Source organism: Lissotriton vulgaris, chromosome 8 (assembly GCF_964263255.1).
Source record: "Lissotriton vulgaris chromosome 8, aLisVul1.2, whole genome shotgun sequence".
NCBI lineage: Eukaryota > Metazoa > Chordata > Amphibia > Caudata > Salamandridae > Lissotriton > Lissotriton vulgaris.
The window spans coordinates 691,132,207-691,204,295 of NC_141696.1; positions in this window are offsets into that span (position 1 = coordinate 691,132,207).

Sequence of the window (72,089 nt, forward strand, 5' to 3'; positions counted from 1 at the left end):
CCTTCTATAGCTTGAACATTGGCCATAGATTTTGCCTCACACTATGCAAATATGTACCAACAAACTTTAAATGCTGTGCTTCAATAATTTACAGAATTTTCTATAGTCTGTAATGTGTCTAATGTAATCTGTTACCATCAGATTTTTTTCTGTAACATGTGCTGCACTTTAGGCACCTTCGACCCCTATCACTTGTCCTAGCACTTTTATGCCCATAGACCGCACTGTAACCATTTTAGGAACAACCTTATTCATTCCCACTTGCAATGTTTTTATTTTATGCACTTTCCTGAGCACGATTCGCCATCAATGCCCCACTCCAAGATGGCCGCCATATCACCCAGAGCCACCTCGCGATAAGCTCCGACCATGTGACTCGCGTCACCTGACTCAATAGTCTTAACCCGCGGAAGTGCGCTCATTGCCTAGGAAGCAGCTTATTCGGTGAGGAACCAGTGGACCCGCATCGCGGCCAACTGCATTGGATACTAATTCTCTAATCAGTAAGAAGCCCATTTATAGTTTAGACGAGGCCCGCCTGCCCCCAGAGAGCCTTCAACTTAAAACTACTCTCCCTCTTTACAGCGGATCGTGTACCTTACCGACCGCGGCAATAGCATAATTAAACGGGGTTGCCACACGGACCTGCCTCGATACCCTACACCGATCCCTAATCGGTAAGTTACCGGCTCATAGACGTCTGGCCCCTCCTCCTATATCGCTCCTCTAATGCCATCCTCTCTTTTTAGGCGGATCACAACCGATACGCCGCCCACCCTGCTTCCTCAACTAACCATACCAGCGTGCCATTCAGGACAACTCCTGCACATAGGGTACGCTCCTGATCAAAACTCACGTCTGGTTTCCACAAAACAAAACAACCTTGTAATCCTTGATTTATTTTCCATATCTAGCACGACGCTCATCTACGCCCAGCACCGGAACCTACCTTCCTCTGCTCGTAAATGTATTTTTCCATATCGTTGCAGAGGTAAGCGGCAACCCACTCGCCCCAGAGGCATTCATGTGTCCACCCCAGGCCACCTTAGTTCGCCTGATTCTAACATCTGATAAGCGCACACGCTGCTGCCTTCTCACTCCCACGGAGGTGGCAGCCTCTCACAATCGCCCTCACCTTGGCACAATGCTCTCCCATATCAGGCACCAGCACCTCTGGCGACTCGTATAAACTGAAACTGAGTGCCCATACAACCAACGGCACTGAGCATGAGTACTGCACTCCAGTACAACCCTTTTAAATAACACACCTGCTGGCACCTTCACTGCACTGCGATTTCGAATTATGTAAGTATTGAATGTGACTCAGTTGACCTCTAATCTCTGTAGCAGAATTGCAATCTAAATTTCTATTGCTTCTCTGTTTTTTCCCTGTTTTCTTCCCCAACAGGCGTACATTTTTTTTTACTAGGCAATATAATTACTAATTCCTGAAGATGATCCCTTTATAATTTGAGCCCGGGATCGAAACGCCGTCAACTTTCTTTAGTAGACATACAGTTAATTTAAGTACATCATTGTGTGTATGTACTACTCTGGGAATTTCTGTCAATTCTGATGTAAAACAGTACCCAGTTTGCTCACCTCTCCTTGCCTGAAGTACACTTTTCTTTCTACTATACCTTTCCTTTAATCTTTTCTCACTTTCAAGTACGGCACAGGATTGTGCTTTACTGCAGACAAAAATGTTTGTTGTGAAAATGCATTTCAAGTTCTAAACACTTGTTATATTTTATAAATAAATCCCTTGCCCGGCTGGGCAAAGGAAAAGTATATAGCAGCCTATTGTGGTCTATATAACATTGGTATGAAATATTGTTCTAGGCTTAGGACCTTTGTTTTTATAAAGTAACTGATACCCATGGTCCATAGCCACCTAGTGGGTCCCCCTTGTTTTTGGAAAAGCAGAATGGTCTTCAGACAACCTTTCAGAGTTTCTGCTTTAAGCTGGAATCCTCTATTTTGGCTCTGGTGGCAGATAATCTTGTCCTCTGGGTCCTGACATAGTTTCAAAATTTTCCTAGCCTTAGGACTCGGGTGAGGATTAGCCAACCCCATTTTCCCATTGCCCACCTAGACATGGTGGATTTGCTACGAGATGTAAGTAAGCCAATTACGTTCAAGTAGTGTACATGATTGGATATGGATGTATATTTTGATGTTTGTTGGATTTGGCCCTTTTTGCAGGGTCATCCCTGAATTTTTTGCCTTCCTCCTGTATTTTTTACGACCTGTTGAATGGGCAGTTTGGTTATAACATCTTATAATCTTAACTGACTGAGGGAACTAGGTAGAAATTTGAGGTCAGTATACCTCAACTCAGAATGATAAAACACATCTTTTAGTGAGGTTGTTTTTAACATTCTGGGCCAGATGTAGGAAGCGTAATTCCGGTCGGTAACGGCCGAAATTACCAAATGTCGGCCGTTACCGACCGGAATTAGGCTTTTCATATGTAGGTGGCTTCATTTCAGATTCGTTACTTTACCGAATCGGTATTTAAGAATTTGGTAAATTACCGATTCTTAAAAATACAGAATCAGTAAATTACTGAATCTGAAATGTAGGGAGCACTCAAATGAGTGCTTTTCCCATCTTAGGATTCGTTATTTACCACCAACTAGAAGTTGGTGGTAAATAATGAAAACCTTAGAAAAAGCATTTTTTTGCTTTTCCAACAGTGCCATGTTGCAGGCATACATGCCCTTAGGGCATGTATGTCTGCAACATGAGCACCCATACACATTTGAGGGGTGCAACAGGGTGTCAAAGTGACACCCTGCCACCCTTCAATGTTTCCCCCTTTTATCGAATCGGTATTTACCGATTCAGTGATTGACATTCATTCCTATGGGCCTCCAGGCCCATAGGAATGAATGGCAATTACCGAATCGGTAAATACCAATTCTGTAATTACCGAAACTTACTGATTCGGTAATTTTTTCCGAAAAATTACCTACATCCCATTTGCCTGTTCTTAAATACTGAATCAGTATGATTCGGTATTTAAGAATTGGTAATCTGGGATTATCTACATCTGGCCCTCTGTGTTTGAAAATACCACTTTTAGAAAGTGGGTATTTTCTTGCCTAACTATCCAAGCCTGCCTCTGCTAGTTGTGTATTCCTTGTCTGGAGTTTGAGTGACAGGGTTTGGGGGATTCTAGGAGACAGGGTGAGTGAGTACAGGGCTGAATGGAGATATCTGCATGTAGATGGGTGGGACGAGTTTCACCTGGGACCTGAATAGGGCTGGGCCTGCCTTCCACAATGCTGGCTCCACCTCCTGTGGTGCGTCTGATGTCCCCGGCCCACGCTGTCAAAGGAAAGAAGGAGTATTGTCAACAAAGTGCTCCAGGGCTGCACAGAACTGGTTTGGACTAGGCACAGAAAACCTCTGCCTTCAGAGGACAAAGGGCCTGCTAGTATAAACATGGGAACCCAGACCCCAGAACATTAGATCACTTTTCGGAAACAAGAAGAACCTTTACTGAGGAAAGGAACCAGAGAAACTGAGGAGGAGACTATCCCTAAGATGAGTTCTGTTTGGGGGATTGGCCTGCATTGGTTGCCTGACTTCCAAAGAAAGGAGAAAGGACTTTGTGCTACTTTCAAATCAGCTTGTAAAGGATCTCCAAGGGGTTGATGAGATAGAGCTTGCCTCCTTCTGTACTCTCTGGGACAACAGACTTCCCCAACCAGCTCTCCTGCCTTCCTTTCCTGGGAATTGATGTACCTGCTGTTGAGCTGGGCCTTCTGAAAGACTGCATGTCGCTGGGAGCTGGAAGCGCGACTCAAGATGAAGAAGCGTGTCGCCGCCGCAGCCGTTGTCGCATCACCGGGGAAGAGTGTCGTCGTCGCAGCAGGCGCCATTGTATCACCGGAAAAGCGTGCCCCCGCTGCCACTGTTGCCATAGCATCACCCGAAGCGCCTCGCATCACTGTAGACGAGTGTTGCCATAGCAGCAGACGCCGTCCCATCACCGGAGAAGCGTGTTGCAAAGCCTTTCACAGCTCCGAAGAATAGTTGAGTCGCCGCATGGCGATCAGGCATGCAAGCATTGTGTCGCATCAAGAAGAAGATGCCATTTTTGTTTCATTGAACCTGATCTTCATTGCATCACGGCACTGCTGGTCCCGTCGCCACAAAAGCGCAGTAAGAAACCGACGCATCACCTCCCCACGCGGAGAAGAACCGTTGCATCCCCTACACAGCAGTAGGGAACCTAGACATCACCGTTCTTGCGTGTAAGGAACCGTTGCATCACATTCCCTGCAACACTTTTGTTGTATAGCGTTAGGCATCCAAAGGTACATTGAACTTAAAAGTGTTGCATTTTACATATAAGGAGAACTAAGCTAATTCTACCATTTTCATAAGTACAATATTGTGGATTTTTGTCGTTTGTGTTAAGTCTATATAAAAATACTTATTTTTATACTACAACTTTTGTGGTGTCCACTGTAGTGCTGTCACTGAGTTACTGTATGTGTTCATAAATGCTTTACAGACTGCCTCTGAGATAAGCCTGCCTGCTCGTGCCAAGCTACCAAGGAGGGGGGGGGGCAGGGGTTATTTTAGGAGTGTACCCCTTACCCTGACAAGACACAAGGGTCCCTATTTAGTCAAAGGTACCTACCTTTGCCAACTAGAGACCTCCAAATCTAACAATGGTTATGTTGCAATAATTAATTCTTTCAACTGTATGGTCTGTAATTCCTAGCGCTATGCTTCAATCTTGTTTTATCTGTGAGTTACATTATTACCTGCTTTTTTTGTAGGTTCGGATTCTTCTAAACAGGAGTAACATCTTTCCAGGCCAGCTTTTGTCACGGAAAGAAGAGGGGGAGAGTGAGACGGAACTAGAGAGTATATGGACCGTCCTGTGTGCTCATTGGTTTAACCTTCATGTTTCTTTGGTGTTTCTGGGAAAGAAAGTTTGTGTATGGTTGTTGTAATGTTTTTCACTTGGCTGCTGCGGAATAAAACGGAGAAAGTAAAGCCTCCAAGTCTAACAGAATTCAAACTTTCCTTTACGATAGCTAGGAAAATGCTCATTCTCTAGGGATTTCCTGCTGCTAGAGCCATAGCTACAATTGCTTGAGCAGAAGTTCTCCAAGAACTGTCTTCAGCCTAACCATTTTGTGATTATTAAGTTGGTAGGGGTCACTCCTTCTGAAATTAAACCAAACCAACACCATACTCTGATAACAATTTGAAGGATCCTTTATGAGGTCTGTTTGATATTTTGGAAAAATTAACTTCAAATTTGAGTGTTTACGTAGTAATTTGGCGAAGATATTTATTTCAGGAAGATTATTAAAAACCTTTAGAGAAATTATTATAAAGGAATTGGATCATTTTAAGCAGAGCAGCCATTTTGGCTAGGAAATCTAAAAATGATAGCAGTTCTGGTTGGTCCATTAGTGGTCATCATATACTATGTGCATGCCTTTTCTACATTGTTAGTGATAAGGAATACATTTAAAAAACAATTGACACTACATTCAATATGTGGCAGCCGGTAGCCTGCATAACTATAACATCTCATATAGTTTTAAATCAGAGAGAAGGCATTGCAATTTTAGTGGGTCTGGTGAAGACATTAAAGAAATCTTGAATGATTGAATGCATATGTATTTTAAAGATTAACACCGGTCATTATAAAGAGTATTTGTAAGACCCAGCATCTTTTGGTTTGGTATCCCTTTTTTTGCCTCTGACCTCCTGTTTTTGACTGTGTGCTGGATTTAATTCTTACTGGTTAACAATTAGAAACCTCAGCAACAATTGTAAGCGTAAACTTAATCTATTGGGGAGTTGTGAATCTATATGAACTTTTACGCTTACAATTGTTGCTCAGGTTTCTAATTGTTAATGTGTATTTAGGGTGGACTTTGTCTATCCGTCTTACAACTATTGGCAGTGGTTCAGGGGCGCAACTAGGTCTTAATTTCGGGGGGGGGGCTAACATGGCAAATTAAGGGGCGTGGCTAGTGTTAATCAATGGGGCGGGGCTAAAATGGCAGATAATCAGGATCGATTAATGCTCAGGTCAAGCGGAGATAACATGTGATGAATTCTGCATTTGAAACTGAACAACAATTAGAGGACACATTTGCTAGTCAAACAATGGGCATGGGATGCTCTATATTATTCTTTATGTTTTGCAGGTAAACTCCTCTAGCTCCAATAGCTCACACTTACAGTAATGCAAAACCTATTGCATTACAAATGCTTGTTTTAAAAAGGCATCAAAGTATAACATATCATATACAGTGATGAAAAACTATTGGGGGAATTGCTGTGAGCTCTACTTCATGCAAAGGATGTTGTTTGACTACAATGAGCATTCAGTCAAACAGCTTCACAAGCCCGAGGATGAATGCTGTAAGAAAAAAAAGTATGTCTTGTTATGTAACATGGCACAGTTCCTATTGCAAGTATGTGGTTCTCTCCCCTGGCAGAATGAAACACTTTGGGCCCAATTATGATGTTGGTCGGAGTTATCTCCAACGGACAACATCGCGGATTTGGGACTGACAGACCTCCAGTTGGCAGTCCCGACCGCATAATTACGATGCGACCACACATGGTGCGGCCACATACTCCCATTTCTCTATGGGAGCTTGTGCTGTGGCCGTAAACCTGACGTAGCACAAGCTCCCATAAAGAAATGGAAGTTTGTGCAAATCCCTGAACCGAGTGGCAGGCACCTCCTGGCAAATCCCTGCACCAAAAGGTGCCTGCCACACGGTGCAGGGATTTACAGGCCGCTATACCAAGCAGACTCTGGCCACAAGGTCAGGCCCTTGGGTCTTTCACTGATCCCAAAGAAACTTTAGTCATATCATCAATGATGTTAATAGAGACTTTATATATTGTATCATTGAGGATTTATTTGTGCTGTAATGTGTCAGGTCATGAGGAATGCATTTCAGGGGTGGGAGGTAAAATAGTGTGGGTTCCTTTAAAGGAGAATTCCAAGCGTTTTGGATTTTGTGCCATATATGCTAAGTCAAGACAAGCTGATTGCTTATGTTGTCAGTCTACATTCAACACATCCTTAACCTTAACAATGTTTTTACTTTTTTACGAATGTCTATGGTTTTTGCAGGGTATACTCTTCTATGAGCCCACTTGATCCACTGGGCAGGACCTTTGTTCTGAACCTACTGTGTAGGGCCTTTGGACATGCGCAGCAGGCCCTGGATGTCAGATGTTGCCTTGTTTTAGTGCAGAGGCCATTGCAAAGAGGGTATGATTTTCGGCCCCCTTTATTGATTCACAAAAAAGGAGCTCAGCAAATATACACAAAGGCATAAAAAAGAACTTTCTTTTTTATTTGTGTGTTTGCACTGATCAGAGCAAATGTAGGTAGAAGCTCAATAGGGTAGTTGGGAGAAACAGTAGGAAAAAGGTGGACATTCGTTTGGGTGTCTATATGTACATGTCTGTGTTTATCACAGGACCACTTGTGCAGGCCTACAGCCCTTCCACTACATTTGCAAACAGCTCAGATGCGCATTCTCCTACAGCTTTTCAGATTTTGAAGTAACACTCACCACATTTTCGAAATTTACAGAGCAGGTGTATAAAAGGGTTTCTCTGACATAGCTGTATGAACTGTCAATATATTTTACAGCTTTACTATGATTAAAGACACTTTGCATGCTGGGCCTCGAGGACACATAAGTAGAAAACTAAAGCTGCAGGACTGATAATTATTCTGTAGCTGGCTTAAAGCTGGGAAAGGTTATGGTGACCCTCATGACAAGGGGATAGGCAGCTACGGCTACCCACGCGCTGTGCTGCAACAGTACGCACTGCCAGAAAGAAATATAAATGGCTTCTACCTTTTCAAGTAAAAAGACGCTGAAACCTAGATTAAGAGCGAGAATTTTACCGTCTCACCCACAGGAAAGCAAACCCGTGCATACATTTAGGTTGGAGACTAATATTTGTGGGCATGATTCCTTGCCGAAAAAACTAGATACCGCCGGGATCTCTTTGCCACCGGTCCGCGCCTCTGAGGATTAATCACGAAATAAAGACACCGGGTACCATTTGCAGCCGGTTTATTTTGCTCGATACTAAAACAGAATTAAAGACGCCAGGAACCGTTGGCAGCCGGTTTGTCTACACTGATAATATACAGAGTATAAGACGCTAATATCCGCGACGCCATGATCTATCCATTGAAACGTGACCACTTAGCTACTGGTTGTTTAAAATATGAATAAAATTTCCTAGTAAGGACGTTCTTTTCCATCAGCGCCTCTCAGAAAATATCTCTACAGATTCGTTTTCTTTACTTGGAACTAATATCTGCTGACCCCATACATCAATATATGACGTTAGCTGTCATTTCTAGCCCATCTAGAAATACGATGGTACAGTCCTGAGGAAGACACACCTGTGTCGAAACGCGTAGACAGGAAACCATCTTTTAACTGAATTGTAATATGTATTTGATAAACATTTGAACTTATACATATGTTACAATGCTGAAACATTTTATCATGCATGTATATGAATGTATCACATTTTTATAATTGAATAATTTTTTATTAATTAATTAAAATGTATCAAATGTGCAAAAACTTGTTTTGATTACTTTTTATTGTTTTGCTTGGCAAATGCCATTGTTCATGTGCTAGTGCTCATTATAGATTTGCCTGAGTACTATATTCACACAAAATGTTTTGCCCTGACTCTGGAAATTAATCCATATCAGGGGGTCCTTGTTTGCTTCACAAAATGGGCATGATGGTTTGACATAAAATAGGATGCTTTCGTAAAGTTTTTTTTTTGTTCAAAATATTTTATTAAATTTTACAGCAGAGATATACAGTGGTAAACAAAATAAATATACAGCTTTCGTAAAGTTTTGGGTTTTGATTATTCGTAACCATCTTTGCTTTCATAGATTCCCAATTTAATATTTAAAGTAATGGTTGTCTCTGCACCACAGTCATTCCACTAGGTCCAAGATTGGGTAGACTTTGTTTCAAGCAGTGAGATTCTGAGAATGTTTTTAAAGAATACTGTCGATTTGGAAGGCAGATTAACAGACGGATTATATCTAAATAAACTTGCCCCCTCAAATTGTGAGATGAGTATTCCTCAGTTATATCTGTACAAACTACAATCGAGAAATTCGTACATGGACATTTCAGCTTCCTAACCTGCAAAGTTACCAGCACTGCTATCTGAAGGATCAGGATGGAAGAGTACGTAACATCTGTAGAACTTGTGTTGAGTCAGTGTAAAGTGTGAAAAGTCTATTCTGCTGGATTACTCTGGCTGTTAAACATTAAAAAAGAATAGATGTGGGGACTTCATTACTTGGTAGGCTCTTTCCCAGGATGTGGAGAGGGTTCAATAGTTGTGTAATGCAGAGCGTTTGCACGTCATTAGTGTGTTACATGCATAAATGTGCATATGTTGCTTGAGCCCAAGCCACATCCCTAGCCATATGCTTGCCGCTTTCCTTTAATTTGAAAAAGAGCCAATCAGTGTTTCTGACAGATGGCACAGGGGACGGCGGGATGTCGTTAATAATGGGAACAAGCCTATGGACTAAGGGGCAGACCCCTTTATTCATTTAAAAAGAACCAAACGCCAACTAATCAGCAGAATGCATTGATAAGCTTAGTCGTATTTGCAGGACTTCCAATAGACGGAGGAATCCAAAACTGCCACAGAGTTAGAGTTTGGTTCTTTTCAAATGATGGGAACAGGTAACATAAGTGGAAACGTTTACAGCCTAAGGGCTATGTTTAACATTAGACTTTATTGTAATGATACTGTGGGACTCCAAGCTCGACGATGGGGAAGGTTCAAACATGTGAATCCATGAAAGATCCAATACTGGAGAACTGTCCGCACAGAGGCATCTGCATCTGGGACCAAAGGCAGAGATGCTACCCTGTATCAGGACAGTGATACCAATTGAGTCCGCTGCCCTGGGACCAAAGGATGATCTCAGGAGCTACATGGGTGACTGTGAGAGTTGCACCAAGGAAAGTGGGAGTTACCAGGTGCTGTGACAGTTTATTGGGCCAAGGGGTGTCTCCCAGCCTTTCAAATTTGCATACAAAGCATCCAGGAAAAAATCTGTGAAGGATGACGGCATACAGGCAAATCCTGCAGCTGGATCAAGGAGAAACAGGGAGTGTTGAAGCAGCAGCTACTTGCTGTCTGAGGGTTAAGATGAATCTGGTTGGTCTGCCATGGAGTCCACTGCCCTTGAAGAAGGGATTGCTGCTGGTGACTGTGTCCTGATGCAACAGGCTGCAAATTCCAGATAAGACTCCTGAGAGGCAAATTATTGTGCAGTGTTGGTGTCTGCTCCTCAAGGAAGTGGACCAATGAAGTAGATTGTGCGGTCACGTACACTTTGGTGCATTGCTCCTCTAGTGTCAGGGCAACTTCTAAGCAGGACTGCAACTGAGTTTTCAGACATGGCAGTGCCTCCAAGTGCTTCCGTTTTGTGCCTTCTGTACCTTGGTTGGGTACTGGGTGTGTCTGAGCACTGTGAGAGGCCTGCCTTCTGCACTGATTGCTGGCTTCCTGGGATGAACTCTTCTCAACAATCATTTGCCCAGGACAGAAGTTGGGTTAAACCACAGGGCAGAGGCGGGTCAGGAGACTAGGACTGCAAAAGAGCCTGCATTTATGAGGAGCGAGGCTCAACTACCCGGCCTTCGGACCATGGAGCGCCAGACCACTATGATCCCCAATACACACTCAGGGAGTGAGATGGACTCAATGAGGGATATGGAGTCAGTAACTCAGTGCAGTGTGCCTGGGAGGTGCTCTTGGGAGGGACTGGTTCTATCTTTTAGTGCAGCACTTGCTTATAGCTGAAAGCATAAGAGGCATATAAAGAGAACATGAGTCTGCAAGGCGCAAGTGAGAGCCACAAGAAAAAGCTAGAAAGGATAGTGATTGTGGCCCTAACCTCCAGTATAGTAGAGTTTGTGGTCCCCACTGTTTTAGCTTCTAAACTGGAATGAAGGGGGCAATGGGAGAAAAGTAAAAAGAGGAGCAGCAGAAATGTAGGTATACAGGTTTGTGATGTTGGAGAGAAATATTAGCAAGTGATATTTTGTGTGTGTGAGAATGAATCCATTTGTTTCCCTAATCCAATTACCAACATTCCGCCTATTTAGAGACCTGGTGTTTCTCTCTCTCTCTCTCTCTTCTCCCCCTCTCGCCCTTCTCCCTCTCTAACCCTCTCTCTCTCTCTCTCTATTTCACTTCCCTCCCTCTCTCCCCCCCCACCTCCCTCCCAGATACCTGGACGTGCATCAAATTGATTTAGTGCATTGAAGCCACGTGGATGCTCCAGTACAGATACCAGTGTGCACTGCGACATGTGCACGCAAACATAACTCCACTGCCATCGCAGCCTGTAATTAGTTCCTGTGAAAGTCCCTATGCTGACACATTGACACCCGAATACAACCTCTTCTTAACACAAACATTCATTTTCAAGCCTAATACCGCACCCATGTCTATTTTCAACATACACAACAATGACATCACAACTGCTCAGCCACAGACCTCATTAGTCGTGTCGGTTTAAGCAGCACACCTCAGTGGAGCTTCAACTCTTTGCCCCTGGCCTTCGGGCTATGCTTAAATTACTCTTGGATGAGACGTCTGTCCCCATTGCATCCACTAACCTGGGCCCTGGCAGCAGAGGAAGGCAGCTGGGTAAAGCATAACTCGCCGCAGATGACAAGAGGTGGGGGCAGGGGGTTCACTGAAACTGTTCAGAGGCTGGCTGGCTCGGGCTGCTGGGCCTCTCAGAAAGCATCATGAAAATGACTTTCTCGGCTCCGATGCGCAGCCTTCTTTCATCATTTCAGTGCGGGTCAAATTAGCTCGGGCTGGAGAAGACGACGGGGGGGGGGGCTGAAGCCCGGTGAGCCCAATGGGTGTTGCGCGCCTGCAGTGGGTGTATATTAACCTTGAGACCTCTTGTCTTTGCTAATTTGAATTGAGACACAGACTTCACTGTCTTGGCAGGGTTCCCCTACTGCCATAACTTCTTAGTTTTGTTTCATTTTTGCTGGCTTTAGGACTCTGGGCACTTTACCATTACTGAACAAGGCTAACGTGCAAGTGCTTCCTGTCTAAACTGTAATGGTATTTGGTTTCTTCATGATTGGCCTATTTTATCTACTAGTAAGTCCCTAGTACAGTGCACCAGGTGTGCCCACGGCCTGTAAGTCAAATGTTACTAGTTGGCATGCAGCACAGATTGTGCCACCCACATACCCCTGCAAACATGTCTCAGCCCTACCACTGTAGTGTCTGTGTGCACAGTTTTTAACAGCCATGTCGACTTGGCTAGTACACCTATTTGCCAGGCCCAAATCATCCCTTTTATTAAACAAAAGACACTCCTAGGGAAGGCCCCATGGACAGGCTGCAGTGTATTTAATAAGTAAGATAGGTACGGTTCCATATTACATGTCCTGGTAGTAAAACACTGCTAACGCTGTTTTTCACTACTGCAAGGCCTATCTCTCCAAAGGATAGCATTGGAGCCACCTTGTAATATCTTACAAGTGTATTGTCCAATTGGGAGCTGATAGAAAAGGGAAGTTTGGTGTCTCTGGACTCACATTTTTAAAAAAACATCATTTTGTGAAGTTGTTTTTAGATTGCAGGGCTGAAAACACCAGTTTTAGAAAGTTGGAATTTTCTTACTTTACTTCTGTGCCTTTGTCTGTCTCTGAAGACATTTCTCGTTGGATGACAGTTGGGCTTTTTGAAGTCACTCTAGACAGTCATGCACAAAGGGAGCGGAGTTGTTTCCCTGTTTATCCTGGAGGCCCATCACCAGACTGTTGGGTCTTCCTGAGCTACAGTAGTGTGAGGAGTTGACTCTTGCACCTGAATAGGGTTGTCCCGTCCCTTCACAAAACAGTCTCTACCCCCCTGTAATGTATTTGATGCCAGGTACACAAAGAGAAGGGTCTTATGCACTACAAAGTCCTTTCTTTGAAGTTTGCCTACTGCCTACTTCAATGGCTGAAATGGGTATAGGTACTGGACCTCTGACACCATGTACTCATAACACTTTTGGAATGAGGACATTCTGTCAAGAAGAAGAGCTGTATCGCTGTCAGGAGGGACTGCCACTTTGTTGTATGCTTTGCTGTACTGGCCTGCTGCTTCTGCTTCTGTCCTGGGAATGAAATGACTAGACGTTGTGTTCTACATCCTGCTTTCAAATTTTCTCCAAGGGCTTGAGTTGAGCTTGCCTCCTGTTGGAAGTCTCAGGGCCGAAAAATACCTCACTTGCAGTATCTGGGCTTTTCTGCTGAGAGCCCTACTCTGTCAAATGGTGCAAAATACAGTTCCTGGGCCTTTGGAAGTGAAATTGCTGTGTTCAACAAGAAGAAACCAGCACATCGACTTTGAGTGTGACTTCAGACCCAGCACCCCAGTCCGACAACACACCGCTGCCTACACCAGAGCAGTGGTCACGCACGAAAATGACCACGGTTTGCAATGCAGGTCATGATGCCACTGCAGAGCTGCCAAAGAACCGCCACAGAGGGAGTCCCGATTTACACGTCACTGAAGTCCGTGGCACCCGACTCTGCCTCTGCACAGTGGCCCTGTGGTGTGACATTGACACTGTGAAATTGACGCTGAGTGGCTTGACTCTGGTCTCTCGACACTTCAGCAACCCCGCACGGTCAGGGGAACTGACACCCTGCCGTGAACACCACATCACCCCCCTTATAATATTCCAAGCACCAATGTGGCAATGGCCTGCACAGACAGTAAAGAACCGGCGCTGCACCAGCCCCACTGACACATCACCTCCCTGGCGCCTTTCAATGTCTTTGTTTGTCATTGTTTCCATGGTACTGCAGCATGGGTCTGTATGACTCCTTAGCCGGCTGGTGCTCCATTGTGGCCAGCCGCAAATTTTGAGACTCAACTTCATCTAGCACGTCGTTATAGCCCCAAATGTTTTTTATAACTCAGAAAATTGACTATTATTCTAAGCTGGCGTGGCATCCTTTTGTGCAGTTTTCACTGTGTTACTCTGTGTGTGTGTGTACAAATACTTTACACATTTCCTCTGAGGATAAGCCTGACTGCTCTTACCAAGCTACCAACGGGGGGGTCATGGGTTATTCTTAGGGTGCTCACTGAAAGAAGTGGGGCAAATTTTCACCCCACCCCGGGCGCACTGCGTTATTGATGCATGATAAAGATGCACAAAGTTAGTCAAATTCATCACAAATGTTTATTTCCTTTTTATCCATTCCATATATTGCGTTTTTTTCATAGTTTACTCAGTCACAAGGTGGACACACTATGTTCACATGTAGTCCTTAATGCTGTAGACATGCCTTTACGAGCCTTATCCTATAGCACGGGATGTGAAATAGATATTCCTCAATTCGATCCTTTCCGTTACCCAATGCATTTCGTGCCTTTCCTGGCACTTCGTCAGGGGTTCTCTACAAATTTAAAACATAACTATTAGGTTATGACTTGAGACTACGTGGGTTTACTGAGTTATGCAACCACTAAACACCATATCTACTAAACATGCTTAAGGCTGAGCTCACCCCGTCATCAACGTTTTGCCCACAGAATTCATGCATATTAAATTTCGTTTGTTAAATGTCCCCTTCTCCCTTGCCCACTTATTTTCCCATTAATCAAATGCATTTTCAATGAGAAAACAACCTTATCTTTCTCTACGATCAGTTCCTTCAAAAGAAATTAAACAAGCCCGTACCTCGAGTATTCAAATGCCTGCCTCCTCTCGTTTTCAAACACATAGTAAATGCCGCACTCGCTCCTTCAATTATAAACACCTGTCTTGTGCTACCGCCTGGTCGTGTCCATACAGTTCCCGCCCTCTCACTACTGAAACTACAAAGCCCATGCTGCCCTGTTGCTGTTCTGAAAAAACCTCATGTGGACCCTTATATTTTTCAAGATTGCACGATGTGCGGTTTCATCACTCATATTTCAGTGATCACTGTCTGTGTATATTAACCATCAAAACCTGTTACCTTTGTATGATATATCCCCGCTCCTGAAAGGCATAAACAGCGCATGTGTTTCAAACACAATCTTGGACATTTAAATATAGAATTCCCCGCCCTCCCGCTGATGTCATCATCCATTGTTGATCACTCCAAGCATTAAATCTTCACTAAATGAGTTGTGTTGCATATACAAAAAATAAACATCTCATAGCTCCAATGTAACCATAAGTCCAGCCGATATTTATCCACTGTTTGCTCTAAAAATGTAGTCTGTGCTGATCGCTATCGAAGCTGAATGTAAAAATAGTCCAACGTGTGACATAATCCTTTTGGTGGCTGATTTTCATTAATCCATTAAGGCATGTCTACAGCATTAAGGACTACATGTGAACATAGTGTGTCCACCTTGTGACTGAGTAAACTATGAAAAAAACGCAATATATGGAATGGATAAAAAGGAAATAAACATTTGTGATGAATTTGACTAACTTTGTGCATCTTTATCATGCATCAATAACGCAGTGCGCCCGGGGTGGGGTGAAAATTTGCCCCACTTCTTTCAGTGAGTTCACAATTACGTGGCTGGGCAGTCCACGATCCTGGGCCGGCACGCTAAACAGAGCAAAATATGAAAGTTGTTTGAAACATGGAGCAAATTGGTGTGCACTCTGTCACTGTTTTTGTTATTCTTAGGGTGCACATTTCTTCCCCTGACTAGAGTGAGGGTCGCTGCTTGGACAGTGTGCAAACCGTTCCCAGCTCTCACTAGAAAGGATGAGCTGAAAAGGTGCTGAAGGCCTGGTTGGCAACCAGGCAGGCTTGGGAGCACCCAAAGGATTATAATGTTGGGGTGGAGGAACAGAGCCTTCAAATCGATTTTGTGAAAAATCAGGATCTGCCAAGGGGGAAGTCACCCTCCAGGGCAAGCAGCAGTGTTTCCTCAAAAAGTCTATCCCCAGAGGAACTAGAGAATAGTAATGAAGCTAGGAAGCTCAATTTGGAGCTTGTAAAGCTCAGAATGGAGCATGAAAAAGAGAAAGCATTGGAGGAAAAGAAAATAGCATTGATGAGAAGAATGTTCTTTTAGCTCATCAGCTCAGTCTGATGGATCTGGATATAAAAGCCAAGAGGGTTGAGTCCAGCACAGATGGTGGCAGCGTAGCTTCAGTGCAGTCTGAGGGGAAAGTGCACATACCAAAGGGCCTAGTGAATGATTACACCAAGGAAGATGACATAGATCAGTGGTTTCAGGGCTATGAAGAGGCTACACTTATGATAAGGGTTCCTGATAGAGATTGAGGGCCAGGTTTGTGGAAGCACTTTGAAGTAGAGGGGAGGGACACCCTGTTGGTCCTAGGAATCGCAAAGCATCTCACCTACTCCAGCGGGAAGGCAGTTCTGATAAAGAGATATGGTTCTAGTCCAGAGAGGTACAGGGACAAGTTTAGGAACAGTGCCAAACTTGATTCACAAACTTGGCTTGAATGCGTTGATTCCTTTTGTAGAGCACTGGATGGTTGGGTGTATGGCCCTGAGTTAATAGATTTTCAGGGGCAGTACAATTTGATTGTATGGGAGCACTTGTCTAGTCTTTGTTTTCCAGTGCTGTGCCAGCACTTGATTGACAGTAAGCTTACTGACCCCAGGAAGCTTACACTGGAGGCGGACTGCTGGCTCAGCACCAGGGATCACAAGAGGTTGTATGTGGGAAACTTAGCCTAGGTTGGGTATGGTCCCCAAAAGAAGAAGGAGGGGGACAAAAATAATAAGGGTCAGTAGTTCTCTAAAGGACCCCAAACTAGTTCCCAGGGTAAAGATTCCCAATCCCCTGTTGAGAAGAAGAATTAGTTCCCAGCAGTGAAGTCTGCAGGGATGGAACCACTGAACTGTATCGTATGTAACCAGGAAGGGTAGTTCAAGGGGGATCCCAAGTGTCCCAAGCAGGCACAACCTCCCACCAGTGGACAGTCTCTGGGAATGGCGAGTGTAGCGCTTGGGAAAGAGTTGGTACCAGGTAATGGTGGGGAGCCAGCTGAGATGACCCTAGGTCCGGAGAACCCTCATCCCTGGGAATACTAAAAAGCATAGGCAGAGGGTGCCCATCAATGGGAGGAGGGTGGAGGCTCTATGGTACACAGGAGCCAGCTTGACAATTGTCCCCTATCATCTGGTGTCTGAAGCGCAGGCAGACCCTAATGTGGTCCGCCAAGTTGTTGCTGTAGACAATAGTGAGTGCAAGGGTATGGTAGCTTAGGTTCCCTTTGAGTGTGGGGTCCTAAGGGTCATTGAGGGTAGCTATGAATCCATCCATGCCTGTTGATTGTCTGCTAGGCAGCGACCTGAATCATACCGTCTAGAAGAAGGTGAATAGCAGGTCACACTTGGAGATGTTGGGATTGCCAGAATGGGTGTGCCTGACCAAACGGTCCATGGCAGCCAGAGAGGGTGACTAGAAGAATCTGGAGCCTGAAACAGTGGCCCAGATACCTGCCAGGAAGATAAGGGGCAAGGGGCGTGGCAAACCCGCTCCAGAAATTCCCACGGTTTGGGAGGAGGTTGAACCTGAGGAGGACTCCCCAGAACCGGCACTGACCAGAGAAGAGGAATCACCAGGAGGCTATCATTGCCCCTTGAAGATACACTTTGAAGTTGCCAACAGTGAGGCTGACCGCGATTCATCACCGCGCAGTTCCTTGTTATTTCGGCAATATATAAAAGCTCCAAAGGTCTATTTGGCCTATTAGAGATTCGTGCCCTTCTTTCCGTTAACAGCGGAATCTCCGTACTAATATTTTTAGCGTTTTCATCGTGATTGACACGCTCACCCTATTACCACAAATATCACTAAGACAAATCAGAACCTGACGGTGCAGTGCCGTAAACTCCATTTTTCAGATTAATTATATGATGGTACTTTCCTGACGAAGATACTTGGTGTCGAAACGCGTTGAAGAAACCGTCACTACTTCACCCTTACCATCATTTTTAAATTTTATGTTCATGTCTGTTTTAATTATTATGTATATGCTTTTTTAGAAAATATATGCATTTTTTGTGTAATTTGTATTAAGAATATTATTAAATACTCTGATGATTTTTTATAAAAATCGTTTTTTTAGTAAAGTGTCATTTTTAATTTGCTGGTTTTCATTGCACTTTGGAATCTTGGTTTGCCTGGGGTTGTTACTTGTCATTATAGGACTCCCCAGAACCTACAGGGGAAGATGTGGCAGAACTGGGGTACCTGTCTAAGATGACTCATTGACAGCAGGAAGTAGGCCAAACCAGGAAGGAATTATGCGCAGAAAGAGTGCCCCACTCTTGTGGGTCTTCAGAAGCTGGCCAAGGACCCAGCGACTGGTAATGCCTGAGTATATCGCCTGAACTATTGGGAGGATGATCTCCTGTATAGTGAGCTTAAGGTTGCTGTGCCTGGGGAAGCCTGTGTGCTGGTGGTACCATATCGCTTAAGTGTCTTCTTACTATTTTTGGCTCATGAGGTGCCTCTGGCATGTCGATTGGGACAGGAGAAGACATTTGGAAGTCTAGTCACCCACTTTCATTGGCTCCAAATGGGCAAGGCCTCAGATTCATTCTGTAGGTCCTGTACTACCTGCCAGGTGAGTGGCAAATCTGAGGGAATATGCAAAGCTCCCTTCCTGTTGAGAGAACCCCTTTTGAGCAGGTGGGCATCAACCTTGTGTGGTGTCTGAATTACAAGACAAACATGGTCAACAAGTTCATCCTGGTCTTGATGGATTATGCCATCCAGTACCTGGAAGCTATCTTTCTGAGGATAGTCACTGTCCTCACTGTGGCCAAGAAGCTGAGGGAGATCTTTACCCACGTGGGTTTCCCACAGGAGGTAGTTCTGACTGGCATACCAACTTCATGTATTTGTTCAAGAAGGCCATATCAAAGCAGTGTTGTGTTACCTTAAAGTTCACCACCCATTACCACCCCAAGAGCAATGGGTTGTTTGAAAGGTTTAACTGTACCCTGAAGGGCATGATTAAATCCATGAGGCATACATGGGACATCCTCTTACCATGCCTTCTATTTGCCTATAGGGAAGTACAACAGAAGAGGATTGGCTTGAGCACTATTGAACTTTGCATGGGCACCCTGTGAGAGGACCACTCCGTTTGGTAAAGGATGGCTGGGAGCAAGCATCTAGGAAGCCACCCCAGGATGTATTCCATTACATGATGGACTTTCAGAACCAGACAACCTGCTTCCGTAAACTTGCCCAGGACAATGGGATGGAAGAGGAGACTAAACCTCTCCATGACCTCCTGTCTTTGAAAGAGCGAGATGGGTCAGTAAAGTGTGTAATCATCTCTCATACTCTGGCCCTAGATGAAGAGAGAGACCATCGCCAGTTGCCAAACAGTTTACCTCTCTGTTCTCAATCCTCCCTGAAGTCACCCAATGGTGCTCCCACTATATTGACACTGGGGACAGCCTGCCTGTTAAGCACAAGTCTTACAGGTTGTCTGATAGAGTGAGGAACAGCATCAAGGAGGATGTCTTGAGGATGCTGGAGTTAGGGGTGATTAACCGCATCGCTGCTGCGGCGATTTTTGCGCTGTGCGGCAATTTTAAAATAACCGCGATACATGACGAGCTCAGCTCGTCATCAGCACACGCCACCCGTGGGTGATGATGAGCTGAGCTCATCATCAGCATCGAAGGGGTTAAGCCCTCCAACACTCCTTACACCAGCCCAGTGTTTTTTTCCTCAAGGCTGCCCCACCCGGTGCCACACCTGAACTCTGGTTTTATGTTGACTACCATGGGCCCAATGCCATCACCATGACTGATGCAGACCCCATCTCCCAAGTTGATGAGCTCATTGATTAGCTTGGAGCTGCCAAGTTTCTCAGCACGTTTGACTGAACGTCTGGGTACTGGCAAATTTTCTTGACTGAGAGGGCACGAGAGAGGTCAGCATTCTCAACACCAGAGGGGCACTACCAGTTCCAGGTCATGCATTTTCGGTTGAAGAATGACACAGCCACATTCTAGAGGTTGTTAAACCAGGCCCTGGCTAGGTTGGAGGAGTGCACACCCCAGGCCAATAAGAATCAGACAGAGCAAGTGTATGTGGTGTACTTGGGACAGCAGGTTGGGAGCCGCAAAGTGCAGTCACTGCAGCCAACAATTGATAGTATTCAGGCTTGGGCACTCTCCAAGACTCTGACGGAGGTGAGTGCCTTTCTAGGTATCACCGGAGCTGCAGAAGATACATCAAGGGGTATTGCACCATTGTTGCCCCCTTGACAGAGCTGACTTCCAAGAAGCAGACCCATTAGGTGATCTGGGCATAGGGATACCTGACAACTTTTGACACCCTGAAGGAGGTCATGTACATGGCGCCCATGCTCCTGACTTCTCCAAGTAATTTGTGGTGCAGTAGCATAGCATGGTGTGGGAGCTGTGCTGTCACAGATAAATGGAAAGGACCTAGGTCAACCTGTAGCCTTCATTAGCAAGAGATTATTTTCCAGGAAACAGAGGTGGAGCGCAATAGAAAGAGAAGCTTTTGCTGTGGTCTGGGCCCTGAAGAAGCTAAGACCCTAATAGTTTGGGTCTAACCTCCAGGTTCAGAAAGACCACTGGTCCCTCAGATGGTTAATGCAGCTGAGGAGTGAGAATATTAAACTGTTGAGATGGTCCAGCTCCCTACAAGGAATGGGCTTTACAGTGAAACACCGCCCTAGAACAGAAAATGCCAATGCTGGTGGTCTTTCCTAATTCTTCCGCTTTAGTGATGAGAACTCCCAAGATGTTGGGTAGTTCTCCCCACTTTCAGCTGGGGGGACATGTGTTAGACCTGTCATTTGTTTACATGGTTGCCCCTGTCTTTTTGCCTCTGACGTCCTGTTTTTGACTGTGTACTGGATTTGATTTTTGCTGGCTTTAGGACTCTGGGCAATTTACCAGTGCTGACCAGTGCTAAAATGCGAGTGCTCCCTGTATAAACTGTAATGGTATTTGTTTTCTTCATGATTAGCTGATTTGATTTACTAGTAAGTCCCTAGTACCGTGCACCAGATGTGCCCAATGCCTCTAATCAAATGCTACTAGTTAGCCTGCAGCACAGATTATGCCACCCACAGGACCTGCAAACATGTCTCAGGTTTGCACTGCAGTGTCTATGTGCATAGTTTTTAACTGTATGTCAACCTGGCAAGTACACCTATGTGCCCTTAAATGATATGCAAGGTACCCCTACAGTAGGCTCTAGGTAGCCTCATGGGCAGGAGGCAGTGAATTCAAAATCTAGGATCTGTGCAGATTGTGTTTTACAGGTCCTTGTAGTTATATTGTTTTTTTCACTACAGCAAGGCATATCTCTCCCATAGTTTAGCACTGGAGCAAACTTTTAACATTTTACAAGTGTATCTTCCAATTTGGGGCTGATAGAAAATGGGAGTTTGGTGAACCTGGACTCACAATTTAAAAATACATCATTTAGTGCAGGTCTGAAAACACCACTTTTAGAAAGTTGGCATGTTCTTACCTTAACCGTTCTGTGCCTCTGCCTGTCTCTTAAAACACGTATGGTTTGGATGACAGTTGGGCATTGTAAATTCACTCTAGGCAGTCACGCACAAAGTGTGCTGAGGTGTGCCCTGCAAATACTGACGGCCCATCACCAGGCTGATGGGTCTTCCTGAGCTAGAATAAAGGAAGGAGTTGACACGTGCACCTGAATAGGACTGTGCTGTCCCTTCACAAAGCAGTCTCTATCCCCTTGTAGTGTGTCTGGAGCCAGGTCCAGGAAGGGCAGGATCTTGTGTACTACAAAGACCTTTCTTTGAAGTTTGCTTACTTCCAAGGCTGAAATGGGTATAAGTACGGACCCTCTAAAACCATATACTCGGAACACTTCTGTTTTGAGGACATTCTGCAAGGAAGAAGAGCTGTGTTGCTGTCAGGAGGGACTGCCACGTTGCTGTTTCCTTTCCTGTGCAGTCCTTCTGCTGCTGCTTCTATCCTGGGAGTGAAAGGACTGGACTTTGCTCTCCACATCCTGCTTTCAAAGTTTCTCCAAGGGCTTCAGTTCGGCTTGCCTCCAGTTGGAATTCTCAGTGCCACCAAAGACTTCACCTGTAGCATCTGGACTTTTCTGATGGAAGCCTATTTTGCCAATTGGTGCAAAATCCTGTTCCTGGGCCTTTGCAAGTGAGTTTGCTGTATTCAAAAAGAAGAAACCAGCACATCGACTTCGATTGTGACTGCAGAGCCTCCGCTGCTCTATAACACTGTGCTGCTACCTGCACCTGAGCCATGGTCTCCACTCAAAGCAATGACCACGATTTGCAATACAGGCCCCAATGCCACCGCAGTGCTTCTGAAGAGCTGCCACACTGAAGACAGTGAAAAACAACAGTTGATGGACAGAATGCAGAACAATGTCATGCATTCACCCCAGTACAGAGATCTGGGCCTAAATCCATCGTTTTTTTGTTTCCGGTCCAGGGAAGGCATGGCTTGGCAGCTCGGGCTGGACTGTTCCCATGAGGCACAGGGTCAGATTGATTTGCATATGGCCATGTCTGAACTGGGGTGGCAGAGTGGGCTAAAGAATGGTGATGGATTAAACCCAGATCAGTTGCCTGGGGGTGAGTGCTTGTATTGTTAACGCTCGGTCCATCATTTCCTTTGTTTTTTCTTTGTTCGCCATAAGTTGGCAGGTTATGCTCCGACGTGAGTCCCTTGCTCACTTTGCCACTGGATTCAAGCAAGCCAGGCTGAAGAAGGCTGAAATGCCAGAAACTGGTCCTCTGTAGCTTGTTTCCGGTCCAGGGAAGGCATGGCTTGGCAGTTCGGATGGACTGTTCCCATGAGGCACAAGGTCAGACTGATTTGCATACGGCCATGTCTGAACTGGGGTGGCAGAGTGGGCTGAAGAACAGTGATGGATTAATCCCAGATCAGTTGACTGGGGGTGAGTGCTTGTATTGTCAACGCTCCATCCATCATTTCCTTTGGTTTTTCTTTGTTCACCATAAGTTGGCATGGTATGCTCAGACGTGAGTCCCTTGCTCACTTTACCACTGTATTCAAGCAAGCCGGGCTGAAGAAGGCTGAAATGCCAGAAACCGGTCCTCGGTAGCTTGTTTACGGTCCAGGGAAGCCATGGCTTGGCAGTTCGGGCTGGACTGTTCCCAGGAGGCACAGGGTCACACTGATTTGCGTATGGCCATGTCTGAACTGGGGTGGCAGAGTGGGCTAAAGAACGGTGATAGATTAAACCCAGATCAGTTGACTGGGGGTGAGTGCTTGTATTGTCAACGCTCCGTCCATCATTTCCTTTGGTTTTTCTTTGTTCGCCATAAGTTGGCAGGGTATGCTCAGATGTGAGTCCCTTGCTCACTTTGCCTCTGGATTCAAGGAAGCCGGGCTGAAAAAGGCTGAAATGCCATAAACCGGTCCTCTGTAGCTTGTTTCCGGTCCAGGGAAGGCATGGCTTGGCAGTTCGGGCTGGACTGTTCCCATGAGGCACAAGGTCAGACTGATTTGCATATGGCCATATCTGAACTGGGGTGGCAGAGTGGGCTAAAGAAAGGTGATGGATTATACCCAGATCAGTTGATTGGGGGTGAGTGCTTGCATTGTCAACGCTCCGTCCATCATTTCCTTTGGTTTTTCTTTGTTCGCCATAAGTTGGCAGGGTATGCTCAGACGTGAGTCCCTTGCTCACTTTGCCACTGGATTCAAGCAAGCCGGGCTGAAGAAGGCTGAAATGCCACAAATCGGTCCTCGGTAGCTTGTTTCCGGTCCAGGGAAGGCATGGCTTGGCAGTTCGAGCAGGACTGTTCCCATGAGGTACAGGGTCAGACTGACTTGCACATGGCCATGTCTGAACTTGGGTGGCAGAGTGGGCTAAAGAATGGTGATGGATTAAACCCAGATCAGTTGACTGGGGGTGAGTGCTTGTATTGTCAACACTTCGTCCATCATTTCCTTTGTTTTTTCTTTGTTCGCCATAAGTTGGCAGGGTATGCTCAGATGTGAGTCCCTTGCTCACTTTGCCACTGGATTCAAGCAAGCCGGGCTGAAGAAGGCTGAAATGCCAGAAACTGGTCTTCGGTAGCTTGTTTCCGGTCCAGGGAAGGCATGGCTTGGCAGTTCGGGCTGGACTGTTCCCATGAGGCACAGGGTCAGACTGATTTGCATATGGCCATGCCTGAACTGGGGTGGCAGAGTGGGCTAAAGAACGGTGATGGATTAAACCCAGATCAGTTGACTCGGGGTGAGTGCTTGTATTGTCAACGCTCCGTCCATCATTTCCTTTGGTTTTTCTTTGTTCGCCATAAGTTGGCAGGTTATGCTCCGACGTGAGTCCCTTGCTCACTTTGCCACTGGATTCAAGCAAGCCGGGCTGAAGAAGTCTGAAATGCCAGAAACTGGTCTTCGGTAGCTTGTTTCCGGTCCAGGGAAGGCATGGCTTGGCAGTTCGGGCTGGACTGTTCCCATGAGGCACATTGTCAGACTGATTTGCATATGGCCATGCCTGAACTGGGGTGGCAGAGTGGGCTAAAGAACGGTGATGGATTAAACCCAGATCAGTTCACTCTGGGTGAGTGCTTGTATTGTCAACGCTCCGTCCATCATTTCCTTTGGTTTTTCTTTGTTCGCCATAAGTTGGCAGGTTATGCTCCGACGTGAGTCCCTTGCCCACTTTGCCACTGGATTCAAGCAAGCCGGGCTGAAGAAGGCTGAAATGCCAGTAACCGGTCCTCTGTAGCTTGTTTCCGGTCCAGGGAAGGCATGGCTTGGCAGTTCGGGCTGGACTGTTCCCATGAGGCACTGGGTCAGACTGATTTGTATATGGCCATGTCTGAACTGGGGTGGCAGAGTGGGCTAAAGAACGGTGATGGATTAAACCCAGATCAATTGACTGGGGGTGAAGGCTTGTATTGTCAACACTCCGTCCATCATTTCCTTTGGTTTTTCTTTGTTCGCTATAAGTTGGCAGGGTATGCTCAGACGTGAGTCCATTGCTCACTTTGCCACTGGATTCAAGCAAGCCAGGCTGAAGAAGGCTGAAATGCCAGAAACCGGTCCTCTGTAGCTTGTTTCCGGTCCAGGGAAGGCATGGCTTGGCAGTTCGGATGGACTGTTCCCATGAGGCACAAGGTCAGACTGATTTGCATATGGCCATGTCTGAACTGGGGTGGCAGAGTGGGCTAAAGAACAGTGATGGATTAATCCCGGATCAGTTGACTGGGGGTGAGTGCTTGTATTGTCAACGCTCCATCCATCATTTCCTTTGGTTTTTCTTTGTTCACCATAAGTTGGCATGGTATGCTCAGACGTGAGTCCCTTGCTCACTTTTCCACTGGATTCAAGCAAGCCGGGCCGAAGAAGGCTGAAATGCCAGAAACCGGTCCTCAGTAGCTTGTTTACGGTCCAGGGAAGCCATGGCTTGGCAGTTCGGGCTGGACTGTTCCCATGAGGCACAGGGTCAGACTGATTTGCGTATGGCCATGTCTGAACTGGGGTGGCAGAGTGGGCTAAAGAACGGTGATAGATTAAACCCAGATCAGTTGACTGGGGGTGAGTGCTTGTATTGTCAACGCTCCGTCCATCATTTCCTTTGGTTTTTCTTTGTTCGCCATAAGTTGGCAGGGTATGCTCAGACGTTAGTCCCTTGCTCACTTTGCCACTGGATTCAAGGAAGCCGGGCTGAAGAAGGCTGAAATGCCATAAACCGGTCCTCTGTAGCTTGTTTCCGGTCCAGGGAAGGCATGGCTTGGCAGTTCGGGCTGGACTGTTCCCATGAGGCACAGGGTCAGACTGATTTGCTTATGGCCATATCTGAGCTGGGGTGGCAGAGTGGGCTAAAGAACGGTGATGGATTATACCCAGATCAGTTGATTGGGGGTGAGTGCTTGTATTGTCAACGCTCCGTCCATCATTTCCTTTGGTTTTTCTTTGTTCGCCATAAGTTGGCAGGGTATGCTCAGACGTGAGTCCCTTGCTCACTTTGCCACTGGATTCAAGCAAGCCGGGCTGAAGAAGGCTGAAATGCCACAAATCGGTCCTCTGTAGCTTGTTTCCGGTCCAGGGAAGGCACAGCTTGGCAGTTCGAGCTGGACTGTTCCCATGAGGTACTGTTGGGAACAGTCCTGGACTGTTCCCATGAGCTGCAGCATAAGGCACTGAAAGATGAAGCTGCATCTGATGAACACTGGATAAAATCTCACTTTTTCACATCCATAATATGCCACTGCTTGAAGACCTGACAATATTGACATCATTGTTTAGTCCATCAAAGTGAGCATCAAAGTGATCTTGCCAATGGGCTTGTTTAGCACTAAAGTGCATTGTAGGGCAGAATAAAGACACCTATGAGAACTTTAGGGAAAATGTAGAGCTCTTAAATTTGTAAATGTAATGCATGAGCAGCTCATCCATTCCAGAGATTTTCTTTTGGTCATTGAAGATGCATTTCTGATTTATGTTGGAAACAGAAAAGCTGCAAATGCTAGAAGGCAGAGCAGACCAGGCTAGGAATAACCACTCACGGCGGGCATAAACAATGCAGTGGCTTGTTCACTTCCACAATGAGGTATAAAGTGAGAAACATATAGAAAAGCTGTTTTCCTGCTACCTCTGGCACTGAGAAAGACACACAAACAAAGCTGTTGTGCCTTACAAATAATTTTGAGAACACGGAGAAGCACTTGTGGACACCTACACTATTGTTGCCATAAAATATACATACCTTAACTTCAAGCTATTCTCAAGCCTTATGAGGTATACCTGTGAACACATGAACAGAGCACATTACCCTAACCCTCCACAGCTTTCAATGTCTTCCCATGAAACACAGCTTTACCCTCAGGTTGGTTTGCAATACCTACAGAGTATATTGTCCCAGGGCCCAAGTACAGGTCAAAACTGTTCTCATGCCGCATGCCTTTAAGCCCACTTAGATCTTCACTAGACAATAGGATTACCATCTCACCATTCAGCGAAAAAAAGTATTGGTAGGAAAATGCTGCACATTTTTGGATCTTCATCTTGGATCAATCTGCTCACTGAACTCAGGCATCAGCTGCAGAGTCCTGCCTGGATACTTGTTTGATGCCCTAGGTTTATCTTGCCTTGGTTTGCCCCTCTCTGCTCCTTTTTTGCTTCTGTATTATTTTTGTTATGTTTCTTTATTGAAGGTTTAAAAACAAACAACAGTGTGCCATAGCAAAGATCAAAAGCACCTTGTAAGGTACACAATGCAATACAATAAGGAGAGTACAGCATTGATCAAGTTGAGGTAGTCAGACCGGATTGACATAAAGCACTACAATGTGGTACAATTACAGATGATATCAGGGGCACAACTGTTGTAGCCTCAATAAATCGGGCCCTTGCTATATGGGGGGTCTGTGCTGCAGTAATTATACTCTACTTACGGATAAAAATGGCACTTGGTGTGAAGGATGATGGAGATCTGGGAGGAATAAAGAGATGGGGAAAAGAAGAGTGTGGCAGACAGTAAGCATGTTGGGGTGCCATCAGCGGCACATGTATTGCCAGTGGTCTACTAGACATTCTCCAGACAAATGCGCCTCAGGCTCCGTTCTTTGGTCTGGTTCAGTATGTCACTGGTTAGGAGGAGGCGCAGGCGAGGGATGCCGAGACACCTGTCATGAAGGGGCAGAACGTCTTTAAGACAGGAGTCCTGGGCCCCCGCCTCCCCATTCGGGGAAGCAGATGACTAGGGTAGGTGTGATGATCGGCTCGCACTTGGGAAACTTGAGCACGCTTGAGTGTAGCACCTCTGCCTCATTCCAGGGGGCACGTCAACTCCCAGTCTTAGGTTGGACAGCCAACACCGAGACAAGTAGGTACCATTTATAGGGCACCTTTATCATCACAATAGTGGGGTAGGAAGATTCACTTGTTATTTCTGTCCTGAAGAAGCGCCACGGATCATCCACTAAGGGCCTGAAACATGTTGACCAGAGTTTGACCATAACAAGGGTATGAACTTCAAGCTACTAGGGTACTTTCTGACCCCATTAGTAGCATCAGCCTAGAAAGGTTTTTTAATCTGACAGGGGAGTTAAGTTATTAAAGTTTTTATTCAGTTTTAACTTAGATCAAAGCATATTCAACACCACCCCAAAGTAGACTCTTTCTTGCACTCATCATACCGCAATCGAAAAAAAGATCTCTGCCAAAGTGACCCTTCGGGGAACCCGTAGGGCATTGGAGCACCCCAACAAGGTGCAACAGCCCTATGATGAAGTATGACGTCCTTTGGGATGTGTGACGGTAACATGAAACAGTCTTGTTGACAGTCACTCTACATGTGACCACCTTTATTCAACCTGTCTTACTTCTCTTCTCGCCTAACCAGTAACAGTGACCCCAGTTTTTTATTTAAATGAAGGGGCTCCAGACAGGTTCAAAAACATGTGACTGATCTTTTATTCTATAAGTTGTTTTCTCATACCCTGCTATGCGATATAATTCAAGGAAACATTCAGTTGATGAGGGAAGAGTGGGCTTTCGCCAGTGGCAGAGTATACAAAGCTTGACCATTGCGAGTGAGGTGGCAAGCCACCTATGGTCATAGGAAGTCGTGTTGGGTAGGTCTCAAAAGTCATAAAGAAGGGCAGGATGAGGTGAAGGAGTGATCTGTAGGGCACTAAATCGTCGTGGTTGATCCCAAACATAAATGCTTTTCTTGGGAGGAGTTGCAAGTAAAGTCTAGTACCCAAGAGGGTGAAGGGAGAGAATGTTGACCTTTTATGAGAACCACTTAGAAGCTGGATACCAGTCCCCTATAGCGGATGAGGGCCCAAAGATACTGAAGTATGGAAGACAGAGGCAGCTCCATTGTGTGTGGGCCTCAGGTCATGCAGAGGCAGTTGACAGTAGTGCCATGCGCCCTGTGGCATATCCCAAATTCTTGTTGGTCAAAGGATTTGAGCCTGGAGCCTTCTAGAATGGGATTGAGGCTCCATATGTCGCAGCTTGTCCAGTTGGCCCTGTAAAAAAGGTGCCCCCCCCAATGTGAAAGACAGAGTTTTGCCTGAGGGGAGCCTGATGGTGTACGTAGGAGGGTACTCCGAGTATATGGTGTACCTCTGCTAGGCCTAGGCTCTTGCTGCTAGTATTGGGTAAGGGCCACTCTTGGAGTTTTGGTCGAGTGGTATGGGGTAAAAGTGCAGTTGCTGGTAAGAGAAGATAGCATTCCAGGCATGTGCAGAATGGGGTTTCCCGGTTAAAGTGCAGCTGGGCGGCAACCTGGGAGAGATGGAAGGCCAAAGTGTGGAGCTCAGATGAAGGAGCCAAAAACAATTGGCTGTTGTGTCGGGCCAGAGTCAGAAGACTCCGATTTGTGGCCTACGTCCACTACAGATGTACGACTGGATGTCAGCCTTGATGCGTGCTAGTATTATTTTGGTTATCTGGATGGTTATCATGCCAAAGATTTACTGGAAAAGGGAAGGCCATCATCTCTTTCACAGTTTCTGTACTCCATTATAAAGACAGGTGAAGGAGATACCACTTCTGGCACCCAAGTCATATTATAGCTGCAGATGTATGCAGGACTGGTCGGTTTCATCATCGGGAGTACCTCACTCTTCACTCATGTAACCCTATAAACCAATAGCCCTGAGAAATCCTTGATGATGGAAATAGCCACTGCTATCTAGATCGCGGTTTGGACAGAAAGAGAAGGGTATCACCTTTTTATTTTTTAATTTTAAGAGTTTTCTAGCCAGACCTGAAGGTATCGGAGCGCTTTACAACATTGTCACACATAGGGTAAACATTAACACTCTAGAATGCACAGAGATTTAAGAAGCATGAAACAGTATCATCGCATAAAACAAAATGTCACTTGTAAGATATGGTATCATATTGGTATATACATTGACACATGTTGCTTCATGTGCTGTTGTTGTAGATAGCACAATAAGTCTTGACGGGATGAGACCAAGGAGCGGGGGGGAAGAGGAGGTGCTCATGAGGCGACTGAGGTAGATGTCTTCATCTGTGCAGAGCAGAGCATAATCTTGACCTCCCCAGCTTCTGTGGGGATAGCTTAGTCATGGCCGATAGTTGGCCACTCGCCAGAAGGAAGAGGAGTGGGGAAAGGGCGCAATCCTGTAGAGTAATGCTGCTGTCCCAAAGCATTCTGGAGGGAATCTCTTCACAGGACATGTTGGCTGAAGGTGAGAGTCATAGTGGAGACAGACTTTCCAGATTAAATCATTCCCCAAGCCCATATGGAACATAACTTGGAAAAGGTATGGCCATTTGACCCGGTCAAATACCTTTTCGGCATCAAGCAAGAGCAACAGCTTGTCATCCCACTTTCTATTCGCTCCATTCCCATCTACACTCACTTTCGTAAGGCCCTTAAAACTTTCCTTTTTTCTCAGGCTTTCCCCTCTTAGTTTTCCTGGTTTCCCTCTGTGAGCTCTGACCAGGTCCCCAGCGCCAGGAAGCCGCTTGGCCGCAGTGCGCTTTATTAAATATTTTTTTTCATTTCATTTCATTTCATTTCATCCCTTGTGCTCTAAAGGAGTGGCAGCAGCACTTGCAGGTAGTTGTGGGAACAGCGCCATAGTACAAAGCTTAGGTCATCCATTTGCTGTTGATGTAGATGATGGAGATCTGGTGGTAACTAGTGCAGTCTTAAGGGTCCTTGTTGTCCTTGTGAAAGAGAGCGAGAACAGCCTTGTTGGAGATGACCCCTAGGAATTTACCTTCCATTGCCTCATTGAAGGCTCTGGTAAGAAGAGGTGTGAGGATGTCTCCCCTGATTTTGTAGAACTAGTCGGAGATTCTGCCTTCCCCAGAGGATTTAAATGTGGAAAGCCCAGGTATAGCTTTAACCACCTCTTCTTCCGTGAATGCTCATTGAGGGACCACCTGACCCTCATCGTTCAAGGTTGGGAGATGTAAAGACATGAGAAAATGCTCAATCCGGTCAGGTGGGCATGCAGCTCTGAGCAGTATATGTCTCCAGTGTGTACCAGTATGTGTACAGTGGCATCTCAAATTGCTAATATGGTGAGCTGTTGAACAGCCAGTAACCTGCCAGCTTTTTCTACATACTCGTTTCGACACCAACAAAGTTTAAGCCAGCTCCTTATTAGCTGCTGTTCAGCTGAATCTTTAATCGATCCAATTGGGTTGGCAGGGCTTGAAAACAGGTCACCATATAGTAGGCAGTGAAAGTACTGTCTGACTAGGTCTTGCGCATATCTAGAGCTGAGTCCTCATTAATTGTACCCTCAGTGTCTCCTCACACACTGCCCACAGAACTCTGTGAGAGCCCACAGAGTCCTTGTGTTCTCCAAAATAAGTATGGAGCGGTTGAGGAGCTCCACCTTGCCTTCTGGACTTCTATAAGGTAATGCTTTTATCCTCCACTGGATTGGGAAGGAGGGTGGGTGATCCCTAGGTCCTAGGATGACTGTGCAATAGTGAGAGGATTGGGGAGAGAATGTGGTGTTACAGATCTCAAGAAATCCACTCGCTCACTTGCTATGGTGAGCCAGAGTTTATCAGGGTCAGCTATTTTTAAGGCCTGTTGACCCATTCTGACGAGTTGGCAAAGAACATGTGTTCTGGTTTACTGAAAAAGTGAAGAAGCAATTAGGATGCTATTAAATCTGTTTTTTATCTTGTCGCAATTGCTCTGCTTTTAGAGACAGGGGTAACATGTCAGTGTATGTCTTCTTACAATATGCTACTTATTTCATCCTGGTGGTTGGTGTTTCCTTTTCTTTCTCTGACTTGCAAAGTTAAATGATTTTGTTCAGTGAACTGCCTCAGAATCGTGCTGTACAAATAGTGAAATGAAAGGCTGTAGGATGTCTGTGGTTTTCTAGCACACAACATTTACATAGCTTGCAATTGAAATGTACAAACATTTCAAAGTGTATTACAGTAGATGTGAAAGTACAGTTTTTGTAGTTCATGTGTGATGAAAAAAAGATGTTAACTGGACGAAAACAAATCAGAACACTGAAGTGATTCTGGAACTTTTCTATAGACACACTCCGATGGGTCTTTTAAGCAGCATGAAAGTGTGAAGGGGAGAGAATCAGTAATGCAAAGTCAATGTATAAATACCCTCCCTGGTACATAATAACCAAAGGAGAATTGAGGAAGGTTAGTTGGGTTTATTACATAGCCAAAAATAATTGAACATAAACACACCTCAACATGAGGGTTTAGACATACACAAAAAAACAGCGTAAAGCCAAATCGGTGCACCCAATTCAAACAGTGCAACATTAGCAGAACTATTAGCTCGAGAAGGAGGATACAAGCAATCAAGAAGCAAGAGTTCAATTTCCCTGCATCGAGGGCTGATGAATGAAGTGCAATAAATATATCCCTACTCTATCACTATAGTGATATCCCTATGCTAATGAGTAAGCATTCCAATTCAGGAAGACCAGTATCAGTTGTGGAGACTTCCGGAGAAGTCTCTCCACCTCCACTATAAAGCCACTATCACAAGAGGAAGAACTCATTCTGAGATGCTCCCTCTCCAAAGGCAAAGAAGTTGGGCACTATCCCTGATTCCAAAAAAACAGTTATCCACAGGTAGAATTCCCATAATGCACTTCTTGCACATACTCCACAATGGGTACAGTCATGAGCGTACTTTTCCACGGTGTTCTCCATGTACATCCCTTGCAACAATTTGTCCTTGGTTTCTGTGCCATCTCCTGTGTGAAACCAACTTCTTTCCTTTATCGCCTCCAAGACATACAATATTAACTTCTTCTCTCCTTCTTTAGCTGCTAAAACAAAGACATTACTTTTACTAAAAGAATGCTTCTCAATTTACAATGCAAAACTTGAAAAAGCATAGCTTCCGGTGTACATGAAATTTAGAACATTAATCCTACAGCAAGAGCTTCAGTGGTTTGCATTTCTGACCTACAGCTTTAGCTAACATAAGAACATATCACTTATGAGTTGCGTAATTAATTTTGCATTTCGACTAACACATTTAGCTAATTATGGAAAGTATTATTATTAAACACAACTAATAAATGAGTAATTTCAAACTTCACAAAACGGTCTCTTCATGTTCGCGTTTTCTGCTAGATACATTTATTTCCTATGGTATCTCTTCATACTACTTTGTCAAAAAATTGAATTATGTCACAGGTACGTTAACATGGTTCACAATTCGAAAATTCACAATTACACATGACACAATTACATGAGGGTGACCTCTACACATAATTATGATGCACCCCTACAAATTAGTAAAATGCAAATACTTACTTCCACTCCATCAACACTTTACTTGGTGACATGCAAATGATAACTAATTTTGCTGAAACCCAATTTCCACAGATTATTGTCTATGCGCTATATAGTTTTATCAGTAAAACTGCATGTTAGTGGGAAGTTTTGTAGCCATTTCAATGGAAAATGTGCTGTTTCTAAATGGCAGTGTGCTTTCACATCATGCTTTTGTGATATATTTATTACAAGTTAGTTTTTAAACAAGAACTAAGAATCATTCTTGTCCCAGCCCTGATGACAATGCTATAAGTGACCTAAGAGGCAAATCAGGGGTCATGTGTAGCATATATGTGTGCTAGAGTCTTATTATACATATAGCAAACGTTTAGCCTAATAAATCAAACACAAGAGCATTTTGTAGAGTAGGAATGCAGACCAGGCATTTTTGAAGGTGCTCTCATGTGTGATAATGAGAAAAGGCAGCTCTGCTTTTTTTATTTGTCTAGTGTCATGCGATTTGAGATTAGTTCTCAGGTTAAGTACATTACATTTAGGTCAAGTAGATTATTCAAGTCACTAGACCTGCAGGTCTGATAACCTATGTATGGTTTTTCTAGGCCTGCATGTCCAGAGCTGCCAACTATGGAACTGGGTAACCAGCTTCGAGCCTCTGCATCGACTCAACATCCTGTGCTTCTGCACAAATCGCTTAATCTCCTGTGCCTGAAAAAATTAAATGAATGTGTCCTTGTGTAGTGAACCTGGCCCTCATGTAAAGCTCTGCTGTACCTTTGGGACAAGTTAGCGCTATATAAAACTGCAAAAACAAAGTGGTTGGCAAAGCCCCCTTCCAGGATATTACAGTGCATCCTCTGTGGGTGTAAGCTCACATATAGTAAGAAGTAGTCTAACTGGGACTGAGTCCAATGGGGCATAGGAGGAATGTGTAGTCCCGATCGGAGGGCGAAGTAGGCGCCAGACATCTCCAACAGCATGGTTTTGAAGGAGATTACTCAGTAGTGCCCTCTCAAGTCTATTTTGGGCGTCTATTCACCCAGACCTGTCTCAGATCGAGTCTGGGGCTAAATTCCAATCCACTTTCATTAGGAAAGTTGTCCTCCCAAACTCCTGCCGAAGCCATGAGAGTCACCCAGAAGGTAGGTTTTGTCAGTTATTCGGGCATAGACCAATCCCACTATAATTGAGAGCTTCAGTATGCCAGCTTAACAAACAACCCCCTGCCCTCCATGTCCGTCCATGTCTGGAGAACCCGGTGTGGCTTCAGGATTGGATTATAAAGACTTTTCTCCTTCTTTCATTTCATTCTGGTTCTGAAATGTTCCATTTAAACTGTCAGTCGAACCTGACTCTCTTATTCTGCTCTTTTTTGGACAGCGGTGCTTCCTATTTTAATTTCCTCTCCATTTCTCTCTCGCGTCTTCTCCTTCATCCTCATGCATCAGCTCTTTGTAGGGGCTCTATGACATATAGAGCTTTATAAATCATCCTTACACAAATAAATAAATAAGCGGGTTGCAGTGTTCATCAGACCAGACCCACCTCCAACAGGACAAGCTTCATTCCTTGACTCCCCCCAAGAACAATGGTGTGGGGCAAGGACATACACAACCAGCCAATGATGAGGCTTGATAAATTTGTCTTCTACAAAGACATGATCAGTCCCAATGCTTCCTCGACCCTGGATCCCGCTGGAGCAGAGGACCGCAAATCCGCCATAGACACCAGATCAGTCATAGAAGGTAAGATTGACAAGATGGTCCTAGGTGATACCCTTATACGTGCAATTTCAAGAAGCAGGATTTACACTACAAGAGATACCCTAAAGAGCATTTATTAAAGCCCCTGCACAAACAGGCCTAGCACTTCCAAGTAAAACCTCAAAGACTACTACTAGACCTGATGGTGCAGACGTAAGGTTTTGTGCAATAGCATCTGACTGGTTGGCCTACCCTGCAAAGGGAGAGACCCAGAATGTTTCCTGGAAGACTTTGTTAGGAATATGGTTTGGCCAGATCATCTCTTGCCCATTTTGTAGTCAAAAGGGCACAAAGGGCATCAGCTAAATGAGAACCTAGACCTGCCCCCCCTAGATATAATACTAAATGACGGCAATCACAAAGCAATCCTCAGGGCAGTACGGAAAAAATAGCCCCCATGCATTGCCAAAACCAGAGGGTGCTGGTCTTCCCAAAGTTACGGGCGTGAGGTACAGGCCTGGCTGTGCTACTTTGATAAAGCAAAGGTAGAAATGCTCTTCCCAGCGAAAGAAAAGATTATTTCAGACTGGCAGTTTTGGTTCTTCACAACATGGATGCTGCTTGGAAATGACTGGAGGGGTGGAGAACAGTGGGGCATAGGAAATATGGAGAGGATCAATTAACTCATTGGCCTGAGTCTTGATGACCAGCCAGAGGAAACATTGATGGTTGATCGGGAGGATGGAATATATATGACTCTTGACAACAAATGCATTGTTCACACATTCCATTACAACACGGTTGTTACAACAACTGCGTTGTTTCAACGCGAACCATTACATCGCAAGTCATTTCAACGACTTGTTATAGGGGGCGTGCTGGACTTTGGAATAGTATTATTTACTATTCCTACTCCAGTTTGTGCAACAGCAGGGAAGGTCATGGATTGTAAATCCAACACTAGCGCACCCACTATAGCAATTCATTGAAACAACTTGCGATGTAATGGCATGCGTGGTAAGAACAGGGTCGTTGCAACAACCACGTTGTAAAGGAACCGCATTGTGGAGGCAGCATTGTAGATGCTGTTTCCCCGGAGGATGAGGTGTTGCTGTGGATGAAGGTCAAGAACTGACGGTGTTGTATTAGAACTGCTGCTGCAGTACTCAGAACGGGTTCTAAGGGAGAGCGCATGGAAGAGGGACACATTGCTCTGTGATGCTGCATCAAAGCCTTACACTCAGTAGGGAGTAAATGTCACTCACCGGCTTGCTAAGGACAAAATCAAAGTTTAGAGTTTCATGCGTGGGGTGCGGCTGATGCCTCAGCATTGGGGTGGTGAGCAGCTTTGAGGCTTCAGTGTCAGGCAGTAGGGTGGAGGGGAGTGAGTTAGAGAAATTAGTTGTCATGGCATCACCGAGTTTACAGAGTAGCTAATCAGAGAGGAGCATGAAGCGGGGGGCGTACAACAGAGTAATATTTAAATGAGAAACATAGAAAACACTATGGTTGGCCTAATAAAACAAACAGCAGTTAGAGGCCAATTTGTGGCTATCACTGCTGCTCATTATAAGAAAAAGATGCAGAAATTATAAGACCTAAGAGATCCATTGACTCGTAAAAAGGCAGACTTCCTACAGAACCTGGGGGTGGGCACAAGGCATGAAATAGAGCTCATCAGAGCGGAATATAGACAGCCTCTGTAGTGGGAGGCACAAACCTTGTTTCAGGCCAAATGGCACAGGCTCTATGAAGTAGGCAATAAGGTGAGCAAACGACTTGCTTGGCTGGTTCAAGGAGAAAAGAGTCTGAGGTGAATAAGGGGAATTATAGATGAGCATGGCGTCCCGGTGGACACCACAGATGATGTTGCGCAATGTTTTGTAAAATATCTTGAGCAACTTTACAGGTCCAGGGCAGGCAGCCCGTGAAGATCTGGAGAGTTTTGTCAGGGATATTCCCACGGCACAGTTATCCCCGGGAAGACACTGCACTCCTAGATAGAGAATTAGAGGTGGGGGAAATAACAAAGCAATTAGGCAGATGCAAGTTGGGCGAGGACTGGGGTCCAATGGCCTCCCCCTTGAATTTTTCAAGTACCTGATGGGTGAGTGGGGGCTCCACTCATGCATATGTTTCTTGAGCCAAACAAGAAAGGTTTGCTCTCCATGGGACTGTGAACTACAAAAATCATTCCTATCCACAACCAAGGCATTCCCCTGGAAACCTGTTCTTCCTATAGGCCGATGACTCTGCTTGACATGGAGGTGGAAATATTGGCTAAGGTCTTGGCCAATTGTATCTACCAAATGACAGAGCATGTGATCCACCTTATCAATCCAGGCTTATGCCTGTCAGGTTCACCTGACACAATCTCCACTGCTAACATGGTGTCTTGGAACGGTTAAGGACCCTCCAGGAGCCAGCGGTTCTAATTGCACTTGACGCCAAGAGGGTGATTGTTGACCTGGAGTGGCTTTATTTAATGGGGGTGCTCCGTACAATGGGATTTGGCCCTAACGTTAGAGATTGGGTCTACCTCCTCTTTAATGTCTCAAGGGTTAGGGTGAATGACATCCGTTCCATGCAATATCTCTTGGAGCGGAGGACAAAGCTGGGGTGTTCTCAATCTCCAATGCTGTTCACTTTGGCAATGGAACCTTTGGCAGGGTGGGTACTATGTAATCCCCTGATATAGATCTCTGAATGAGAAGATATTAAATCATTGTATGACAATAATATAGTACAATATATGTTTGATACAGGTGAGTCTATTCCCCAAATTCTCGAAATGGTAAACATCTTTTGAAGAGATTATGGGGTAGGAATAAACTTGCACAAGTCAGGTGGTCTTTTCTGCACCATGGGGGCCACCAGTTGAGTAGGGAAACACACTGTAATGGGCCAAAGAGGGATTTTGTTATCTGGGAGTATACATCATGAGAGAGCTGAATTATTTTATAAGTAGTAAGGTAGGAAAAAAATTAGATGATTGTAAAGTGAATGTATGACGTTACAACGCATACATTTACAATGCATGCCTTTTAATACACAGTTTTTACATCCCAACATCCTTTACAAAGCATTGTTTTACATAGCATGCCATTACATTGCAGAAACTATCTTTACAATGCATTCCATTACATCGCATCATACCTTTACAACGCATACCATTACATTACAATTAAGGTAAGTGTTGGATAGTATAGGGGTAATAATTACTATTCAAACTCCAGTGAGTGCAACCGTAGGGTAAGTGTAGGATAGTGTAGGGGTAAAAATTACTATTCTAACGCTAGTGAGTGCAACAGTGGGGTAAGTGTTGGATATTGTAAGGGTACTATGCGTTGTAATGGTATGCGTTGTAATGACTTGAGATGTAATGGCTGTGTTGTAATGACATCCGATGTAAAGGATGTTGCGATGTAATGACTGCTATGTAAAGGTAGTGCAATGAAATGACTGTGTTGTAAAGGTTGTTTCCCTTATAAAGCAGAAGTGGAAAATGTAACAAAATACACCTGGTGAGGTTCGGGACATTTTCTTCCAGATTGTTAACTGTGTCACAAGTCTGCTACTTTGGGGTGGAGGAGCTCCTTGAATTTCCTTATGTACAATAACAAGGGGCCCCTAGGAGGGGAGCAGCTGATGACCAGATCAAACCATGTACTACTGGGTATCTCATTCGGACATAATTATTTCATGTACATTTTCAGACCAACTTAAACCATCCCTATAGGCGGAGAGATGGGACATGAAGAGCTGAGGGTGCCTTAGACACCTATATGTCAGGAATTACTGGAGGGTAGACCTCTCATCCTGAAGGCCACAGTCACTAGAACATGGAGGAAGGCTAGGAAAGTATAGGGCTGGTAGGATAGGCTCATACTCGAAATGCCCTGTTGGGAATCGGCCATGCTGGGAGATTTCACAAAGCTACAGGGATTTAAGAAATGGGATGTTCTAGGCATATCTGAGATAGGGGATGTTAGTGGCCTGCAGTGTCTAGGGTCCTTCATGGACCTCCGTCAACAATATCAAATGTCTACTACATGATTCCTCCGATATACCCAACTGAACACGCGATATTCAAATCCAAGACTCATTGTACTCAATCTTCTGGATTATTGAGTCCCGTTGGACACATTGCATAAACACGCCATCCCTCAGATTGATTGAACAATATTAAATAAAACACAGAGGTCTTTGGTGGCCTTCAGGGAGCAATAGATAAAATATTTTTGGGACCTTGATGATGACTGGCCCAAGTATGTAAACAGCAATGGGAGGTATCTGACCAGACATACATCCAGTACAACTTAAAGTTCTACACAGAGCTTACTTTACTAAAATTATATTACATAAAAGTGGACAGATAGGTGCTTGAAGAGCTGCTCCAAAAGAGGATCCCTGATTCACACGCTATTGGATTGCCCACGGGTAACACATTTTGGGAGGGTGTGGAGAGATATCTTTCCAGAGCACAGGAAATGGCAATAGAGATAATACCATGGTGGCACTACTGAGAATATGGCGAGAGAAGACTTTGTCCAAATACAGTCTCTGTAACACTTCCTTGATCCTTGATGGTGGCAAAACAAGATGTTATGGGGCAGTGAAGTCCCACCAAGGGTGGACAAGTGTTCTCAGAACCTAGACTGGCAAATGCAGACTGAAAAAAATCACGTTATAAACCAAGTGGATGCCCACGGAGTTCAATATGATTTGGGACCAATGGCCAGACACAGGGCACTGATCTGAGAACCACCGGGTGTAGGGAGGATGCAAAGTGGGCAAAGAGGAAAATAGGGTGTAGTGAGAGAGATAGCAGAGGAGACATTCAGGACTGACTCAGATAATCATATATGGAGGCCTGGACATATGTCTCCTGCTGTTGAATGCAGGATTCCACTGTCTTGTCAGACTCTCGTTGTGCGCAAGTCCATATACTGAGTGTATACCAAACTTTTAAACAGCTTTTGTCAATTATACCTTGATGAATTACACAATTTGGTTTTTTAAAGAATTTTCAGGTGAGTAGTGCCTATCCTCACATTTTCAAAATATTAATTAGCATTGTATTCCACAAAAGGTTTGACGAAGTTGTAGCAAAAATATAAATATGTGACCAAAGTGGGCAAATATACCTCTCACTGCCCCAGCAACAGGTAAGTATCTATCTATAATGATGACTAATTTGAGATTTTGGGGTCTCTTGGAGAGATGGTAGAAAGGCAACCCGTGTTTCTTCCGTATTGGGCTCATCTCTTGATAAAGCAATTTCTTGCACTGGAACAGAAGCTGTAGGTAATTGTTTTAGTGTACATATGTAGTTGTAGACATAGCTAATGTTGCGGCATGTTCAATTGTTGAAGTTCTTGCTTTCAAGATTAAAGGGTCAGTACTACAAATTGGTAGTAAAGCTGGAGACTCATCAGTCCCTTGAATTAGATAGGGAAACCCCAATGTCCACCTGACTGTTCTCTTTTTGGAGTAACTCAGAGCAATGGGCCACTGAATAAAATTGGCCACACAATACTTCTTTTTGAGGTTGATTGACACCTTCCTGTTTTTCCTAGCCCCAGGCAGTTGGGGTGGGGTTATAGTGTCAATGCCCTCTACCCCTTTTCCCCAAAGAACTGACACAAGCGGTCTTTTGGACAGTCTGAATGGCACTTTTTCAAGGATCTGTTTCTGCACTAATTCTCCTACTATTGGAAGCCTTTCATCAACAGCAGCTTAATATTCAGTGGTGAAATCCGTGCTTATTGCCAGAGACTACTTGGATATTCTGCAATAGATGGAAACTGAAATGTGATCAGTTAAATTATTTTGTTATTCTGCTTTTTCAGGGAGCAAGTCAGGCACATACATGGTTATCCCGAGAAGCAACTTGCATTTTATGCAGGCATCAGTACACCCCTGGGGAAATGTCTGAGTACTCATTGAGACTGATATAGGTTATGGCATCACAGCAGTCCAGTATCTGACACCCTCACAGCCAAGGCTTGTGCAAGCATGCTGTCCAGCATGAAAATTACATTCTGGTTGGATGGTATGAGAATAGTAGTTAGTGATTACTACATCAGTAGACATGGCCATTGTCCGCAAAGCGGCAAAGGACGGCCTTCTCCTATATGAGATAGACACTGCTCCCATCACTACTAGGGAATGTAAGCCTTTAATATCCATTGGGGTAGTGAAAGTCTTTTGTGCACAAACCCACAGAAACCCACAGAAATCCATAGCACAAACTGACAGCAGCAAATATATATTTATATTGATTTACATCTGGCAATGTGCCAAAGTGTTTGGGTATACGATACCAAAGGGTTTATTGAGTGACAAGGAACTTACTTGGTAATCCTCTATCTTCCCAGGCACTCCACAGTGCTTTAATTAGCAGCTGTTTCTTTTAGGTATGGTGTCTGGGCCATATGTTTCCCTAGTGACTGTATTTGAAAAGGCTGCAGATGGGGAAGAACAGCAGGGGCCTCTGTTCTTGACTTGACATTAATTTGTGCCTGATATAGGGTCCAGGCAATGGTAATTACAGTTCAGGTGACTACAGTTCCTAACAGCCCACTGGATTCGTATTCTTCATACCACAGGTAGATTTGCACAGCTCTGCTTGCCACCTTCTCATTCCCAACATTAATGAAAGTCCATCTTCCTCTCCAAAATCCAAATGTACAAGGATCCATTGCTTCCCACCTAGGGTTTCTATAGAATAACATAGTCATCCTCCCTCAAAAGATACAATGACATTTTTTGCATATGTTTGCAATCTGTGTATTTGCTGCAGCAAAGGAAGATGATTAGTATGAAGGGTGACTGTCTCTGCAGTGCACAACAACTTGATGTGATTTTTGACAGGTTGTTTTAGGTCATCAAGTGTCTCTTATTGACCAGCTTGGTCTCAGACAAACATATCTATGTGATTTGCGGATAACATTTTTTTTCTTGTTTAGAAGACTAAGGGATGTACACAATTAGGTACTGCATACTTGATGTACAAGATCTTTATTCACCTCCTATCCTCCACCCACATTGATATACAGCAGTTCATTGCTTCCAAGCCAGGTTTCCAGAATACAAATACCAATGCATGTGTACAGGATTCGTTTCATTACCTGGAGTTTTCGCTGATATTCTTAGCAAAACTAGAGGGGTGGACTATGGACTTCTGTGGTGGGTGGCAATATGGTCAGATGTTTTAATAATCAAGAGGGTGGATACTTGAGTGAGAGCTGGTTGTACTCTTTGAAATTTTTGTGATCTTAGCAGCCTTTTATTCTTTTCTAAAATGAAAGATAAGGCATATGGATTCGGGGAAATGGTAAGAATAGAGGCTCAGTTAAAGGTACTGAGTGCATTTAATAAACACAATCGTGGTAGACATGCTGTCACTGTATCACAATTAAATACACAATAACATGTTTTCTGTGAGATATGTGGGAATCTATTTTCTAAACTGGCTAGGTGTTGAACACTGTGGTTGCCAAAGCTGTAGTGCAAATGTTTACAACCTGCATTATAAAAAGCTTGGAGAGATGGTAAGTTTGATCCCTGCTGGTGCAACACATTGCCATCAGTGTCTTCCTTTGCTGCTGGGAAGGAATAGTCTGAGTGCAAAGGAGTGGGCAGAGGAGGTCTGCCTCAAGTTCACACTATCCTGAAACTGCAAACAGGTTTTGGGGTGCCAGCAGAGCACTGAAAGTCAATACGCTGCAGAAACGTAGATTAACATGTAGATGGGTGGACATGAGTGAGGTGGACATTGAGCTTTTATAGAAATATTTGGTCCCTCCATGCTTGAAAGGAGGAGAAAGCAAATCTCTTCTTTCTGCTGAATGGATTCAATCCTACTCAGCAATTCACTACAACACAAGTGGAAGGGGGCTGATTGGTGTCAGAATGGTAGATGGTCACTATATGTCAAGACCTGCTTTCCTATGCATCCCGAAAACTTCTGTTGGGAAGTTGAAGACTATTCAAACCCACCCCTTCACCTCTTGTCCCACTACACTGCGAATAAACAGTTTGTAGGAATCAAGAAGCCCAAGGGAAGGGGGAAGTGGAGAAAATAATAAAAGAGAAACAAACACAGCTCCTCTTGTAGTGGTCACCAATGAAGTGGATACTCGAGCTGTTGTATCTACAATAAACAGAATAAGACAAAGCAAACATTAAGTTTTGTTCTCCAGCTCTTAAAGTCTCCTAAACTACTCAATCATGTTTATACATGCACATTTGAATACCTCTATACTCTGGTTTTCCAGCTCACCAGAGCTACAGGACTGATCAAGAATTACTTCTTCCTTTAAAGAAAATAAATAGCTTATTAATGCATTTATATATGTTTGAACACTATAAAACTCTTGATGTGAAACTAATGAATTCACTCACTGATCTTCGACAATAGATTTGCCCACAAAATAATCCTGCTTTCGTTATTCAACTGCAAAGCATTTCTGTGAATAATCAAATGAACAAGAACAATGTCTTTTCACTTCATGTGAAACACTCTCATCTTAGGCGCGATGTACTGAGGAATAGTTCTAAGTCACTAATCCTTTGTGAACCTTTTCGCAACTAACACAATGTTCTGAGCATCTGCTTTGCTCCGCTATTCTTGAGGATCTCTTTGATACTATACGCAATATTCAGGGAATCAGTTTTTGCCCTTTTAAAACAACCATACCTTCTTTTTCCTTTAAAAGATGTCTCTGCATCTTTAAATGATTTCTAACATTGTCCGGAATAAACTGTTGACAATTTAAACATGTCCTTTCATGTACATGAATTTCTACTTACTTGTGGCACTGTTAAATGCTTGACGAGATCTTACTGCTTGTTTGTTTTCTTTGTTGTCTTTTTTTCAGGGAAGCTTTTGCAGCGAGGACCGGAGCTCCGGAAATTACACGAGCAGGATTCAGGGACGGACCAGCAATCAAGCAGGAAGATCCAGGACGGGCAGGAGAGGAAGGAAGGACGAGACGACTCCAGGAGCGGGAAGACGGAGAGCAGGATACACAGGTAAGGCAGGAGTACTGAAGAGCACAAGCAATGAGGGTTGCTCTGAACGGCCTTTTATAGTCAAAGACGGGTGGGGCTCTCACACGCTGCACATTGCAGGAAAGACAGTTGAAAAACGTGCAGCGCTATTTACATATCATTTGTACATGTGCTTCTTTTGCCCGTAAATGAAAGATGGAAACATCTAAACAAACCTTGCTAAATCTACAGACATCTAAACAAGCCTTGATAAAACCAATCCCTAACCAGAATAGGTCTGATAGCAGGCAGTATTTAGATTGTGATACTGGGCAAGCTCTTTGTTTGAAACTAACCCTTACACCCTTACAGTCGCCCCCCTCAAAGGCCCCCTTACAGGACGTGGTTTACCAGGATGTTTTAAATAAAATTTTCTAAGTAAACGTGGAGCATGCTCAAAATAAGCTGGTTCCCATGAGTTTTCTTTGCTATCATATCCTTTCCAGGCTATTAAGTAAAACAAAGGGCCATGAATTATTTTAGCATCTAAGATAGTTCGTACTTCATATTCTAGATGTCCTTCTATAGGAATAGGTGGAGGTGGGGTTTCTACACAAGTAAGGGTGTTAAAAGGTTTTAACAAGGATACATGGAATGTAGGATGTACTGGGTATTCTTCAGGAAGATCTAATTTAACTGTTACTGGATTCAAAACGGTCACAATTTCAAATGGTCCTATGAACTTTGGCTGCAACTTTCGGGATCCCTCAATATTTAAATTCCTAGTTGATAGCCAAACTTTATCTCCAACTTTGTAAATGGGTGCCTCAATTCTATGCTTATCTGCTTGTTTTTTCATCTGATCTTTATAAATATTTAAATGTTTTTTTAGCTTTTTCTTGTATATCAATCAAATTTGTTAACCTTTCAGTTACTGTTGGAAGAAAAGAGTCATTCAGAACCACTGGTAAGGCCCTAGGGTGGTAACCTTGCATGAAATAAAATGGAGTACAATGTGTTGCCGAATGTATTGTAATATTATATACGAATTCTGCAACTGGTAAGGCCTCTATCCATTGACTAGTATATTCTGTTAAAAGACATCGTAAGGTTTGAAGCAGTGTCTGATTTAAGCGCTCAGTTTGTCCATCCGTTTCCGGATGGAAAGCTGTAGACAAGGCTACCCCAATTTTCAATTTATCACACAGTGTTTTCCAAAACTTTGAATTAAACTGACTTCCTCTATCAGAAATTATTTTGCTTGGTAATCCATGAAGACGTATTACTTCTTTAAGAAAAATATCAGCACATTCTACTGCAGTAGGTAATTTAATTAGTAGAATAAAATGAGTCATTTTAGACAAATAGTCCACTATGACCAAAACAGTAGTATATTTCTTATTGGGAGGCAAATTTACTATGAAGTCTAATCTTAAAGTATGCCATGGTGTTTTTGGAGTTGGCATAGACATCAATAAACCAGCTGGTGCTTTGTGAGGAGTTTTTTGACGAGCACAGGTAGGAAAAGCATCAATATACTGTTTCACATCCTTACTAACGGTGGGCCACCAAAAATGTTTTCGAACATTCTCAAAAGTTTTTATACAACCAGAGTGTCCTGCTAGAACCGAAGTATGATGCCAAGCAATAATTTGTTTCTATAACTCAGGAGTTGATACATAAAGAAGGTTATCATGATACAATAAACCATGTTGAATACTGGATTTTTTAACCAGCCTTGTGGACAAATCTGTAAATGTGCTTCATATAGACTTTTCATGAAGTCCTGCTTTTGTATAGGAGCTACTATGTTCTTTGATTCAATAATAGGCTGCCCTCTTTCTTCTTGATTTAGTCCTGCATTATGACCATATCTGGATAAAACATCAGATTGAATGTGTTTCGTACCTGGTCTATTGGTTATAATGAAATTAAAGGTACTAAAGAAATTCAACCAACGCATCTGACGTGGTGTTAATGCTTTAATGTAGCTAAAAAACTGTAGATTTCTGTGATCACTAAAATTGTGACAGGGAATTTTGCCCCCATTTAATGGTGACGCCACTCAGAAAAAGCCACCTTAATGGCCAATAACTCACGCTCAGCTACAGTATAATTTTGTTCCGCGGGCAACAGTTTCTTGGAATAATATGCAATGGGATGGAGTTGACCATCTTCAGGATTTTGCTGTGAAAGCACCCCTCCTAGTGCACCCCTCCTAGATGCATCAGCTTCAACGTAAAATGGGAGATCTGGATCAGGATGTCTAAGGATAGGAGCTGAAGTAAACTTTTGTTTTAAAAGCTGAAATGCTTGTGAAGCTTGATCATCCCACAAAAAACGTTGTCCTTTCTGTAATAATTTAGTAATTGGGGCTGCAATATCAGCAAAATGAGAAATAAATCTTCTATAAAAATTGGCAAACCCCAAGAACTTTTGTACTTCCTTGAGAGATGTAGGATCTGGCCAATCAGAGATTGTGCTCACTTTCCTTGTATCCATTAAGATACCCTTTGGTGTTAAACAGTATCCTAGAAAATCAACAGTGGTAGCATTAAATGTACACTTTTCTAACTTAGCAAACAAATGATGGTCTCTTAATTTTGCTAAAACTGCTCTTACATGTTGTTTATGTTCTTCTGCATTCTTAGAATAAATTAGGATATCATCTATGTTTACAATTACACAGACGTCCAAATACTCAGGCAATACCTTATTGATAAAAAATTGGAACACCGCTGGAGCATTACACAAGCCAAAAGGCATGACTGTGTACTCAAATAAGCCAAACTTGGTCTTAAAGGCGGTCTTCCATTCATCATTTTTCTTAACTCGCACCAAGTGGTACGCCCCTCGTAAATCTAACTTAGTATAAATATTGGAATGCCTAAGTTGATCCAAGAGTACCGGGGTTAAAGTGAGTGGATACTTGCTCTTAATTGTAGCCTTATTTAACCCTCTATAATCGATGCAGACGTGAATAGAATCATCCGGTTTTGGTATAAAAAAAGGGGAAAGGACACTGAAGAAGTAGATAAAACCAGACAGTAGTAACTCATCCAAATAATTTCTTAAATAGGCAGTCTCCTTTTCTGTTAGAGCATACACTCTACTAATAGGCAGAGGAGCCCCTGGAATCAAGTCTATTCTACAATCGAAAGATTGATGAGGAGGTAAGACACTTGCCTTTACTGGATCAAACACATCCCGAAAATCTGAATACTCAGAGGGAATGCTTATTTCATTCTGAGAAATAGTATTTGCACAATGTAATACAGAGAGATGTTCATCACCTGCTTCTTTATAGCAATTTGATCTACAAAAGAGAAGAATCTAAAGTAACTGTTCAGGCCACCCAATCTAACTTTGGATTATGGGTAATAAGCCAAGGCACCCCTAGAATCAGTCCAAAATTGGGTGTATCAATCAAATCAAAGCTTATTTTGTCAGTGTGTCAATTTTGGCATACCATAGTCAGTGGCCTAGTTTTTTTAGTGATCAATCCAGACGTTAAGTCCAACCCATCCATTGCACAAAATGATTCTGGATTTGTTTTTAAGACAGTGGGTAGATCTAACGTTTTAGCCAAACCGTTATCTACGAAATTTCCAGTTGCTCCTGAATCCAGAATACAGGGAGAGTATATCTCACTTGTGTACTAACAATTAAAATCACATGTATCAAAAAATTCTTAGGAATATGTGGCACAGTAAAAGCAGCTGAAAGAGAGGTATGATTATGGTTTTTCCTCGAACAAGTGACCTCTACCCTTGTCAAGTGTTTTAGTTTTCCGTCTTCGACTCTGTTGTAGATAAAAGATTAACTCTTTTTGAGGATTTAGGTTTCACAGGACATTCCCTTGCGAAATGACCAGATTTGCCACAATATAAACAGAGTTGAAGTTTTCTTTGTCTTTCTTTTTCTTCAGAGGACAATGGACCTCTGAGAGTTCCTATTTGCATAGGTTCTGATACTGGAAGTTTGTTTTCCACTTCCTTCTTTTCATGATTTTTAAAGGATAATCTTGGTTCTATCTTGGTCCTATCTTCTTTTCTCTCGCCCAAGCCATGGTCTAGCTTAACCACCAAATCTACAAAATCAGAATAATCATCAGGAAGATCAACAATATGGGCTAAAGCATCTTTTAGGTCATCTCTTAAGCCTTTATAAAAAAAGATACTCGTTTCTCCTCTGGCCACTGAGTTTCTGTCAGTAGCCGATTGAAGTTAGTGAGATAACTCAGCATATCTTTAGTTCCCTGTTTTAAATTTAACAACTTGTTATCACTAGCCTGAATATAGGTGTGTTTAGCAAACAGACAAGTCATTGTTCTCTTAAACTGATTCCAATTATGCAATATTGGATCATCCCGATCAACATATGGAATAGACCAGTTAGCTGCAGTTCCTCCTAAATAGGACAGAACAAAAGCTACCTTGGTAGCATCTGTTGGGAACTGTTGAGGTTTGCAAACAAAGTGTAACTGGCATTGATTAAGGAATATCTGAAATGTATTGCTGTCTCCATGAAAACTTTCTGGAGCTGCTAACGGAACTGCGTTAGGTACATTGACTGTAACCTCTACTGGGGTAGGAGTGAAAGTTGGTATCTTAGGCCTAGTACCTGATTCAGAGAAAGATTTAAACATTGGAGGACAAGGTGTTCCCCAAAGATTTTTCCTGGGTTTGTAGCGTACCAACTCTTGCTTTAAAGTTTCATTTTCTACTTTTAAGTTTTCTAACTCTGATTGCATTTTGTGTAAAAGTGCTTGAACCGACTCATTTTGAGTCTCATTATCCGCCAAGGTGTAAGCCATATCTGTAACATCAATCACATCTTGATCTTTCCCTGTATTCATCTTTCCAACAGAATAAGGATGTGTCTTCTGTCAAGACCTGCTTACCTATGCATCCCGATAGCTTCTGTTGGGAAGTTGAAGACTATTCAAACCCACCCCTGCACTTCTTGTCCCACTACACTGCGAATAAACAGTATGTAGGAATCAAGAAGCCCAAGGGAAGGGGGAAGTGGAGAAAATAATAAAAGAGAAACAAACACAGCTCCTCTTGTAGTGGTCACCAATGAAGTGGATACTCGAGCTGTTGTATCTACAATAAACAGAATAAGACAAAGCAAACATTAAGGGCCTCATTATGATGGAGGATTTTCCGCCTTCTCCGGGCCGGGGGAAGCCACCTCCGGCCCGGAGGAGGCGGAAAATCCTCTGCGGACTCACCAAAGACCCACCGCCGCATTACGATGGCTGGTGGGTCTTGGTTACTGTACGCTGCTTTTCCGCCGCGGTCAGATTACAACTGCGGCGGAAAAGCTCTCATTTGGCTGGCAGTGTCTATCAGACACCTCCAGCCAAATTAGGAAGCATTTGTAAACATGCTTTTCCGCGGCGGTTTTTCCACCGTGGAAAAGCATGTGTACTTTTGATTTTGGGGGCCCGTTGCGGGCCCCCAGGGTGTTGGCGGGTGGGGGTGCACATGGGGGGTACCTATGGTACCCCCCAGCATTTACTTGCACAAAGCGGCAGGCACCGCGCGGTGCCTGCCACTTTGTGCATGTAAATGTAAAACATGCATTTTTAACATTGCGGCGGTGCTACTTGAAGCAGCACCTGCCGCAATGTTAAATATCCAGGATGTGCCCGCCAGGGTGGCGGTCACATCCTAATCGCACATGAGGGAACGCCGCAGCCCATGCGGACGTTCCCTCATCCTCTGGGGTCGCGGACGGACGCAAGTCCATCCGCGATCCTAATGAGGCCCATAGTTTTGTTCTCCAACTCTTAAAGTCTCCTAAACTACTCAATCATATTTATACATGCACATTTGAATACCTCTATACTCTGGTTTTCCAGCTCACCAGAGCTACAGGACTGATCAAGAATTACTTCTTCCTTTAAAGAAAATAAATAGCTTATTAAGGCATTTATATATGTTTGAACACTATAAAACTCTTGATGTGAAACCAATGAATTCACTCACTGATCTTCGACAATGAATTTGCCCAAAAAATAATCCTGCTTTCGTTATTCAACTGCAAAGCATTTCTGTGAATAATCAAATAAACGAGAACAATGTCTTTTCACTTCATGTGAAACACTCTCATCATAGGCGCAATGTACTGAGGAATAGTTCTGTGTCACTAATCCTTTGTGAACCTTTTCGCAACTAACACAATGTTCTGAGCATCTGCCTTGCTCTGTTATTCTTGAGGATCTCTTTGATACTGAACGCAATATTCAGGGAATCAGTTTTTGCCCTTTTAAAACAACGATACTTTCTTTTTCCTTTAAAATATGTCTATACGTCTTTAAATGATTTCTAACATTGTCCGGAATAAACTGTTGACAATTTAAACATGTCCTTTCATGTACATGAATTTCTACTTACTGGTGGCACTGTTAAATGCTTGACAAGATCTTACTGTTTGTTTGTTTTCTTTGTTGTCTTTTTTCAGGGAAGCTTTTGCAGCGAGGACCAGCAATCAAGCAGGAAGATCCAGGACAGGCAGGAGAGGAAGGAAGGACGAGACAACTCCAGGAGCGAGAAGATGGAGAGCAGGATACACAGGTAAGGCAGGAGTACTAAAGAGCGCAAGCAATGAGTGTTGCTCTGAACGGCCTTTTATAGTCAAAGACGGGTGGGGCTCTCACACGCTGCACGTTGCAGGAAAGTCAGTTGAAAAACGTGCAGTGCTATTTACATATCATTTGTACATGTGCTTCTTTTGCCTGTAAATGGAAGCTAGAAACCTTGCTAAATCTACAGACATCTAAACAAGCCTTGATAAAACCAATCCCTAACCAGAATAGATCTGATAGCAGGCAGTATTAAGATTGTGATACTAGACAAGCTCTTTGTTTCAAACTAACCCTTACACTATATCCCATACATTCTATATTTTGAACAACAATGATATCGCAGGAACAGTGTTAGACCTCGCATCCATGCCGTGGCTTCCCCCCAACCTTTTGCCCTCATCCCCCCTATTTTGCTGATTCGTTTTTGTTGGTTTTAGTACTCTGTGCACTTTACCATTTCTAATCAGTGCTAAAGTACTTGTGCTCCCTCCATTAAACATGGTAAAATTGACTTACACCTGATTGGCATATTAAATTTAACTATACATCCCTTTGTAGAGTGGTACACCATATATCCCATTAAATGCTACTAGCGGGCCTGCAGCAATTATTGTGCCGCCTACTTAAATAGCCATTAAACTAAGCGTGGGCGGAAAATCCGTTCCGCTCGCGGATTTTGCGGATTTTCGGGAAATCCGCAATCCGCGAGATTTGCGGATTTCCCGCAAAATCCGCAAATTCGCACGCAGCGGATTTTTTTGGCGGCGCGCGGCGTTGGTGATACAATTTTTGCGGCGCGCGGCGTTTATCATCGTTTGCCGAGTTGTTTTTTTCGATAGTTTGCGAGTGCTGCGCCATTTTGGATCTTGCTGTGTGATCCCGCGGGAATTGGCGAGCGCGATTACGTCATCGCGGCTTGCCAGCGATAGTTTGTCAACGCGAGTACGGCGAGATCACGTCTCGCGGTACTTCGCAATTTGCGAGATTTGAGATGCGGCGAGCGAAAATATAAATTTGCAATTCTGCACAAGAAATCCACCAGCAAGCAGCATAAACCTTCTAGAAATGATGATTTTTATGTGAATAACTCCTTAGTTTGACATTTGCCTGCACTTTTTTAGCGAGGAGTCCATTTTGGGGAGGGGGCAGGGGGGTGGGAGGAAGGAAGTGCCCCATAGTCTTCAACTTCCTGTTCCTGTTCAGCAGGCTCCTCCCAGTGCTTTGTCCATCTCCTGGTCACTTTTCATTCGGATGTGGACCTGGAAGGATTACCTTTTGTGGATGCTGCTGGATCTTTGGATTTGAGGCCTTTTTGACTTTCTTTGGATCACTGTTGGATTAGAAATTTTACAAGTAAGTTTGTTTGGGGCATTACAGTTGCTGCAACTAAAATTTTGGGATTTTCGATTTTTGGGCTGTTTTGGGGCCTTTTCCCAGGGGTACTCAGTGGTGGGTGGACTGATTCTTTCTGTGGGTTGTCTTGAATTTAAACATCATGGAGGCCATAGATGAATTGGGATTGTGCTGATTTTTCTGTGTTTTTCGATTTTTTTTTTTTGTAAAATTTTGTGTTTTTCGATTTTTGACCTGTTGTTGGGGCCTTGACCAGGGGTAGTGAGTGGTGCATGGGGCCTAGTCTTTCTGTGGGCTGTCTTGAATTTAAACATCATGGATGGAATGGGATTGTGCTGATTTTGCAGTGTTTTTCGATTTTTGGGGGTGTTCATGGGGAGGGACATGCCATGTGGCTGGTGGCCATTTTGAGTGCAGCTACAGGCACTGGCCATGTGCTGGCAGGCAAGTGGCCATTTTGAATGCAGGCTTTGTTGTTAGGCCTCCAACCATTTTGCCTACTTTTCAACCTTTATTTATGCCAGGGGTAGTGAGTCTTGCATGGGCCTAGTATTTCTGTGGGTTGTCTTGAATTTAAACATCATGGAGGCCATGGATGGAATGGGATTGTGCTGATTTTGCAGTGTTTTTCGATTTTTGGGGGTGTTCATGGGGAGGGACATGCCATGTGGCTGGTGGCCATTTTGAGTGCAGCTACAGGCACTTGCCATGTGCTGGCAGGCAAGTGGCCATTTTGAATGCAGGCTTTGTTGTTAGGCCTCCAACCATTTTGCCTACTTTTCAACCTTTATTTATGCCAGGGGTAGTGAGTCTTGCATGGGCCTAGTATTTCTGTGGGTTGTCTTGAATTTAAACATCATGGAGGCCATGGATGGAATGGGATTGTGCTGATTTTTCTGTGTTTTTCGATTTTTTTTTTTTGTAAAATTTTGTGTTTTTCGATTTTTGACCTGTTGTTGGGGCCTTGACCAGGGGTAGTGAGTGGTGCATGGGGCCTAGTCTTTCTGTGGGCTGTCTTGAATTTAAACATCATGGATGGAATGGGATTGTGCTGATTTTGCAGTGTTTTTCGATTTTTGGGGGTGTTCATGGGGAGGGACATGCCATGTGGCTGGTGGCCATTTTGAGTGCAGCTACAGGCACTTGCCATGTGCTGGCAGGCAAGTGGCCATTTTGAATGCAGGCTTTGTTGTTAGGCCTCCAACCATTTTGCCTACTTTTCAACCTTTATTTATGCCAGGGGTAGTGAGTCTTGCATGGGCCTAGTATTTCTGTGGGTTGTCTTGAATTTAAACATCATGGAGGCCATAGATGAATTGGGATTGTGCTGATTTTTCTGTGTTTTTCGATTTTTTTTTTTTGTAAAATTTTGTGTTTTTCGATTTTTGACCTGTTGTTGGGGCCTTGACCAGGGGTAGTGAGTGGTGCATGGGGCCTAGTCTTTCTGTGGGCTGTCTTGAATTTAAACATCATGGATGGAATGGGATTGTGCTGATTTTGCAGTGTTTTTCGATTTTTGGGGGTGTTCATGGGGAGGGACATGCCATGTGGCTGGTGGCCATTTTGAGTGCAGCTACAGGCACTTGCCATGTGCTGGCAGGCAAGTGGCCATTTTGAATGCAGGCTTTGTTGTTAGGCCTCCAACCATTTTGCCTACTTTTCAACCTTTATTTATGCCAGGGGTAGTGAGTCTTGCATGGGCCTAGTATTTCTGTGGGTTGTCTTGAATTTAAACATCATGGAGGCCATAGATGAATTGGGATTGTGCTGATTTTTCTGTGTTTTTCGATTTTTTTTTTTTGTAAAATTTTGTGTTTTTCGATTTTTGACCTGTTGTTGGGGCCTTGACCAGGGGTAGTGAGTGGTGCATGGGGCCTAGTCTTTCTGTGGGCTGTCTTGAATTTAAACATCATGGATGGAATGGGATTGTGCTGATTTTGCAGTGTTTTTCGATTTTTGGGGGTGTTCATGGGGAGGGACATGCCATGTGGCTGGTGGCCATTTTGAGTGCAGCTACAGGCACTGGCCATGTGCTGGCAGGCAAGTGGCCATTTTGAATGCAGGCTTTGTTGTTAGGCCTCCAACCATTTTGCCTACTTTTCAACCTTTATTTATGCCAGGGGTAGTGAGTCTTGCATGGGCCTAGTATTTCTGTGGGTTGTCTTGAATTTAAACATCATGGAGGCCATAGATGAATTGGGATTGTGCTGATTTTTCTGTGTTTTTCGATTTTTTTTTTTTGTAAAATTTTGTGTTTTTCGATTTTTGACCTGTTGTTGGGGCCTTGACCAGGGGTAGTGAGTGGTGCATGGGGCCTAGTCTTTCTGTGGGCTGTCTTGAATTTAAACATCATGGATGGAATGGGATTGTGCTGATTTTGCAGTGTTTTTCGATTTTTGGGGGTGTTCATGGGGAGGGACATGCCATGTGGCTGGTGGCCATTTTGAGTGCAGCTACAGGCACTGGCCATGTGCTTGGCAGGCAAGTGGCCATTTTGAATGCAGGCTTTGTTGTTAGGCCTCCAACCATTTTGCCTACTTTTCAACCTTTATTTATGCCCAGGGGTAGTGAGTCTTGCATGGGCCTAGTCTTTCTGTGGGTTGTCTTGAATTTAAACATTATGGAGGGCATGGATGGATTGGGATTGTGCTGATTTTGCAGTGTTTTTCGATTTTTTTGTGCTCTATAACTGAACTGATGTTCCTCTGTCTTCCATTTTTTTTAGGTGCACAAGACTCAAGAGAACCACCAGTGCCAGGAAGAAGTCCTGCAGCGGTGTGTGTGTGCAGCATAACGTCACGCGACGTCACGTCTGGCCTCAGACAACTCTACAATTCGTGCAACTGCGGCCTGCTGTCTGACCTGCTCTGAAGAAGATGGCCCCAAAGAAAGTTCTCCGTAGCTCCTCTAGCAAGAAAGTTGCTAGTAAGGAGCAGAAGAAGCAAGTTACCAAGGAGGCTGGTGTGCCACCCGCCACTTTTTTTGGGAGCAAAAAAAAAAGTACGCCTGCAGCAGCAGGATCTGCTGGGGACCAACCTGAGAGCAGCACCCCTGCTCCATTGGGTTCAGTGCCTCCACCACCACGCCAACTTAAGTCAAAGCCCTTGAGTGCTTCAGAGGCAGTCAGTGTACTTCTCCAATCACCATCGACCAGTGATGTTGGCTCATCGCAAGAAAGTAGCAGCAATGTCCCTGAATCAACACAGGTTGTTGTAACTCATCTGACAAGTGTTGAACAACCACAGCCGCAACAACAACACCATGTGCAAGTACACGCCCAAGTACATGTGGAAGGAGAGGCAGCAAAAGGAGATGCGCAAGCAAAGGTGCATGGACGTTCACAAGTGCCCACAATAGTTGTTCCTCCCGAAGTAGGGGCACATTTGGAAATCGACAATGAAGCTGAGGTATCATTGGAAGCCACTCCTCCTGATGATCATTCATTGTCTTCCACATCCCTAGCAAGGAAAAGATCAAGGGGGGTGTCTACATCTTCTTCAAGCCCACCTCGTTCTGGTGCAAGTGATCTGTCTTGGGAACCACGACAACTGCGGTCTGACAGTGAGGCAGAGGCACACCATGATCTGCCACCGGTACCTAAGCGTAAAAGGAAGGTCGTCCAAAAACTCAAACCTATGGAGTGTGATGAGGCTCAACAAGAAGTGACAGATACTGCTGGTGATGAAGCCTCTCACGATGACGACGAGGCAGTCATCACAAAGGTCACTGCAGCCCCACCGGGCATGCAGCAAAGAGACATTTTGACCCTATCCCGAGAAGCTGCTGAGCGTGATGATGATGTCGGCGAGGAGGCAATGGAAATGGAATCATTAGATTTGGAGTTAAGTAGTACACCAAAACCTACCGCTTCCATATTTCTTCCTCGCAAGAAGGTACCCACCTCGTCCTCGACCTCAATTCGTGGTGGTGAAAGTGCAAAACGTACTGAAGTTCGGCAATCCACATCCTCCACTTCATCTGTCATTAGCAGCAGGACCACCACCACCAGTATCGCCGCCTCCTCCGGCCCCCGAAGACATTTCAAGTCTCCAGTTTGGGACTTCTTTAGTGTTTGCCCAAAAAAGGAAAACGTAGCCATTTGTAGCCTTTGTAAGCTTCGATTTAGTCGTGGTAAGCTTGGTTCTAACTATGGTACCGGAGGCCAGAGAGGTCATCTTGAGAGAAGGCACCCTGTCGAATGGTTTCCGCACCTAGAGGCGGTCAAGAAAGCCGGAATTGCACGTAATGAAAACGTTGATTTGTCATCTGCTGATGACGAGGAGGTAGAAGACGATTCAAACACTTCACTTACACCCAGTTCCCATGTCAGCAGCACACCCCATGGGAGCCACACTAAGAGTGTGGGAGAGAGTGAGACATCAATGCGGAAAAGTTCATCAGCGAGCGTAACTGGGTCGAAGAGATCATCATCATCCCGTAAATCATTGGTCCAGGGCAACATTAAAAAGATGTTGTTTACAGAAGCGCAATATGAACGCAACCACCCAATGACCCGTCTGTATAACACTAAGCTGGCTAAAATGCTAGCTCTGGACCTTCTCCCTTTTTCTTTTGTAGAAGGGGTTGGTTTTCTAGAATTAGTGACAGTGCTCTGCCCTAAATGGAAGGTTCCTAGCCGGTTCTATTTTGCCCGAGTTGCGGTTCCAGCACTACATGAAGATGTTCTGAAGGTGATTGGGGCAGCTTTGCAGAAGAGTGCTGTTCACACTATACATCTGACAACAGACATGTGGACCAGTGGCGCAGGCGCTGATTACATGTGCATCACTGCACACTGGGTCTCTTTTTCAGGGGCTAAAGCAAAGCTAAACTCAGGTGTTGACACTAACATTGTTTTTAAAGGTGCTCGGAAACATGCAACACTAGCCATGTTTGGTTTGGAGAAACGTCACACAGCAGAAAACATTTTGGATGTCTTTAACACAAAGGTCCTTAACTGTCTGTCCCCACTAAAACGCAAGGTTGGTTATGTTTCCACAGACAATGGCTCCAATATAGTTAAGGCCATGAGGGACGGTTACTATTTCAGAGTGCCGTGTTTGGCGCACTGTATAAACCTGGTTGTCCAAAAATTCTTGGGTAATAAACGCAGTGCAGCGTACAGTGTATTGGAGAACTGCCGAAAAATTTGCAAGCATTTCAGGCATTCTTTTAAGGCCCGCAAGCAGCTGAGGAGCATGCTATATCAAAGTCAAATGCCAGTGAAAGCACTCATCCAGGAGGTGGTAACACGTTGGAACTCAACCTTCTACATGCTTGAGCGTCTGTATGAGCAGTATACGCAACTCGATCAATTTTTCTTGAAAGAGGGTATAGAGGAGCTGAGGATGGGTGGGCCGCAATGGAACATAGTTGAAAGCCTAACACGCATGCTTCGTCCTTTTGAGGTCTTCACACGTGCAGTCAGCAAGGAGGACTCTAATTTGGGAAAAGCTATCCCATTGTTGTACATGCTGGAGGACCAACTGAAGGAGGTGTGTTCTGTGTTTCGAAAAGATGACAAAAAGAAAGACTCTTTGCTTCTGGCTGAGACATTATTAGAGCTCCTACAAGGTGATGAACGTCTTCAAAAGATCCACTCAGAACAGCATTACATTTGTGCTACTATTCTGGATCCACGCTACAAAAAGGCGCTGGCAGGCAGAGCATTCTTTCCTTTTGCTGATGAAGATGTTACAAAGTACAAACGTTGGCTAGCCTTGTCAGCCAAGAAGTTTGAAACAGAACGGCTGGAAATTGAAGGAAATGGCAGTACATCAGCAGGCCATCCCCAGTCAAAACAATCCACTTCTGCACCTGTGGCTGTGGCACAAGTGACCTCTCAGCCGTTAAAGACACCGGCAACCGCATCATCTGCACGAAAGGCAGCAGAAACATTGGAGGCTGAAGAGGATTGGCTAGCTCTGCGTGGGTTTGGTTCTCAAAAGGCCAGAGGCACAGCAAGAGCTACGCAAAGTGGAGGAACCTTGGAGGAGGACCTTGAGTCGATGGTGAAGGACTATCTGAATGACTCCACAGAGGTCTATGTTAATTCTGACCCATTGGCGTATTGGCATGGGAAAAAAGAATTGTGGCCACAGCTCACCAACCTGGCTTTAAACTACTTGTCTTGCCCACTCGCAAGTGTGTCTTCTGAACGGGTTTTCAGTGCGGCTGGTGGGATTGTAACTCCCAAACGGAGCCGCCTCTCGCCCAAAAATGTGGAGAGGTTAACAATGATCAAGATGAATCAGCACCTCATACCACCAGATATAAGAGTACGAGAGAGCGTGCCGGATGAAGAGGAGGTGGCCAGCACCATAGATGAGGGAATTTCTACTCTGTCAGGTGGCACTGACCTCACCCGGGCTGAATTCGCAGAGTATGATGACGAAGCCTTATTCTTATTCCTGGACCGTGATTCCGACTTCGAGCCCTGAAAATGAGACAACGAATCAATAACTTTCTTTTTCATCCTTATTCACTTTTATTCCTGTGTGTCTGTCTTTCTTTGTTGTGCACAGTTAATATAATTCAAACTTTAATCAGATAATCACAAAGACAAGCCCATCAGCAGAACTGTCTTCACTTGTTTGCTAATTTATTTGAAGGTGCCGCAGTCTGCATTCCTCAGGTTCACAAGTTCAGAAGAACATGCTCCTCTATCCTCCTCCTCCAGACTCCTATTTCCATCAAAGCAGAGGGCTGGTTTACGCCCAATGAAGAAAGACTCAGCACTTGTGGGGGTGTTGTTCTACCTCTTTGCAGGTGAGTTGACGGGTCTGGGGCCATTGCTGGGAAGCACTAAAAGTGGTTTGTGCCAAATCCGAGGCGGAAATTTTTTTGTGTTTTTGATGACTTGCTTGCCTTTGAGGTGCTCTTAGGGGGGGTTCCGTCTGTTTGTGGGTGAGTTTCATGGTCTGAGAGCATTGCTGGGACACTCTAATCTTGATTGCATTTGCTTTTCAGGAAATCCGTCGTGCCAACCCCGACTTATGGCCCAGCTACGCAGCGCGTTTGGACCGAAGGCCCAGAAATATTGCAAGTATGAGAGTTTGCTTTTGGCCTGTTTGGGGGTGTTATACTTCTTGGCGGGTGGGTTGCCGGGTCTTGGGGCATTCCTGGGAAGGTCTAATACCGGGTAGAAGTGGTTGGGACTAAATCCAGGCCGATTTTTTTTTGGGCTATTTCTGACATTTTGCTCTATGTAGCGTTTTCGGGGGCCTGTTTGGGGGGCTTCCTGGTGTTTGCGGGTGAGTTTCGTGGTCTGGGAGCACTGCTGGGACACTCTAATCTTGATTGCATTTGCTTTTCAGGAAATCCGTCGTGCCAACCCCGACTTATGGCCCAGCTACGCAGCGCGTTTGGACCGAAGGCCCAGAAATATTGCAAGTATGAGAGTTTGCTTTTGGCCTGTTTGGGGGTGTTATACTTCTTGGCGGGTGGGTTGCCGGGTCTTGGGGCATTCCTGGGAAGGTCTAATACCGGGTAGAAGTGGTTGGGACAAAATCCAGGCCGATTTTTTTTTGGGCTATTTCTGACATTTTGCTCTATGTAGCGTTTTCGGGGGCCTGTTTGGGGGGCTTCCTGGTGTTTCTGGGTGAGTTTCGTGGTCTGGGAGCACTGCTGGGACACTCTAATCTTGATTGCATTTGCTTTTCAGGAAATCCGTCGTGCCAACCCCGACTTATGGCCCAGCTACGCAGCGCGTTTGGACCGAAGGCCCAGAAATATTGCAAGTATGAGAGTTTGCTTTTGGCCTGTTTGGGGGTGTTATACTTCTTGGCGGGTGGGTTGCCGGGTCTTGGGGCATTCCTGGGAAGGTCTAATACCGGGTAGAAGTGGTTGGGACTAAATCCAGGCCGATTTTTTTTTGGGCTATTTCTGACATTTTGCTCTATGTAGCGTTTTCGGGGGCCTGTTTGGGGGGCTTCCTGGTGTTTGCGGGTGAGTTTCGTGGTCTGGGAGCACTGCTGGGACACTCTAATCTTGATTGCATTTGCTTTTCAGGAAATCCGTCGTGCCAACCCCGACTTATGGCCCAGCTACGCAGCGCGTTTGGACCGAAGGCCCAGAAATATTGCAAGTATGAGATTTTGCTTTTGGCCTGTTTGGGGGTGTTATGCTTCTTGGCGGGTGGGTTGCCGGGTCTTGGGGCATTCCTGGGAAGGTCTAATACCGGGTAGAAGTGGTTGGGACTAAATCCAGGCCGATTTTTTTTTGGGCTATTTCTGACATTTTGCTCTATGTAGCGTTTTCGGGGGCCTGTTTGGGGGGCTTCCTGGTGTTTGCGGGTGAGTTTCGTGGTCTGGGAGCACTGCTGGGACACTCTAATCTTGATTGCATTTGCTTTTCAGGAAATCCGTCGTGCCAACCCCGACTTATGGCCTAGCTACGCAGCGCGTTTGGACCGAAGGCCCAGAAATATTGCAAGTATGAGATTTTGCTTTTGGCCTGTTTGGGGGTGTTATGCTTCTTGGCGGGTGGGTTGCCGGGTCTTGGGGCATTCCTGGGAAGGTCTAATACCGGGTAGAAGTGGTTGGGACAAAATCCAGGCCGATTTTTTTTGGGCTATTTCAGACATTTTGCTCTATGTAGCGTTTTCGGGGGCCTGTTTGGGGGGCTTCCTGGTGTTTGCGGGTGAGTTTCGTGGTCTGGGAGCACTGCTGGGACACTCTAATCTTGATTGCATTTGCTTTTCAGGAAATCCGTCGTGCCAACCCCGACTTATGGCCTAGCTACGCAGCGCGTTTGGACCGAAGGCCCAGAAATATTGCAAGTATGAGATTTTGCTTTTGGCCTGTTTGGGGGTGTTATGCTTCTTGGCGGGTGGGTTGCCGGGTCTTGGGGCATTCCTGGGAAGGTCTAATACCGGGTAGAAGTGGTTGGGACAAAATCCAGGCCGATTTTTTTTTGGGCTATTTCTGACATTTTGCTCTATGTAGCGTTTTCGGGGGCCTGTTTGGGGGGCTTCCTGGTGTTTGCGGGTGAGTTTCGTGGTGTGGGAGCACTGCTGGCTATATATACTTTACTTTGCAAGAGGTTTGAAGCAAATCCATGGTGGCTGAGGGGACTTAGGGCCTAGCTGCAGAGCGCGCGCGGAGTGATTTGGGAAATTTGTGAAAAAGTGACTAAGTCCCCATTTTTGTACTTTTGCTCTTTGGCTGTTTGGGGGTCTTCTACTCGTTTTCTCCTGGGTTGACGGCTCTGGGGCCATTGCTGGGAAGCTCTAATACCGGATAAAAGTGTTTTGGACCAAATCCCAGGCGGAATTTTTTTTGTGTTTTTGATGACTTGCTTGCCTTTGAGGTGCTCTTAGGGGGGGTTCCGTCTGTTTGCGGGTGAGTTTCGTGGTCTGGGAGCACTGCTGGGACACTCTAATCTTGATTGCATTTGCTTTTCAGGAAATCCGTCGTGCCAACCCCGACTTATGGCCTAGCTACGCAGCGCGTTTGGACCGAAGGCCCAGAAATATTGCAAGTATGAGATTTTGCTTTTGGCCTGTTTGGGGGTGTTACGCTTCTTGGCGGGTGGGTTGCCGGGTCTTGGGGCATTCCTGGGAAGGTCTAATACCGGGTAGAAGTGGTTGGGACAAAATCCGCGCGGAAAAGCCTTTAGTTTTGGCACTTTTTGTAACTTAGGGTTCGTTAGGGTTAGCCCTAGCAGCAGGATTGCATGTGTTTCGGGGTGTTCTAGATTTTTCAAACTGAGTTCTGGGGTCTTAGAGCACTCGTGAGAATGTGTAATTTTGGTTGCAAGTCATTTGAAGAAAATCCATGGTGGGAAAGGGGGGATTTGGCATAGTTAAAGAAAGCCTTTGCCACTATTCTTAACTTAGGGTTCGTTAGGGTTAGCAGTATTTCTATTGCATGTGTTTGAGTGGGGGGGATTTCGAGTCTTGGAGCGATGCTGGCTATGGCTACTTTTGCTTGGTTGCTTGCAAGTGGTTTGAATGCAATCCACGGTGGGTAATGGGTAATTAGGGTACTTCGGCCTACTTTTACTTTCAAAGTAAGTTTTGTCACCAGTTTTCTGCTAGGCCTCGTTTTTTGAGATTTGATTGGGGGTCTTCTACATTTTTGCGACTGGCTTTAGTAAGGGTCTGGGTGGGAGCACTGCTAGGAAGATCTAATTTTGTTCTAAAACACAGTTTACAGTACACCTAGCTTGAGGGGCAAGATCCGATACATTAATTTGCCCATACATCCTTCAAAAGGTGACTCAGAGTACGCACTTTCAAAAACATTGTACTGTCTACTAGGAAAAACAAATTGTGACTTTTTGCACTCCACAGCCTACATGCCTTATATTTATTTATCAGTGGTGTTGTAATATTATATCACTTCCTGTTTTTCGTTGAATAATTACAGGCCGGGTTTCAGTCTCTGCAATGGGGAAAAAAGGATGGAGTCAGGCTTCACAGTAGCGAGCCACAATTCAGCATCAGGCAGGCAGTGGACAGGGTGTCTTCTGGTGACCAACATCGATGGACGAAGCGTCGGCTGCAATGGAGGAGTGCCGCTAATAGGAGGATTTTTTTTCTGCGGGCAACTTACTTACCACTTCCAACAGGACCACTACAACCACATAGATACAGTATCCCTTGCCTTTTTCTCTGACTGTGACTGCATTTCTTGGCTCTCTCTCTGCTTCTACATTGATCCCTTAACACATCACTTAGTCCACTCCACTATCACATCTGCACCACACATAGTCATTTGTAAGTGCTCCTACGTAATTCGCAAGTCGCAGCACGCCCCAGGCCGTAGAGGACTGGGATGGCCCCAATGATGAAGCATGTCACCAAGGGGCAACCCTGGTGAGTGAGGGGACACCTAGAAAAAAAGCAATTTCTCCTTTTCTATCTACTATACCTTCTGTCAGGTTACGCAGCCCCTAAGCGCCTACCGTACTATGAAACTACATTTCCCATGAGTAGGCGGGAGACTTGCAGACTATTTAGTGAGACTATATGAGAGTACCCTTGTATGTTAGGACAGCACTTCACTGATGCCTGTCTTGTCTTCTGTTACAGGTATCCTTTCCCTGCTGACCCTACCTTTACCCATCCCACATTTTTTATTTTAGTTTGTTATTTTTCTCCCCCGCCTAATGCCTCGAACACCCTGTGTTTACACTTCTGGGTGTTGGTGACATTTGGAAGTGGAACCATATTTGCATCGACTGGATCACGGGGAGTAAACCTGAGACCTTCCAGACCAACCCCATTGAGTGTTGTTGTGAATGGATTTATAGTGACCAGCAAGGCTCTCAGGTATCTGGCTACAGAGACCTTATGTTGAATATAGTTATCAATATTTCCACCCACGCCCTGTACTGTCGCATTCTTTCTTCCACAGTTGTCGAAAGTACTAATTACTTTTAACTGACATGCATGCAGTTACAGTAGTGTATGCACTTTCAAAGATTGATGGATAGGTTTGTACCCAAAGATTTGTTTATGTTCACAATTGTTCGTCCATGCTGTGCTACTTTTTCTTGTCTCCCAAAACCTTTCCCAAAAACCCCCGTACCCATCCATTTTTCAAACCCTAACCCTCTTCCCCCGGGCTGTGTGGTTTTGATTGATGTGTGACTAAATTACAGCAATAAATCCACACACTTGCTGGGGAGGATAAGGTGATAGCAACAGGCTGGTGAAGAAATCCGATGATATATTCTTACTCTGCTTGACAAAGACCCATGGCTAATGTCAAAGAACTTCAACCGAATTAGTTATACTTTAACATTTGTTAGGCTACAACGTGGCACTGTTCTAGTGTACTTCTGTCACCTGCTATATTCTGTATTGTACCTTTGTATTGCTCAGGAGCACAAACCAGATTTCATTTTCTTTTTTTCATAGGCAAGCAACTGCCACTGTGTCACACCACTAGTACCACCGCTATGAGGAAATTTTATCCGCCCAGGATTGCCAACCTTATTTGCTGTTTCCCGTGGAGCCAGCCCTGGGCCTAGCCCTACTTGCAAACAGAAATTACAGGTAAGATAGGCGTTTGGTTGGAGGTAGTATAATGGAGTATTAGGAGAGACGAGAGATTTGATTGACGGTAGTACTACTAAAGTCCTAGGACTATTCAGGAAAACAAACTTACTGTTATGTTAAACCCCCACCCACCAGACTCAAAAGCAGTAAAAAACAGGTATGGTCAGATAAAGTTTCAAAAAGTATATTTTTATAGCCCTAACAAAAGAATCTCCCGCAAGACCCTCCCTAACCCCAACGATTGTCCTTCAAAAGTCCCCAAAAATCACAACTCCCAATTCCCACCCCCCAAAAGTCTCTAAAAAAGGGGCAAGGGACACTATGGCAGGGTGCTGTTGGAATTAGCAGCCAGGGCATCATGCTCCTTGCGGAGGGTGGCAAGTTCGAAGCGGAGGCCCTCCACCACGTTCTTATAATTATGGACCTCCTGCTCCAGGTAGGACAGTCTGAGGGATAAGCGGCGCCGGTGTGCCTTGCAATTCCTGTGAGGGGCAGCTGCTTTCTTTGCTGCTGGGCGGTGGCGTTTGGCTTTGGTAGCCCGGCTCCGTACCGCTGGAGCACTGCGCTGGCTGGCAGCCCGCACGGAGGAGGAGGCAGCTGTCCCAGTGGACGTTGTTGTTGTTCCAGACTGCGTCTCCTCCTCCTCCAGGGCCACCAGCCGCCGATATTCAGCAACAGTGGCATCCAGCCTCCGTTGCCGGGCCATTCGAGCCTGCTCCTTCCTCCTTGATGGTGTCTTGGATTTGGAAGGAGCAACTACATGAAAAAAGAAAGACATAGTCTGTAACCAATGCTCCTTAAGATTAACACAAAATGATTGAGCAGAAAGTTGTCACAGTACAAGTAGCAAATTGAAAGCACAGTGCATAACTATTGAGGACAGTATCTATGTAACCTCCGACTTCTTCATCCTTGCTCTAACATTAGTGGGAGTTTAAGGAACAAATTCTACGAGCACTATGGACTTCTATTACAGTCGACTATGACAGTACACCACTCTTATTCTTCTTCTTCTCTCTTGTTTAGGACAATTGGTACGTTATCTTATGCAAGCCGGCATAATGCCAGCGCAGTGAACTTGCACCCGAGAAAAACAGACGCACACCATGGTGAGTGAGACAGACTTGCGTTACTGTACCGGTCCAGTACATGCAGGTGGTGAAGCTCTTACTTTTCTATTACGGGTGGCACTGAGAATACTCTGTTAAAAGGGCTACTGCTTAATTAATTTAGCTTTCACCCTACAGTGCAAATGAGTATTAGAAAAGGAAAATGAAGAAGCTAAATTATCTGATTATCTATCACTTCACATGGGATGTATTTGATGACATATGGGATGACTTTAGGTGCTTTGCTTATTATTGAGTGAACAGTGATACCCCCACACATGAATGACGTACTACTACTAAACTAAAGTTATTAAGGGAGGTAGGGAGTGCCCACCGTAATAACTGGATATATGCTGTGCTTGCAGTTGCAATACAAACTACTGCTACTATTCATGGTAGTCTTTGGACAACGTTACAACTTCTTTTCCTTGCCTTTCCTACACTGGAACGGACGTGCGGGTGCGGTGTTACATGCTCTTCAAAGTAACACTTAGTTCATCCAGTGACCGTCTACTCTCTCTAGATTCACATATGCTATCTAAGAGTCAGATAGTACCATGAATGATCCAGGCATCCATCCATTCAAAGTATATTGCACACATACAGTTTCTGTCTCACCCACCCAGGCTGTTCTCCTTCCACCCATCCTTGCTTCATCATTCACCCAGCCATGCACCATACCATTTTCTTACCTTCCCAGCCACCTCGGGGACCAAGCAAACACATATCATTCTTCTTTGCCAGTCATCATTACATTTCTCGTGCTTCCACACTTACTTACACCCTTCTTTCGCTTTTCGTTCATCCCATCCATCAAGTTCACCTCAGATCTGATTGGGATTCTTCTCGCCAAAAACTTCACAGCTAAGTCGAAGTACATTTAGAGGAGGCTACTACCTGCTTTTTTTATAATACACCCGTGCAGAAAGCACACTCTGCAGTCTTCAATCTCAATGACTAAGGAATGTATAGCTTACCTCTGCCCGCCACCACCGTGTGAACCCTCACAGGCATGTCCTTTTCCGGCACTTGCACCGCCTCCTCCCCAGAGTTGTCCTCCTCGTCCAATGCCACCACCTCCGCGCTGGCCCCGTCTCCAGATGTTCCACCTACAAAGTACATTTAATAATGTTAGAATACACCACTCACTACTATATAATATTTGGTCTAGGAGGAAGAAAGAAATGTGAAAAAAAGTGTACAATTTAATAATTTTTGACTGTCTACTCTAGAGTAAAAAGGTCCCTTTTTCCAGGGAAGGCTGTTGTCTTGCTGCACTTTTTGGCACAACTGATGAATGTTTGCTTTTTACTTTTTAACACGCACCACTTTTTCTCCTAACAGACAGAACCTTGACTTCTAAGAACACGAGCAGGATCAAGTTCAAACCAGGTGAGAGCTCGGCTCGACCACAAGAAATGTGTCCAATTAATCGTCAGCACTAAGCACTTTTCCATTTTCAGTTACACGTTCACTTTTATGACAAACTTGAATTTAATAAATGTGTTTACTTTTAATAAAGCTTTTAAACTTAAATAGAGTCTGTGGTTTTTGGTCCTCCAGACTAGAGTGGATGAGCTAAAGGTTTTCGAATTTTTGCAAGCATGAGTCCGTGCCTCTGCCATCGGTGACTTTGGGAGCTAAATGACTCTGCCACACTATCTAGTCAGTAAGGAGATTGGGGCCGGGGTTCAACTACAAAGTCTGTTATCACTGAGGTATGTGGAAAGTCTAACAGTTACAGCACCTATTATAATTGATAAGCTAAGCGATGCATTATTTAGTGTCCATAGTTCTGTTTGTGCAGATTTGTCCCTGCAACAGTAGTAGAATGGATTGTCCTATCCAAACCAAAAGTAAAGTAGTATCTTATTATTTCTTGGTGGTGGTCATTCACCTTTTTATTGTTGGCAATGGTCAAAGCATAAACATTTAGAATACTTGAAAAGACAATATGGACAATCCCAGAGGACTACACTCAGTGCATAGAGCTATTGCTGACTAGAATGGGAGTCCAATGGAAATGCCAAATGTGCAATCTTAGTTAGCTACACAGACAGACTAATAAGAATAATCTAGTAATACCACACGGAGTCATAGGGATAAGAATTTAGATCCTGTCTACAAGAAGATCAAAGACGATTTAGAAAAAATCGAATGAGGAACGCTAGGAAAAAATAAGTACTCTATATTAAAATTAAAACTTACTGGGGCCAGCAAAGGAGCCCTCGACTGCCCGGTCCTGGCCTGCATCGACAACAGCACCCTCCTCCTCCTCCTCCTGTGTCCTCCTCTTGCCCCTGGGGGAAGCTGATGTACAACATGAAAGAAAGAAAAACAGAAAACATGGATGATATTTATTTCTCAACCAAATCAAACATTTAAAAAAGAACTAACAAAGTAACAAAATATTTTTGCGAAATAGCAAATAGGGAACGACTCCACGGGATATATTATTGACCAATCTCATGTGGTCGACTACGTCATTACTTTAGTATTGCTTGATTTGCGGACCGTCGAATTGGAAACTACCCTATGTAACTCACTAAACAAAGTACTAAAAAGGTTTGCCTAGGATTGGCAGGCAGCAGTCCGCAGCACGCAAAGTGACAGCCAAAGTCCATTGTGATTGAAGATCAGCGACAACACTAAAGTTTCCTACTACATTCACCAGTCATTAAAATACTCAAACTATTAATCCACCACCACTATTTCTTCTTATCGCCATGTGTACAAAGGAAGGACTGGACTTGAGTCTGTAGGGGCTGATTTATAAGGCCCTTGCGGCTCTTTTGCTCCATTGTTGCGTGACTTTTGTGACGCAGCGACAGCACATAAGAGGCGCAATGGTGCGGCGTATATTAACAACGTGACGCATCTGGGAGATGCATCACGTTGTAAAGCCCTGCGCCAATAGGGGTGTTCCGGCGCAAGGGAGGGCGTTCCTGCGCAGGAACGCATCCTAAAAGTGGCTGAGGGAAATCTACAAGATTTCAATCAGTCACTTTGAGGACAATGATGCGTGACTCAAACCCTGCGCCTGCTTGAAGCAGACGTACGGCTTGACGCAGCATTGGGGAGATAGGGCACCCCAGAGAATTGATGGAGCTGCACCATCGTTGCGACGCAACTCCAGCAATGCGCCACCTTTACGGCACAGATGCGTAACGCTTTGGTGACGTTTTGGGCCCATGGCGCGCCGCATTGTAATACGGCGCACCATGGGTGATGGTGGCGTGACGCACAATTACTGGCGCATCCCTGCAACTTTGCAGGGATGCGCCGGTAATTAAAAATCTGAACCTTAGTGTGTAGCATTGCGCAGTTCTTTCAACTACACTCATACATAATTTCACAGGCCAATGAAATGAACACAAAATCTAAAACAAATAAGCATAGTAGCAACACTACTGAGAAGGAGAGCAGTGTACCTGAAATGCACAGAAGATTTTGAAATAAAATGTACCTACAATGTAATGAGCAGCATTATTGCTCTTGTAAAAAAAACAAAAATTTGCAATATAATAACACAGCAGGAGAAAACATAGTAGTAAAGACATAGCTACTACTACTCACCAAGCCCGGGGATCTCAAGGCCAAGGAGGTCGAGCAGATCTCGCTCACGGGTCAGGACATCCGTCCAGCGGTGGGTGGCCTGGTTGTAGGTGCGCCAGACCCGAGAGTGGTGGTAAATGGCCTGGCACACCTTCTCCCACCGCTTCCGGCGCTCCCGGGCCCCGTACCCGGCACTGATCTTGCCGCCTCCCATGATGGTCCTGGGGAGGCGGCGCTGAACATAAAAAATGAGCTGGCCCACCTCCTCCGGGGTAAAGATCTCCCGTGGCATCACTAGCTCCCCCCTCAAACGCCCGCACGGGAGCCGGACACGGGGTGCGGGACCCTTCCCCTTCTCGGGATGCTTCCCGGCTCCCTTCACCATGGTCTGGGCGGAAAGGAATAAAGAAAATAGAATAGGGAAGAGAAGAAAAGAAAAGAGTTTACAAAAGTAGTTTAAAATTAACCAAAAGTAGCAGTAAACACAAAAATATAGGGCTAGAAAAATAGAGGGATAGATAATAAGTAAAATAGATAAAAAAAAACTTCAAACAAGCAAAGGATGGCAGAGATTGACAGAGGATACAAAGACCATGCCCAGAACCATAGCAATGAATGAGAAACAAGATGGCCGCGCCCGTTCACGACCGCGCGGGTAAGTTCGCGCGAGATTTTCCTTGCGAACACGCGCGAGACTGTACTGGCAAACCGCGGACTTTGCGAGATTACACTTCGCGCCCGGAAACGGAAATACGTCAGGCAAACAAGATGGCTGCGCCCTTGCACGACCGCGAGGGTAACTTCGCGTCTTGCGCTACGAGCGGCTCGCAAAAACGCACAAAACCTTGCCAACTAACACGCTGCAAAAAAAACAAATTGCATATTCGCACGAATTTGCGGCTTCCGAATCCGATCTTGCGCGTGTTCGCACCCCGCGAACCCCGCGAAATTGCAGAAAAACGAGTTTTTCAAAAGTGAAAGCACTCGGCAGGGGCAAGAGTTCAAACTCATCATTAGTAACAATTCCCGGTAGTGCTTCCTGACTGGGGCCCCTCCAGAATTCAGTTGCTAGTTGCAACAATTGTATGACCCTGCTCTGACCCTCACAGCAGGCTCATACAATAGCTACAAGTAGGCCACAAAGAAGGTCCTGGGGAAAAAAAATGCACTGCAACAGAAAGCAAAATTACAGATAAGGAAGCAGGTGCCAGACTGGAATTTTAAAACAGTGACACATTAATAAACTAACCCCAAATTAATTCATCTGAGTTGAAGCAGGGATGGTGTGCTTGCTTTTCCCCCCCATAATCTACAGTAATGATGAACCAGAGGGTGGCATTGATGTAACAGAGGGTTGCAGTGGTGAAACAGAGGGTGCTGGGAACCTGTGATGATGAACCAGACGTAGAAACAACATAATTCGCGACCGTTGCGCGACGAAATGTAAGTTCGCAATTGCGAACTGGTACGAAACCCTCGCGAACTGGCAGAAATCCTTGCGAACACAAAAAAAAAAAAAAATCCGCAAATTCGCAAGAATTCGCGGATTTTGCGGATTGCGAGTTCAAAAATCCGCAAATTCGCGAACGCGAGATCCGCAAAATTCGCTCATGCTTACATTAAACACGTCCCATCCCTGCCATTGCAGCCTGTATGCAGTTTTAAATTGCTGACTAAACTTGGCAATATAATCTCCTTCTCAAGCCTTAAACACCTCTTTTTTTGCATATGAGTTACCCCTAAGGTAACCCATATGGCAGGGTTCATTGTAGTTAAAAGGTTGTACAGTTATTTTAAAGTTTTACATGTCCTGGTAGTGAAAAAACGCGTTCCTTTTTCACTATTGTGGGGCCTACCTCTCCTATTAGATAACATTGGGTTGCCTTATTACCTTCAATAAGCGCTACATTTTGATTGGGAACAGGTAAAGAATTCTTGTTTGCTGTCTGAGAAATTGTATTTTAAAATCCTCTTTAGTGGTCAAGTCAGATCTTAAAGTATAATTTTGAAAAAGCCACTTTTTTTAAGGTTGACTTTTTCCTGCCCTAAACTACTTGGTTCCTGCAGCCTATCCTGGGTCACATGACTGGGTGTAGTGTTCAGTTGGAATTTGTTTATTCATCCCTGACAGCCACAGTAGAGGGATAGTTCTGCTTGGAAGGGCCATTAACTGGCAGGATGGGTGGCGGAGCTGGGTACAGGACCACTTGCAATTGAATAGACTGGGCCCTGCCTTCATAGACAAAGGATTTGCACCACCGGGCCCAATCCAGGTTTTGTATCTGATCCGCGCTCCATTGCAGTCAGCCACATTTTCGACTTTGACCTGGTCTAGAGCTACTAGATGTCCACGGTTGGCGATTTGATGTTTTAGGCCATAGTTTTGAATGAAAACTTTAAAAATAGATAACTTTGGTTCTATTGATTGGATCTTTGTTGTTTAGGTGTCAAATCATTTAATAAAGGGTACTCTATTTTCCTAAATGTCTGTGGGATTTTTGTTGTGTAGTGTTTTCACTTTATTGCTGTTTGTGTGCTGCATAAATACTTTAAACATTGCCTCTAAATTAAGCCTGACTGTGTTTGTGCCAAGCTACAAGAGGATTAAGCACAGGTTAATTTAGTGAGTGACATTTGTGGTTCACCCTAAAAGGGATTGTGGCTGTTGCTTGTACAAGGGGTCACTCCCCATTCAACCAACAACTTCATTTCTCACACACAATATCATCCTAACCACTTCATTGCAGGTTAAGCCTTGGTAAGTCGACCTGGAGTTAAGAACAATAAACAAAGACCAATTTACCCTGTAATGTACTGGTTTGCGTGATGTTGTAGAAGCGATATAGTTGTAGGCCATTATTATCAACATTAATAAAGTGATATACGTATATTTATACCTGGTAGAAATACTTAGCCATATAGATATTATGTAATTTCGATAACACTTGAGCAAAGAATGTCGGCTGACTTGTCATGCTAGAACAAGAAACCAGGGCCATATCAAATAAAGCAGACACTGTGAGCTCTAATTTTAGACTCAGACTAAGCCACAGATTTGGGCTGAGTGGAGTCCTAAGTAGCTGAAGAGCAGGAGGAGCAGCACTGTTTTACAGCACCACTGACACAACTACGGCAGTGATAAAAAATTAAGACCACATTGCAGTAATAGAGCACTAAAACACATCAGCATAAAAAACACAACAAAACATCTCACCACAGCAACAGAATACTACACAACAAATAGACATCAATAGTCTTGTGACACATTACCACCTTCGGAATTCTGTATTCTAATATAGTGGTAAAAGTGGTTTGGGGGAAATACTGCCTCAACTTACCACCAAGGATATTAAATAGCATAATGTTTTGTGACCCAACCTCTGTTTCCCAGTGAAAGAGTCAGGTATACAACTATTGCGAGAACGAAAACGTCAGTAG